Raw genomic sequence first — 72,089 nt, 5'->3', positions numbered from 1 at the left:
AATGTAACTCTTAATATAGTAATGATTACTCAATAGAGAAAATACTTGCACCTCTAATATTTTACCTATTAGTGTTCTGGAATTCAATTTCTCTACACTATAAATGGAACATTTAATTAATGAAAAATGATTTCCTGGTAAAGAATAAATCCTATTTTATTGGCATGTTAATATAACATCCAGTCCATAACTAACATTTTAATATAAAAGAAAATAACCTGAAGAATACTGGTTTTTCCTCCACTGTTTGTTCAGGTAATTTCCTATAAAGATTCAGTGGACATTTTTCATTGTTCTTGCCTTGTCTTAATGATGCAGAAATTTAAAAGGGGTTATGACATATCCAATAAATTTGCTCAGACCTTGAAACATTCAAATAATGGAAACTATGCCTTTGTAAAAGCACAGGAATGTTAGTCTTTGATTTTTTATAGTTTAGACTACTTTATGACTTTCTCTCAATAAAAACCATAAAATTAAAATGACCATGCAAGGGTTTATGAAGCGCCTCTGACCCAACATGGTAAAGCTAATGGCAGCAAAATTGTTTCCTGAATCTGCTAAAATACCTGGAGGGAGCTATTTTTACAATACATGGGCAGAGAGGAGGTCTGGGAAATCCATTTGGGGGGAAACCCGTCATCTGGCAGCTGTACACAGAACAGAGCATGTCACTGCCTACAAGTTATCATTTAAATACTTCAAATTATATGTCAAATGGCACCTTAGCCATCATGCCTCAGAGAAATACAAATGAGGAAGCCCTTGACAAAAAACTAAAATATAATTATTACTGAAATCACGAACATTAATAGCTACTAGAACATTGCTCAATTTCTATTTCTCGTTGAATTTCTTTTCCAGTAGTAGAGAAGTGAGTGATAAATATATTGAACCATTGGATTAAACTCCTCTTGGCATTTTTTCTTTTCTAAAAATAAAAATAACACCTTCTGAAGGGTTTGAAATTAGAGGAAACGGATCTTTGTTCAAAATCTGTTAACAAATTTCTTTTCTATAAACATGCTAATAGATTTAGCTCTCTACCAAAAATATGTTTATATAAGGGGTCAGAAGCTTACACATATTGCTCAATACATAAAAACAATCAACATTTGTGGCTATTGATGCCATACAAGCATTGCTTCTGGGTTGTCTGCAGAGGGAAGCTGATATCAGAGGATTGATTAAAGGTGACAATGCAATAGAACAACGAATTGATACAGACACTATATTTAAGTGATATACCTATAATAAGGCTTGTGAACTACTTTATTATTTTTCTTTGTCTTTATCAAGGAAATACTGACCAGCAGTGACTTTAACAGATTCTTATCCTTTTTTTTCTTTTATTCATTAGAGGAGGTAGTGACAGAAATAGCTATAGGAACTCAATAATCTAGTACTGCTAAGTCTGTTATTCTCATGGCTTCTGCCCAAGACCCTAATATGATCACAATGGATACAGTAAAAACATCCACATTTAAGATAGAAAGAAAGGAGAAAGGTGTTTCTAGCTGTAAATATCCATTTTAAAATGAAGCATTTTCTTTTGGGTAGCCTTTACAGACCCTCATATAAAACTTATTGTCCAGAACTATGTCATATGAACCTCTTCATGTGCAGTGGAGGCCAAGAGTGGGACTTGCCAAGCCTCTCTCCTCAGTAGAGGAGAGAATGACTTGAGGTTAGAAATTTTATTAGCCAACCATTAGGATCTTCACTAAATCAATCTCTCTCTCTCTCTCTCTCTCCCTCTTTCTCCCCCTATGTCTCTCTCTCTCTCTGTGTGTGTCTCATTCTCTCTTTCTCTCTTTCTCTCTCTCTCTCTCTCTCTCTCTCTCTCTCTCTCTCTCTCTCTCTCTCTCTCTCTCACACACACACACACACACACACGATTATTCCATCATTCAGTATATATTTGTTTTCCCTGTAACACTATTTTGGGGGAGGTACCAAGAATTAAACTTGGAGGCACATGACCACTGAGCAACATCACCAGCCCTATTTTTTAATTTTTAAATTTTTTATTTATATATGACAGCAAAAAGCATTATAATTCTTATTATACATATAGAGCCCAGTATTTCATATCTCTGGTTGTATACAAAGTATATTCACACCAATTCTTGTCTTCATACATGCACTTTGGATAATAATGACAATCACATTCCACCATCATCTCTAACCTCATGACCCCTCCATTCCCCTCCAACCCCTCTGCCCTATCTAGAGTTCATTTATTCCTCCAATGCTTCCTCTCCCTATCCCACTATGAATCATCCTCCTTATATCAGAGAAAACATTTGGCATTTGGATTTTTGGGATTGGCTAACTTCACTTAGCATTATATTCTGTAACCCCATCCATTTACCTGCAAATGCCATGATTTTATACTCTTTTATTGCTGATTAATATTCAATTGTGTATATATGCCACATTTTTGATCCTTTCATCTATTGAAAGGCATCTAGGTTGGTTCCACAGTTTAGCTATTATAAATTGTGCTACTATAACGATTGATGTGGCTATGTCCCTATAGTATGCTGTTTTTAAATCCTTTGGGTATAGACCAAGGAGAGGGATAGCTAGGTCAAATGGTGGTTCCATTCCCAATTTTCCAAGAAATCTCCATACTGCTTTCCATATTGGCTGCACCAATTTGCAGCCCCAACAGCAGTGTATGAGTGTACCTTTTTCCCCACATCTTTACCAACACTTATTGTTGTTTGTCTTCATAATATCTGTCATTCTGACTGGAGTGAGATGAAATCTTAGAGAAGTTTTGATTTACATTTCTCTAATTGCTAGCGATTATGAACATTTTTAAGCTATTTGTTAATTGACTGTATATCATCCTCTTAGAAGTGTTTATTTAGATCCTTGGCCCATTTATTGATTGGGTTATTTGTTTTTTGGTGTTTAACTTTTTGAATTCTATACCCTAGAGATTAGTGTTCTATCTGTTGTTTGAGGGATAAAGATTTGCTCCCAAGATGTAGGCTTTCTATTCACCTCACAGATTGTTTCTTTTGCTGATAAGAAACTTTTTAGTTGAATCCATCTCATTTATTGATCCTTGATTTTAATTCCTGTGCCAAAGGAGTCTTATTGAGGAAGTTGGGGCCTAATCCCACATGATGGAGATTAGGACCTATTTTTTCTTCTATTAGACACAGGGTCTCTGGTTTTATTCCTAAGTCCTTAATCCATTTTGAGCTTTGTGCATGGTAAGAGACAGGGGTTTAATTTCATTTTGTTGCATATGGATTTCCAGTTTTCCAGCACCATTTGTTGAAGAGGCTATCTTTTCTCCAATGCATGTTCTTCACACCTTTATCTAATATAAGATAATTATAGTTTTGTGAGTTAGTCTCTGTGTCCTCTATTCTGTACCATTGGTCTACCAGTCTGTTTTGGTTCCAATATCATGCTGTTTTTGTTACTATCTCTCTGTAGTATAGTTAAGTTCTGGTAGTGATGCCACTTGCTTCACTCTTCATGCTAAGGATTACTTTAGCTATTCTGGGTTTATTATTTTTCCAGATTGCTTTTTCATGATTCCTTTTTCTATTTCTGTGAGCAATGTCATTGGGATTTTATTGGAATTGCATTAAATCTCTATAGTGCTTTTGGAAGTATGGTCATTTTGATAATATTAATTCTGCCTATCCAAGAGCAAGGTAGATCTTTCCATCTTCTAAGTCTTCTTTCACTGCTTTCTTTAGGGTTCTGTAATTTTCATTATATACATCTTTCACTAAGTTGATTAATTCCCAAGTTTCTTTTTTTTAGGCTATTGAGAATGGGGTAGTTTTCCTTGTTTTGTTTTCTGAGGATTTGTCACTGATATGCAGAAATACCTTTGATTTATGGGTGTTGATTTTATATCCTGCTACTTTGATGAATTAATATACTAGTTCTAGATGTTTTCTGGTGGAAATTTTAGGGTCTTCTAGGTATAAAATCACATCATCATTAAATAATGCCAACTTGAGTTCTTCTTTTGCTATGTGTATCCGTTTAACTTCTTTCATCTAATTTCTCTGGCCAGTGTTTCAAGAACTATGTTAAATAGAAGTGGTGAAAGAGGACATCCCTGTCTTGTTCCAGTTTTCTGAGGGAATGCCTTCAATTTTTCTCCATTTAGAATGATGTTGACCTGGGGATTAGCATAGATAGCCTCTATGATTTTGAGATATGTTGCTGTTATTCTTAATTTTTCTCGTGTTTTGAACATAAAGGGAGCTGTATTTTGTCAAATAATTTTTCTGCATCTATTGAGATGATCATGATTCTTATCTTTAAATCTATTGATGTGATAAATTTTATTTATTGATTTCCATATGTTGAATCAACCATGCATCCCTGTGATAACCCCACTTGATTGTGGTGCACAATTTTCTTGATATATTATTGTATCTAATTTGCCAGAATTTTATTGAGGATTTTTGCATCTATGTTCATTAGAATATTGGTCTGAAGCTTTCTTTTTTTTATGTGTCTTTGCCTGGTTTTGGAATCAGGGTGATGGTGACCTCATAGAATGAGTTTGGAAGTGCTGCCTCTTTTTCTATTTCCTGAAATAAATTGAAGAGTAATGGTATTAGTTCTTCTTTAAAGGTCTTGCAGAACTCGGCTCTGTATCCATCTGGTTCTGGGCTTTTCTTGGTTGGTAGACTTCTGATGGCATCTTCTATTTTGTCACTTCAAATTGATCTGTTTAAATTGTGTATATCATCCTGATTGAATTTGGGCACATCATATGCCTCTAGAAATTTGTCAATGCCTTCCATATTTTCTATTTTATTGTAGTGCAAGTTTTCAAAATAATTTCAAATTATCTTCTGTATTTCTGTAGTGTCTTTTGTAATATTTTCTTTTTCATCATGTATGTTAGTAATTTGAGTTTGCTCTCTCTTTCTCTTCATTAGCATGGCTAAGGGTCTGTCAATTTTCTTTACTGTTTCAAAAAAACACAACTTTTTGTTCTCTTATTTTTTTTCAATTGTTTCTTTTGTTTCAGTTTCATTGATTTCAGCTCTGATTTTAATTATTTCCTGTCATCTACTGCTTTTGGTGTTGATTTTTTCTTCTCTTTCTAGGGCTTTGAGATGTAGTGTTATTTATTTGTTAACTTTTTCTTCTTTTAAGGAATGAACTCCATGCAATGAAATTTCCTCTTAGAACTCCTTTCATAGTGTCCCAGAGATTTCGATATGTTGTTGTATCTGTGTTCTCATTTACCTCTAAACACTTTTTAGTCTCCTCCTTGATGTTTTCTGCAACCTATTGTACATTCAGTTGCATATTATTTAGTCTCCAGGTGTTGGAGTGGATTTTATTTCTTATTTTATTGTTGATTTCTAATTTTATTTCATTATGATCTTATAGAATGAGGGGTAGTATCTCTACTTTTTTATATTTGCTAAGAGCTGCTTTGTGGAATAGTATATGGTCTATTTTAGAGAAGGATCCATGTGCTGCTGAGAAGAAAGAATATTCTCTCATTGAAGGATAAAATATTCTATATATGTCAGTTAAGTATAAGTCAGTGATTATATATTGAGTTCTATAGTTTCTTTGTTCAGCTTTTGTTTGGAAGATCTATCTAGTGATGAAGGAGGTGTGTTAAAATCACCCAGAATTATTGTGTTGTGGTCTATTTGACTCCTGAACTTGAGAAGAGTTTGTTTGATGAACTTAGATTCTCTGTTTTTTAGGATATATATGTTTATAATTGTTAAGTCTTGTTGGTGTATGGTTTCCTTTAGCAGTATGTAGAGTCCTTTTTTATCCTTTCTTGGTTGACTTTAGGTTGAAGTCAACTTTATTTGGTATGAGAATGGAAACCCCTGCTTGCTCCCATAGACCATGTGAGTGATATGACTTTTCCCAACCTTTCACATTCAGTCTGTGGATGTCTTTTCCTATGACATGAGTCTCTTCAAGGCACCATATCGTTGGGTGTTCTTTTTTTTTTTTATCCAATCTTCTACTCTAGGTCTTTTGATTGGTGAGTTCAGGCCATTAATATTCAGGGTTATTATTGAGACATGATTTGTACTCCCAGCCATTTTTGTTTATTTTTGGTATTTAATATGACTTGGTTTCTCCTCTGATTAGATTTTCCTTTAGTATAATCCCTCAGCCTGCTGATTTTCATCATTGCTTTTCATTTCCTCCTCTTAGAATATTTTGCTGAGTATGTTCTGTACTGTAGGCTTTCAAGTTGTAAATTCTTTTAACATTTGTTTATCATGGAAGGTTTTTATTTCATCATCAAATCTAAAGCTTAGTTTTGCTGGATATGAAACTCTTGTTTGGTATCTATTTTCTTTCAGGGCTTGATATTTGTTGTTTCATGATCTCCTGGCTTTGAGGGTCTGGGTTGAAAAATCTGCTGAGATCCGTATTGGTCTCCCTCTATATTTGATCTGATTCCTCTCTCTTGTGACTTTTAAGATTCTATCCTTATTCTGTATGCTAGGCATTTTCATTAAAATGTGCCTTGGTGTAGATATCTTGTAGTTTTGTACATTTCATGTCCTATAAGCCTCTTGTATTTGGTTTTCAAATTTATTCTTCATACTTGGAAAATTTTCTGATATTATCTCATTGACGAGATTGTGCATTCCTTTGATTTGAAACTCTGTGCCTTCTTCTATCTCAATAACTCTTATATTTGGTCTTTTGATGCTACCTCATATTACTTGGATGTTCTGTTTATGGTTTCTTACTACATTCACTTTGTGATCAACTTTATTTTCCAGATTGTGTATTTTGTCTTTGTTATCTCACGTTCTTTCTTCCAAGTGATATAGTCTGTTGGTTATGCTTTCTATTGAGTTTTTTATTTGATTTATTGTATCTTTCATTTCAAATATTTCTGACTTTTTTTTTCAATCTCTAGTTCTCACTTGAAATAATCTTTTTCTACCTGTATTTTCTCTTTTTATCTCTTTGTTGGAGTGATCAATTTTTGCCTGTATTTGCTTATTTAGGTCATTCTTTAATTCACAAATCATTTTAATTATGAAATTTCTCTGACATTTCATCAACGTCGTTGTCCATGGGTTCTGTTATTATAGTTTCCTGGTTTGTTTGGGGCACTTTCCTCCCTTGTTTTTTCATGTTATTTATGTATCTTCCTTTCTTGCAGCATGCATCTGAGATATTATAGTTTATTCCCTATATTGTTGTAGTATCCATGCAGATTGACTGTACCTCACTTTAATGTTGGGCTTTCAGACCCTGTTGGTATTCCTCAATGTATGCTACTGCATCTAAAGGTGGTGGTGGCAATAGCTGGGTTAACTTGAGATAATAGTTACGGTGCCCCAAGATGGAAGCAATGTTTTACAGAGATGGTGCTGAAAGGTTGAGCCTCACACTCCCTTTGGGATGCCTGTTCTGAGATGTACCTGCTTCTAGGCATTGTCTGTTGTCAAAAAGTTAGGGGCTACTGCATGGGGAAGGCAATGGCAATGACTGCAGTGTCCCAAGATGGAAGTAGGTTAGGCTTAGTCTGGGGGCAGGGGTGAACTTAGATCTGCCCTGGACCTTGGTTCTGCACAAGTTGTGTGGATGGATCTGGGCCAGGCCTGGCCTCCCGTGGTAGTCTGCTGGTTGGAAGAGGTAATCCTGTGCTGGAGGCTGGTCTCCAGCAGTTGCCTGCCTGGTGCATGGGTGTACAGAGGCCTACTGAGAGCCTGCGTCCCACACAGGCCGGTGTGGGTGGATCTGGGCCACTAGGCTTGACCTCCCACGGTAGTGTGCTGGTTGGAAGGTGCGGTCCTGTGCCAGATGCTAGGCTCCAGCGGGTGTCTGCTCTGTGGTTGGAAGGTAGCTCCGGTCTACTTTGAGCCTGGGTCTAGCATAGGCTGGTGTGTCCACCACCCCTATTTTATTTTCTATTTAGAGATAGGGTCTCATGGAATTGCTTAACACCTTGCTTTTGCTGAGGTTAGCTTTGAACTTAAGATCCTCCTGCCTCAGCCTCCTGAGCCACTGGGATTACACTGGTGTGCCACCATGCCTGGCTTGACACTAACTTTTTTACTTTCATTATCAAATGTAGCTCCAACTTCATTTTACATTTCAGTGGCCCCACATAATTCAAGAACAAGTGCACTATCTCATTTAGCCCACTATTCTAAGATATTGTTATTCTTTCATATACTTAAATCACACATTAATGAGTTATCTTACCTTCCATTTTTACTGTTTTCAAAATCTAGCTTTATGCCATATTGCAATTCAGACTATTTGCAATTCAAGTGCTCAATACCCAAATGTTGCTAATGGTTATGAGACTGGATGGCAATCTCTGGAGTATCTTGGATGTAGGTATTCTATTTTTGGTTGGCTAAAACATCACATTGATCTTAATAATAAAGAAGGTATAGTTTATCAATTCATCTATTAAAGGACACCTAGGTTGGCTTCATAATTGAGCTACTGTAAGTTGAGCTGCTATAAACATTGATGTGGCTGCATCACTGTAGTATGCTGATTTTAAGTCCTTTGGGTATAAACTTGAGAGTCGAATAGTTGGGTCAGATGGTGGTTCCATTTCAACTTTTCTGAGGAATCACCATACTGTTTTTCATAATGGTTGCACCAATTTGAAGTCCCACCAGCAATGTAGGAGTTAAATGTTTTTCCTCATATCCTTGCCAACATTTATTGATGCTTATAATCTTGATGATTGCCATTCTGACTGGAGTGAGATGAAATCTTAGAGCAGATTTGATTTTCATTTCTTTAATTGCAAGAGATGCTGGACATTTTTTTCACATATTTGTGGATCAATTGTATTTCTTCTTCTGTGAAGTGTCTGTTCAGTTCCTTAGCATATTTATTGACTGGGTTGTTCAGTTTTTTGGTGTTAAGTTTATTGAGTTATTTATATAACCTGGAGATTAATGTTCTGAGGTGCAGGTGGTAAATGTTGGATGAATAAAATGTGGTATATGTTGGAATATTACTCATATATTGGAATATTACTCATCCTTAAAGAAGAATAAAATTATGACATTTGTTGATAAGTGGATGGAGCTGAAGAATGTCATACTAACAAATAAGCCAGCCAAAAAACCAAAGGCTGAATATTTTCTCTGATATGGAGATGCTAATGCACAATAAGGAGGGGGTGGCGAGGGAGAAATAGAGTTACTTTGGGTTAGGCAACAGGGAGGGAAGACAGGGGAAGACATATGGAGTAGAAAGGATAGTATAGTGAATCTGACATTATTACCCTATGTGCTTATGTAACTGATATGATTCTATAACATGTACAACTAGAAGAATGAGAAGTTATACTCCATTTATGTATGATGTTTCAAAATGCATCCTACTGTCACATATAATTAATTAGAACAAATTTTTAAAAAGTACAGTTTTAAAATAATTTTATATATTTCAAAATATGTAACAGACACATTCTACAAGTATATTATCAATAACTTATTTAAGAGTGTTTTGATTGATAGTAAAGTTAATATATTAAGGATTAAAACAACATTTAAATTAATATCATAGAAACAAAGTACTATCCAGAGTGGATATAGATTTAAATAAAATTTTAGAAATAAAGCTACTAGTAAAATTCAAAATACACTTTGTGGGTAAAATAGTTTAGGTACAATTGAAGATAAAATTAGGTAAATGAAAGAAAGGCTAAGGGGAGTACACATTAGAGGGAATAAGATAAAAAGAATGACAGTTAAAATAGACTGGGAATATAATCACATGTCCAAACATATCCAAGCAGAGTTCCCTTAAGAAAAGAAAATATGCAATATAGTATGTAAAAATGAATAAAAATATTCCAAAATTATTTTAAATCTTCAGAAGCTAAAACAAAATCAATTCCAAATAAGGATAAATAACACTAAATCAGTACCTAGAAATATTATTAAGGAGACTTTAGAATATGAAAACTTTGTAAGTAGCTTGTGAAAAATACCTACAAAATAACAGTAAGCTTAAATTAAATTTAAATTAAACTAAATATCAGTAAAATATCAAAAATATTTATATACTATATATTTATAGTACTCAGATAAAATGGTAATTATTAGTCTAGGTTGTCAATTTCAGGTAAATTACCATTAAAAGTGCCCATGAAATAAACCTTTTCTCAAGAAATAGTGAGTGAATATTTTCCATAGGCATTCATGAAAAGAGGTTATATGGGTAAGATAATTATGGGCAAGAATATTATGTGAGTCAAAGATATGGTAGAGTAATCACAGATAATAAATAATAGGCATATTTTACATCTTTGGAAGAGATAAAAACTTTAAATATTTTTCAATAAGTTTTTATTAAAACTGTTAAAATATGAAAGTAAGGAAAAGATTATGGGGTGGGGGGAGGCATGTATCCAACCCTTGTGGAAGACAAGGTGCTTTATAAATTCTCTTATGACATATATGTGATGTTGAAACACCATTCCAAATGGATATTGGAATTCTCAGGATGACAAGTGAAACATCAAGGGTCTAGAAGCAAAGAGGGCTAGAGTAGTGAGAATGGAGATAGCAACTATGCTAGGGTGCATGTCTTTCCAGAGGTGATCAAAGACTTGACTTATATTTGTGCAAATGCAAAGTGTATTCTGAAAACTAGGACAAAAAGTGGGTACTGAACTTGAGTGGATGCTTGACATTTGTTAATAGAGGTAACCAACACTGTTGATAGTACTAATTGTCATTAGGTACAGGCCACAATAAGTGTGGGAGTTTGAGAAACAGATTCTGTCATGAAGTCTATGCTTTTGAAATGCTTCTGTCCTCAGTGCAAATGTAAATGAGGGAAAAAAAAGTACACTCTCAAAGAGAAATAAAAATAAATAATGTCTGTTTTAGTTTGGGCTGTGAATAGGGTAAAAAAATTTCTTTGATATTTTGGGGTCAACATACTTCCATTCACACAGATTTTTGAGTAACATTTACATTAATTGACTTGTGAGGTTGTGCATAGACCACAGAAACTTTGAGAAAATATGAACTTTTAATCTAGAATAACACTACATAGGAGTAAACCAGGATGATTAAATCATCAGTAAATAGAAATATATATATATATATATATATATATATATATATATATATATATATATATATATATGATTAATCTGTAAAAAACTGCAGAATAGGATTACTGGATGGAGATTTTGTAGCTTTCTTTGGCAGGCTGGTCTACAATCTATTTATTCTTCTTCTTTGATTTGGATATACAATGATTTCATTTCTCAGTTTCCATTGTAGCTGGTTAAGGCAACCTGAATAAGTTATTGACTGAATTGTGACTAAAACTAACAGACATAACTTCTAGGCTCAGGTGACATTTTTTTTTAAATATATGATCCTCCATTCTCCTTTTATCAATCCCTTTATACAATGGAGGACAATGTGGGTTTGGAAAAGGGGGACTCCCCAGGTTTTCATTGGGATTGTATACTCAAATAGGCATACAAAAGACCACTGCCCCAAAGCTCTGAGTGATGTAGTTTATGTTTTCAAGGAAGTATATTGCATAGAGTCTATTGGTGCATTTATAACAAAACCTAGCAATGAATTGTCAAAATACCAATTATGTCTGTTTATATGATTAAATAAATAGAAGAAGGAATTGAAAACATGAATAATAAAAAGGTCTTTCAGTGTGGACTGGCGAATTTGAAAAAGAATATCTATGAATGAAGTATTTAGACATTGAAATTACATGTAATGTTTAAAAATTTTAAACTCAGTTGAGGAGAGAATAGTAAACAAATAAATTACTGAGAATAGAAATTATATAAAGGTGAAATTCAAATAAATAAAATAATGGAAATGATAGGGATTCAGATAGGAGGAAGTGCAAAAATACATTTAATAGCTTATAAGGCAAGGGTAGGAGGAAAGGAGAAGCACAATTTAATGACAATATGCATGAGAACGTTTCAGATTTGATGAGAGAACCATATTTAGTATATTCAAAGTAGGATAACAATAAGAAATTCGACACTGTATGGTGAAGCCGCAGATAACAAGTTAGAGACACTCTTACAAGCAATCAAGAAGAAAAGTCATATTCCATTGACAGCTGACTTCTCAATTACAACAACAGCACTCACAAAAGGGTAAAAAAAATATCAGAGCACTAAGAAACATTAAGGGTCAGAATACCTAATTTATTATTCATACTGAGAATGATACTTCTATTTGTATTGTTTTATAAGCTAATACTATTTATCAGTAATGGAGTTTTATTAGATATTACAGTAAGAAGAACTGAACTGAAAGAATAATTTTTGAGAGAAAGACTATTAAATACACATGCACTCAGAACCATTATGTGCAAGGAACTGAAATAGTTCCTGATGACAAAGAATTGAATAAAGAGGCAGAAATTCATGACCTCATAGAACTTAAATTATACAGAGAAGTAGCAACAGCACTAATAAAATATTTTGTAAGTCAATAAAGATGCTGTTTTAAAAATTAAGGCAGAGGATGGAAATAGAAGATGGTTAGAAGGAATTTCAGTTGTCAAAAGTTTGGTTGGAAAACTTTCAGTCATTTTTTCCTTATTGTTTGCTGGCCCCATATGTTTTGATTAAAAAAAAAAAAAAAAAACAACCTTAGCTCAGTTTCTTTACCCCAGATAAGGCATTCATTTAATTCATAGCCTAAATGGGACATCTTTTTTATTGGTTCTTTATAGTTATATATGATAGTAGAATTTATTTTGATATAATTGTACAAGAATGGAACACATCTTAATCTAGTTAGAGCCCCATTCTTACAGATGTACGTGATGTTGAGATTCACTATGGATTATTCATATAAGTACATACAACAACTATTTCAGATTCATTCCACTATTTTTCTTTCCCTTCATTCCCTTTTGTCTAATCTACTGAATATCTATTCTTGCTCTCCCCCACCTTATCCGGGGTTAGCTTCCACACATCAGTGAAAATATTTGAATTTCAGTTTTCTGGGACGGGTTTATTTCACTTAGCATGGTAGTCTCCCAGTGCATTGAATTGGGTGCTGTTAATCATTAATGATTATTTTAGTTCAACAAAAATCAGGGCTTTCTCAGGAATGTTGGACAAAAAGAAACATTACCCATTTGTGAAATAAGTGCTATCACATAAACTCTATAGTCTTTACCTCAATACTTCAGTATCTCAGTGTAAGTAAATCTACTACTAGAAAATCAAAAGTGTGGTATACATGTATAGAAATATTTGTTTGTATTGTTCTATAATTGTATATTCTATTTAAGGCTTTAAATAGAAAAGGGGAGATATGTAAAGAAAAATAGTTAGTGTTCAATAAAGAAAATCTACAATAAGTTAAACTAAAAACTAAAGATAAAATAAAAAAGGTCAATAAAATGATTGAGGCAAATGAATACAATTTTAAATGAAAACAGCCAACCAAGTGATAGAACTAGTATTCAAAATAAGGTGAAGATGAAGTGAATCCCATGAGGTGGTAAATATTAAAGCAGAATAACTAACAACAACAGAAATAAGGAAAAAAAGACAACTTAAGTATCAGGGAGAAAAGGCAAAAGGGTCCTTAAGCAAAACCTAGCTACTGAGAAACACAGTAGCTAGGATGTGCAGGCTGTGTAGTGGCTTATTGCTCTTGAGTTCCTGTCATCTCAAACTATCCTCATCCCTTGAATTTTCATATGTTGTTGACCCTTTCTCTCCTCACCCCAAGATTGTTCAATTTGAGGACATAAACAATAGCTAAGAATTATTGAAAACAAATCTCTTTCTCTTCTCAAGAAATGTATAACATATCCAATTAATTTTTCTCTCCCCTTATTTGTACTTAATTATAATTTATTTTCCCACAGGTAACGTGCAGCAAATTCTGTCAAATTAATCTTTTCTAAAAAATCAGTAATTTCATTTTTGAATTTCAGTTATTTAGGAAGACTTGATTGCATGGAGACATTTGTTCTAAAATCTAGTGCTAATCAGCTGGGAAGTTTTTGGAAAACACAGATTGCCAGGCTGCAGGTAGGTTCTGATATATTAGGTCTGGTATAAGGTCAGAAATATGTGTTTCTGCAAACTGTTTACGTGATACTGACATTGCTCATAGAGTTCCATTGAGAATAACCACATGTACCAAGAGCTCATGCTACATTCCACTATGAGCCACAGTAACATCCATTTTTCTTCTTTCTCTGAAATAATTTACCCATAGATTCTCTGAAATCTGAATATCTTAGAGGTCATGTTGTTGATTCAGATAAGAAAATGTTGCTCACTCATTGAGTACATGAATTACTGGTACTTGTTGGAATAGCTAAAATCCATCTAGTCTCTCTCCAAAGCTTGACTGTCTCACTGAAAGAGCAAACACATCTGTATTTTTAGTGGTTGTACATGTGGTGATATTTAATAAGAGATTCCACATTAAGGGTTTGATATAACCCCACCTAGTATGTATTTAAGAGGAACATCAGGAGGAAAACATCAGGAGGAAAGCCATTAAATATGGAATGCATAGAACTGCAAAGTGGAAAACAATATTTTCATTTTTCAAAAAACTCTAACACTCTCATATTTCTTATCCAATTCCTCACTCTAAATTATAGTATTAATTAAATGTAAAAGTTTATTTATATAAAATAAATGAAGTAATTAAACATTATTATTAAACTTATAAATACATGGCATATATTAACATTAAAAACTACTCTGTGAATAAATCCCTATGCACTCTATATAAATCTAAATTATACATATTGAAATGATTAACAAATTTTTTCCTTGGGTATGTTAAATCATATGATAGATTAATATGTGGTAGTGATTTATTTCTTTTTTTCCTCTCTGATTTTGATACATCAATCCACGTTGACTGAAAGTGGAAGATTCTACTAGATGTTAGACAAGCAAAAATTTTGCCATTTATAAATAGGAGGAATTAAACAAATCCACTTCCTATGTGACTCTCCAAACAAATTAAAAAATCTTGATTTTTAAGCTCCATGCTTAAATATAAGAAATTCTTATATTTCTTTAATATAAGAAATTCTTATATTAAAAATGTTAGTGGCGATACTTTTATTTAAACACATTTTTCTAAATGAAGTTGTATGTCCTATATCACATTTATGTAGCACCACTTCCAATTGGTTTTATATCTACATTTTTGATATGATGAGAACTTTTCTTTAGATACACAGAAAAGAAGAGGAATTATTAACTTTTTTCTTAATCTTTCTTGAATGAAGTGATGGAAATTGTATTTTCAGCTAATAGAGTTGGAGCAATTTACTCAATAGTGAAGTGGGGGAAAGAAAAAAAAATGACACAAGTCATTAATCAAAAAAATAGCAAACATGTAAATAATAATGATTTAAGAGAATATACTGACTGGGGACACACCCAAACACTGTTGATATATAAAATAAGTAGCTTGCTCTACTGTACTATTAATTCCTGCCAGTTCTCATTATGGGTTGGAGATCTGTTTTGACTATTAAACAGCAAATAGTAACATCTGGAAATGTGAAGGTCAAAGGTCCTCTTACTCATAAAACAGCACCAGCATGGCTCATAATAAACTGTATTTAACCTTTACATGAATTGAAGCTCTTACTAATATTGCTGTACAATAAATTAAAACCTCATTTTTTTGCTTTGTTGTGATTTTATTTTGATGACTTGTGATACTTAAACAAGTAGTAAAGAATTTAAAAATTCCAAATGCTGCATCCTTATGTTTAAATTGAAAAGTATCTATTTTTTGCTGAATTCATTCCATTGTACATATGTTATAATAACATTTGGCAGACAAGTTTTGTTAAAGTAAAAATGTTTCCATATTCAAAGCTTACATGTTATTTTCTACTTTCTTCTTGTGTTGGTAACTGAATGTATTATATTTACATTTGAAAATATGTGCCGCTTTGATATTTAAAAGAGAACTCTTGGATTCTGTCCCCCATCTCTTTTTATAACTCACCACATACTTTTTATGAAACTGAATATTTGTGCCACCACCCCCCAAAAAAATTCATGTTAAAGTCTTAACTCTCAGTTTGGCTACAATTAGAGATGGGGCTTAGAAAGGAAAAGAATAAGGTAAAATGATTTCAAATCATGGGGCCATAATCCCATAAAATTAGTGGCCATATAGGAAGATACACCAGAGAATTTTCAGATTTCTCCCCACCCAAAAATTGTGTGCAAGATGGCATCATCTACAATCCCAGAAAAAAAGTGTCACCAGAAACTAATAATGCTGATACCCTGATCTGGGATTTCAAGTCTCAAGAATGAAGAAAATTAATTTCTTTATTGTTTAAGCCAATCAGTGGTACTTTTATGACAGTCCAGAGGGCTTATATTCTACCTTTTTTTTTTTCCCAGAAGGTAATGGGCGCATAACTGTTTTCTCAAAGTGGCATTTTGTTGACTTAGAGCATGGTGTGAATTGAATACTGTTCACACATATTTAGCAATTTTATTTATAGATTGTAGAATTGCCTCATAATTTTTTAGAAGTTTCAACTTTTGGTTGAACAATTTATATTTCTAAATATTATTTGCAGGAATCTCTATGTTATAGGGGTGTTGCTCAGACATAGGGCTCATGTGTGAGGTACTGAGTTCAATCCCTAGCATCAAACTAACTTAGTTATAGATGACATACATATATCTATATCTATATCTATATCTATATCTATCTATATCATCTCTTAGGAGTCAAAAAATATATTGTCGTTTCACATATAGGGAGAACATTTTTGTCTGTAATTAGGGAAGATAATATTTATTCTCTCTTACTTCTTTTTTGAATAAAATTTACACAAACATGTTTTTATTCAGACTGCTGAATATAATTTTAAATATCTTCTGAATACAATATGCTGCCATTGGCATGAAGTAATCAATCCGAAAAATTTTAAAGCACAAGATTTGGATTAATTTGGAAGAAACAGGACTTGGAGAAGGCAGATGCTTCAGAAGTGTGTAAATTACATAACTTGGCAAATCATTTTCTTGCTGTTTGCATATTTTTTTTCTCCTTTTAGTACTGATTACTGTTGAACTATTAGATTAAGGTAGTATTTAACTGCTTGCAGCTTACCAGAGTAGATGAGTCTCTGAGTATAGAGGTTTTTGAAACTCCTACTTTTAATTTACTTGTTTCTCATTAGAAAGAAAAAATTAAACATTCAATGATGGTAACTTCTATTGGCAGATGATTGATCTGTTACTAGATTAGGTTGAAGGGATATTGGTTGGTTGCCATGGTTAGTCACAATTGCTGAAGAAATTATCAACCAAACTGGTGAATTAAAATAGCAATTGTTCCCAGTGAATAAAGATATTGGCCTTTGGGTAAGAAGGTAAACACAAGAATCGCATTGAATTTTATTTTGAGAATATCTTTACTTTTAAAAAAATAACATAGCTACTTTTAAAAATTGTTTTGAGTGTCTTTGTATTGAATTTTATAACTGCAAAAAGGGCATATGATGCATGATTGGTTGTAGATCTTGTTTAATAAGTACCATGTGCTTATTAGTTACATTTGTCAGTTTTCTATAATTATCTGTGAACAAATGTTCTTAGTAAAAAAAAAAATTGGTGAAAATGAAAGGGTGAGCCTATACCTGGGTTACGGTTGGTTTTACTTAATATGTTAAAGTCAAGTGTCTGGTTTCTTTAAATAATATATTAAAGCCAAAGAACTGAAGAAAAAATAACAGGGTTTGATTTTTGATAGAGAAATTAACAGATTTAAAAGACTTCATCTTAAAAGTGAAAATGAAAAAGCAAAATATACAAGGAAAATAAAATTATAATTGAATTACATTTAGGTCAGCATGGTTTTGGTAACATACATTTTATATGTCTTCTTTGGTTTTATATGTTTCACTATGTAGAAGGTATTATTAAAAGCTATAGGTTACACAGTTGAAGTGTTAATATTGCTCAACAAATGTTTAAGGAAGAAGTCAGAAATATACAATGTAAATACAACTATATGATTACTGAGAAATAAATGAGTGTATTCTGGTAATCAAGTTTTCTTTCTTTTTTTTTTTTTCTCTCTCTCTGTCTCTCTCTTTCTCTTTCTCCTGGGGGATTGATCTTGTGGTGTTAATTTTTCCTTAAATTTGTCTTCAAAGGTGTGTGTGTGTGTGTGTGTGTGTGTGTGTGTGTGAGAGAGAGAGAGAGAGAGAGAGAGAGAGAGAGAGAGAGAGACACGTTCTGAATTGTCATAGCAGATTTCCAACATTCAGCGAGTAAGTACAGGTTGAGAATTTATTAGCATGAAGTGCTCAGGTTTAGAATTACTGCATGAAATTTTAGACTTCCTGTAGCATTTAATTCAATTGAACAGAAAGCTCACATCTGGATCTTGATTTTTTTTTTTAACATTTCCTGCTATTGCTCTTTTTTCCTTTTCTTTTAGACTATTTGTGCTCTACTTCATGAATTAATTACTGAATCATGATTTCACTCTACTATACTTAATTTAGTTAAGAATTGACTGTATTGGAAAGGTTATCATCATTAAATCGGACTTATTAGAAGAAATAACTCTGTTGATTCCTTTTTTTAAAAAAAATCAGTTTCTAATCAAATAAATTGCTTGATTATTATCTTTATCCAGCCTACACTTAAAGTAAAACTGTACTTGTTATCCTTCTTGAAAACTTTTACTGCTTTACATAGGCAATTGCTGCATGTTGACTTCCCAAGTGCCGCAGTCTGGCTGGGCACAATTCAGGAGCCACTTGTCAAAAGAAATTAACTTTATTTTTAGAACTACAAACGCCAAACAAAACAGCTCCTCAGGAAAAAACCCTCAGAGCCCAACTGCCACCACCGGCTTCCACAAGCCTCTCACCCCCACCCCAGCCTCTCCACCTCCCACAATCCTCCTGCTCTTGAGGCCAATTGGCTGGGTTGTGTGGGTGGAGCCAAAGAAGTCCCCCAATGAGCAGCTCCGTGGAGGAGCCAATCAGCTAGATGTTGCTAGGGCCGCTGTGAGCCAATCATCAGTTGGCAGCTGGAAGTTTGCTGGGGCCCCTTTGGCTGTGGCTCTCAACACCAAGAACTATTTTAATATTACATGATATTAAGGAAGTGCCTTCTATTTAAGTTACCATAATCAATTCTGACTCCCATATGAAAAATAAATTGGAAAAGTATAAGAATGTACACTGTTGCAGCAGTTAAAGAGTGAGATTTGTTGGTGCATATAAAATTGGTAACAGGAAAGAACATTTAATATAAATTTGGAATTAGAACAAATAGTACTTTAAGTAATATTAAAATTTGGGAAGTAGAGAGATTAAATATTAGTAATATCACTCAAATTATTGGGATAAACCACTGGGATAAAGAGTTGACATTTACAGAGGTGGAGAAGACAGGGAGAAACACTTTGGGGCATATAATTTTTCCACCAACATTAGTGGACAAGAATGCACTTGGGTAGACATGAGAGATTTACAGGTTCTAGCTGTTTTCCTGTTAATCATCTTTCTCTTTAATATAAGTAGCCATGATTATCACTGTCTGACTGTCTCACACCTTTAAGGAAACAGCAAATGGAAACTAGCAATGAACTTTTGAGCTTTCTTTATTTATTACTCAATGATTTTATAAGCATTTAATTCCCTATATGAAATCTTTTTTTTTTCAAATATCAATAAAGATATCTATTTTACTGATGTAAATTTGATTCAAACTCTAATTTTTTAAAAAAAAATGTATTAAAAAGTAGTCTGAATAATATGTCAAAAAGCTTAATAATACTATTTCTCAGAATGTAGTATTAGGATGTAATTCATAAAAATATAGATTTATAAATATTTTCTTTTGAATCTAAAAGTTTATTAGCAGCTATTATTTTAGAATCAGGAAAAGAATTATGTATATTCTGGACTTCATTTTTATAATAATTATAATAACTATGAATTAATTAATACAGTATTTACTGTATTCTGTGGCAAGTACCATAACTATATACCAAGCAATGACATACAAATAAAATGATAGACACCAGTAAAGAAATGGAGAGTGGAAAATTTTGTGAATAGCTCTAAAAGAACTAAAATACTGAAAAAAATGTATATTCAGTATACCAAAGAAAATAAATGCAAATGTCAGGAGATACAAATTTAATTATTTTAAAAATACATCAAGAAGATAAAGTTAGATGGTAGATGGTTTGGCATGAGTAAGAAGGACAACCAGAACAAATTAAAAAGTTTGGATGATATACTAAATGCAATGAGGATCCAGTGGAGTACAAAAATAATTGTGAGCATAGGGGTGGAGTGATATGATTTACCCCAAGATTATATGATTTTACACTGCAAAAGTAGCCTTTGGCAAGCGTGTGGATAATAGTATTTATAGGGCATGGGTTCAGGAGTGAAACCAGTGGCCTGTCAAAAATGTTGGAAGTTTGAACTAGGATGGTACAGTAGACATGATGAAAATAAGTGGTGTTCAGTCTTGAGGAAAAGTGAGTTAATAAATGTGACTAAATTTGGAGTCTGAGTAATGAATTAAATAATTGTTCCTATCTGACAACTCTAGTGTCTACATATGCCATCTCTTCAAATATTCACAAAACTATGAGGAATATTCTATTTTATCAACTATTCTTTGGGAAGACAGATTAAGGTTTAGGTAAATAAAATAATTAGTCCCATGTCACCCAACTACTAAATTAGTGGGAAAACAAAGAAATTTCTCCCAAGACAAAGCATGATAACAAGAATATAACACATTGCTATATTCTATTGATTATGTAAGCTATTTCTACTGTCTCATTCCTACTGCATTTTTTTTGACAAACATCAAAATGAATGATGTTTCAATTCAGATGAATGATGATCCTTTATCTACTAATGATATTATGTATTTCCTGTTATAATTGAAAAAAAAGTAAATCTATCAACCTATTATAAAATATTCACATAACCAGATGGAGAAACCCCTGTGAAACCTGCATTAATTTTGGCAGTTGAGAAATTCAATAATATAAAATATTATGGGGACATTTTATCAATGGAAGATTATTGGTACATCACTGGAAACATCACCCAGAAAACTTTAGAAGCTTTAAGTCCTGTACATACATTTATTTATGACAAATAGATAATGTTTATTGCATACTTTCAGTGTGCTAGCCACTGTTTCTCAGTGGGCATGAGCATTTGCTCATTTAATATTAATGATCATCCAAAGACATGCATTACTAGTGGAGGTAATTGTAATTATTATCCTTTTATAAATAAGAAAACCAAGGAGAAAAAGATTGGAACATTTGCCTAAAGTCACACAAGTAATAAATTAAAGAGTTAAATCCAGTGACACTGCTGTGGGTCAATGTTCTTAAGCACCATGTAACACATATCTCTTGGTTTTTAGTTGCATTATGAAGGTGAAATGTACTTTGTGTTATTACAGAATATATCATTTTTTTTCACAGTAACTATGATGATACTTTAACAATTGTAACAGCACATTAGTGTATATGTTTGACTCTGACATAGAATTTCCAAAGACATACATGAGAACTCATCCTCTGACATAGTAACATTTATTTGTATACCTAAGATAATTGAATCTGTATTTTTGTAGTACATAGTCCAACTAACCATATGAAATACATTGTACACCAGTAAGGTATTCTACTTTGTGCACTAAAGACATATATGTATTTTGCATTATTTTCTTCTGCTTGAACTTAGTCATACTCCACAGTTTCTGAAATTTCTGGTTTATTTTATGTAGTAATGAGTAAACATATGTTATTTTTGACATTTCTTATTTCATTCTTTTTATCATTTCTATTCAAATAAAGTACAGGAATTGTGGTATTGCTTGACCTTAAGATTATATATCTCCTAGAGTACATTTTTCTTGAGGATTCATTCTCATTTATGTAACAGTGTGTATTTACTTCCTATCACAGAACCCATAAACATTGAAATAAAAATATAATGTAAAAATGTCAAGGGTATGAAAATAAATGGTCTGTGAACTCCCAGGTGGACTTGTAGATATTAGCATATATTTTAACCTATCATAAAAGTAAGCTTAAATTTCACAGCAGAACAGTACATAATACAATAATTACATACTGTATTTTAGGTGCATTAACCAAATTGAGCAAAAGAAGAATGGGACTGTCTTCAATCAACAGGTTACTTCATGTGATCTTTTCTTCCTTGGGTAGTTTTTCCATTTTGAATTAATATTCTAAGAGCATTATATATTTTTATATATTAAGTTATAAAAGCTCAAAGAAATATATAAATTTACCTTTTATAATAATAATAATTAGGAAACCTGAACTTTAATAAAATATGTGAGTCTTAAATATGTGCAAGCACTATTTGTGGTTTTATTCTCATTTGATTTTTACAACAAATCTGTTGGGTAAATATTACTGTCATTTACAGAGAAACTTACCCAAGGTGAAAAAAAATGAATGGAGATTGTTTATAGTATTAAATCTCTTTTTTAAAAAAAACAAGGAAACATAATCAATCATTCAAAAGTAACAAATTCATTTGTTTTTCTCTATTTTCTTTCACTAATCATCTGTTATTGAGTGCCAGTCATGTACCAACCATAGAATTATCATGTTCAGTCTTCTCCACACACAGAAGGAGGCACTTTTATTATCCCCAATTTATAAGTGAGGAAATTAAGATTTAGAGAATTAGGGGGAAAAAAACTTACAAAAGTGAAAAAATACTGCCAAAACTTGTTTCAAACACAGACAATCTGGTCAATGAGCCCATATTGAAATATTCTGTGTTCACTCTTCCCTATAATTATTTTTATGTTGACATTTTATACAGATGTAATCATAGTTCATATAGCATTTAATTTTCTTGGTTGTATACTTAGTCTGCTTGGGTTTTAAAATATTTTTCTTGTAAGTATGTATTATTACAGTTATTTTATGATGCAATTATCATCCATGAGTTGTTGCACCAAGATTTTCTTTCTTTATTTTTTTAATTATTTTGTTACACATTGATTTCAATAATGGATTACATGATATTGAGGATGTTCTTTGTTTTTATATTTTAAGATATTTCTCTTATTAATTTTCCCTAAATATTTGAGAATCTTGAGCTATATATTTCTACCCTTAGACACATTTGCATCACCTTCTCTGCTTTTGCTAGTTGGTTTCCTCATTTATGTTGGTTCCTGCTCCCCCCCCACCCCTTAGGTGCAGGACAGGCTGAACTAAGTTGTCTGCAGGGCAGGCTGAACAAATGTTAGCTGCAGGGTAACTCACCCACCCAAAACCCCCTATGTCTAGTCCTTTATCGCCTGTATTCAAGTCTCAATACTCAACCCCACTCAAGGCTGAGCACTTCCCCGCTTCCAGTCCTCACCTCAAGGCTGAACACTTAATCCCCCTTGTGCCAACAAGGCAGCTTGCAGACCCAGAGACCCCATTAGATTTGGGCTATAAAAACTCCCTCCTGCCGGGCCCCTTTTGCTCTTGCTCTTGCTCTTTCTTTCTCTCTCTCTTGTTTTTTCTGTTTCTCTCTCTTGCTCTGTCTCCCTCTCTTGCTTTCACTCTCTTTCTTCTCTCACTCTCTCTCTCTTTCACTCTCTCTTTCTTTTTCTCCTCTTTTGCACTGCTGCAAAATCTCCTTTTAAAATACTATATTTTATAATAAATAAAGAATAATTATTCTTCTGAGAAAAGAAAAACCCACCTAGATCAGAGAGGCTTTGGTACACAAATAATGAACTTATTCTATCATAATTTTATCATATGAATTTTTGTTATGTCCTTGGGTGTTGGGTTAAGAAAATAATCAAGAGAGAATAGACTTAATTGAGTTGCTGGATATACAGGTATGCATAAAGTAGTAAAATTTTCAGAAAGGAAAACAGGAGAAATATCCAGTTGTGGAGAAAATCAACACCATGTTATCTGTGTTTTTTTTAATTATTCATACTATATGTTATTGGCAGAAAAATTTTAAAACCAAAAATTTCTTAACACATGTGATAAGATAATCAAAAGAATACATTCAATGATCAATTGCTTTAAGTGTACATCCTAATCATAACAGCATTCATAAAGGAAGAAAAACGCAATACAACTTCGAAGCTATATCTTAAAACATCTCATTTTCTGTACTGCTTAAAAAGATGAAGACTAAAAGTTAAAATTGAGAAAAAAAATACATTGGCCTAAAAACAAACTGCATATACTCTTTTGCTTTTTAAGAATAATCTGCAGGCAAATGAAGAGTTGACATCCCATTAATCTTTGTCAAAACATACCAAAGACAGCTATGAATTCTCTCTCATAACACAAATTGAATATAGATGCACACAGTATACACCTGGCGGGGAGGACACTGTCATCCAATTGTGTGCATACACCAGACTTTTCTGTTGATGAACATATGAATCCAAGAGAATATCAGCAATAGTAGAATTTTGTGGTGAAGAGCTTGGCAGTGTAGGAAAAATATGAGTTTTGATGTAATAGAAAAAACTTGGTTTCCATGTATCCCCAGATAAATGTTACTTAGTTGTTCTAATCATTCTCAAACTTTGGATTTCATGTCTTGTTTATTCTCTTGAAAGTTATCAAAGTCCCTAATAAACTTTGGTAATGTGGGAATACATATGTTGGTAGCTATTATATTAAAACTGATGAATATTTAACTTTTAATATAATAATTAATTTAAAAATGATAGCAATAACTTATTATATTTTAACATATGTACTTTTAATGAAACAATTATCTTTTCACAAATAGTTAATGAGCAATATAATTTGTTTCACATTTTATAAACTTCTTTAATATCTGATTTAATATAATGTCATACCTACTTTGGCATTTGGGAAATGTTTGATTTGAAAATATATCAGATAAATTCAGCTCTATAAAGATAATTATGAAACATCATATTAATCCTTAGCTCTGTATTACAGCTTTTAAAAGGTTACTTGCAGTGTGAAAACTAAAACCATATCAAAAAACATTTCTTACTCTGTGTTTTAAAATTCAATGTTCTATATATTTCAGTTAGAATGGATTATTTATGCATGCATTATTTTGAAAATATATTTATTAATTGAACTATCTATATCTTCCAGATGTTTTCACAGTTAATTATATAGATTGTTTTCAAAATCATATCAATTTTACCATTAATATCTTCTGAAAAGTCTTAAGTATTGAATAGATATCAAGTTCATGATGGTATATATGGGTCTTAGACATGAATCTTTCAAATATTTAATTTTCCTAGACATTCTCAGGCATTATCAGTTTTGGACATGTTCTTACTATTCAGGGAAATCTCTGTGCTTTCTTCCAAGTAAGACATCAACAAATTTGAAACAAAATAAACCGCATCTGTGCAAGTTGTTTAGCATAAATTATGATTGACAGAGGTAAATAGTCAATTTATGGGTCCATAGTCTATTGGTTGTTATTGATAAGCAATGCAAGTATAACCAGGGCAAGTGAAATTGTAGGATACTATGGTTCTTGTAATTTGATCCAGTTCAGATAATCAATGGAGGGTGTTCATGGACTCTCCCCTTCAGTGGCCCTGGGGGCTCCATTTGGGGAATTACAAAGAGACATGAAGCTATTTTGTGATCTTTGTTCAAAATGGTTGTATATTTAATTTTTAATCATTTTATATAACTCTTTGGTAAATGTTATTCTTCAGAAAACAGCACATTTTGGGTTTTAATTCTTCACAAAAGCGAAAAAAAAGTATCCATACTTCTCACAGCCTGCACCCTGTTCTTTTAAATACATTTTATTCCTTTAGCTATCATTTAAGTGGATTCTAGAGTCTAAGAATTTCAACATGATGACTAATCATTCATTTAAAATTGAAATTCCTGCACTTTACATTTTAAAATAAAAAATAAGTTTCTTTATTACCTTCATATATCAGCTTCCATTTTTACTTTTTACAGACATGGGTAATTATAATGCCCAAAGAAATTTGAAGTAGTCATTAAATGGGTTCTTCAACAAAGTGATAGTGGTAGAAGTATACAGGTACAAAATTAAAATTGTGTCATATTTGAAGACATGACCAAATGATGTACATACTCGCTGTCCCTAAAAATAGTTAGATACATCCAAATGAATTATCAGCCTCCGTGTGTTATATTCTCTATGGTTATGGTTCAGACATATATGAGACAATGCAACAACATTCAGTGGTTAAATGATTAGGTCATGATAGTTTTCACTTAACCAGTAGATTAACTGGGCAGAAATTGCAGGGAGATAACCTGCAGCTGAGGGAGATAGGTCACTAGGGGCTTGCCTTTGGGGTTTAAATTTAGTCCCTGGAGAGTGAAGTTCTCTTTGCTTCCTGGTTGCCATGTACTGGGCTGCTTTCCTCTGTCACACTCTGTCACACTCTTTATCGTACCTTAGTCCCAGAGCTATGGGGTCAGCTGATCATGGACTAAAGCTCTGAAACCATGAGCCAAAATAAAATTTACCTCCTCCACATTGTTTTTTTAATGCATGCTTTGGGTCACAGCATGTAAAGCTGACTAGAACACTATCATATTTGAAGGTGTCTAGCATAGAATTAAATTTTACTACAATTACTTACACAATATTTAAAATTACATGTTTAAAAATGGGACTAAAGTAGAATCACATGGAATGTGGATAAAATGGTAGAAATTAGTTTAATACATAAATATCCTAGGATACTTCATTTATGTTCAAGGAATGAAGTTACATATGATCCAAATGGCATATGGTAATGGCATACATTCATTCACTATTGATACAACACTGCATTTACCCTCATTTACTTGTATAATTGTAAATCAAAATAAAGGCAGTTGAGTCTCTTCTTATTGTCCTTTCTAAGAAAAAGTTGGATATATACAGAGTAATTTGTAACATTTGAAACCAACAATTAAAAAATTAAGAGATTGGGAAGGAGATACAGAAGCCATTATAATTAACATAGGGTAAAAAATCTACTAAATGATATTTAATAAGCCAGTCTGTACATAAATAATTATCCATTGAGTTTCTATTGCTGAAAAGGCCTCTGAGACTAAATATAAATAGTGAAAGTAAAGTGAGGAGGTTCACATTCCTTTCTCATTTTGGGCAGAAATAAATAAAAATATGGGGAAATTTGGTTAGACCTTAGGATGACACAGAGCAGATGTTTAAATCTGTCTAGAAAGGCATTGCATTCAATATTCAGTTTCTTATAATGCAGAATCTCAGGAATTACCTTTAGATCTCCCTAAGTGAATTAAAGAAAATTTTGAATATATATGCTAGTTTTATGAATTACCATAGTATAAAATTCAATTAAGAAATGAAACATTTTCCAAGTAATTTCCATGTAAATCAGTTTGTCAATCGTTCAGAGGGAAAGTTTCACTCACCTGAAAGTGGAAAAAGAAAATCTTGATTTGGTGATTTTTTTACTTTAGCTACTCATCTTCATTGTTCTTGTTCCATTAACTCAGGAGCAGTGAGAAGAAAGACACTTGGTTTGTGTTTGTATTGACTAATAAGTTTTGATCTCTTCTGAGATATGGAACTGATTAAGAAAGGTTTTGACTCATTTGGAATGCATTACAGAGTAATTTTATGAAAGATCTTTTCTTAAAATCTTTAGGTACATGGTTGAAAACTGCTTTACTTTCTATCTCAGGGAAACAAACAAAATCAAAAGTCCTAACCCCTTTGAAACTGTATATGGAAGTTTACAAGTCAAGGACTTGGTGCATTATTCTGAGAGGGTAATAGCTTTCATCAGATTCCTGAAGGAGTAAGAAAACCTCTCAAAAAAAAAAAAAAAAAAAAACCCAGACATTTGATGAACATGAAGAAGTCTTTCCAACCCTATGATTATACAAGTATGCTTATATATTTAAGTTAACAAAACAAAGGTAAACTGGTAAATAGGAAGGAACAGCTTGACTACATGGGATTTAGAGAAAAGTAAATATTTAGAAATAAAGACATGTTTCCTTAGAGCATTTGACATTGTGGCAGATTTTAACAATTATAGAGGAATGTTATTTACTTCACTTACTGCAAAAGAAACATATAGAAATACATATTTGCCACTAGCAATTCCTTTTTTTTGCATTTTTCAAATTTTTACAGTAATTTGTTATGGTGTTATATTTTGTTTGTGACTGATGGTGGCCTAACATTATGAAACTCTTCCACAAAGGGAAGGCATGAACAAAACTACAGGTAGCTTGTTTTCCTCTTATATTCTTTTGAGAAGCTATGTGCTATTGTGCATAAACAATTTTCTCTTTAACACAAAGAAAGGACAAGGGTAACAGAATCCCCTTTTATTTTTTAAAGGTGATTTATTTTGCATTATTCACACTGATCCACAAAAGCAAAGTTTTATGAACCTTCAGGAAATAAGACACTATGTAGTAAGGCCTGCGTAGTCGAAACCTACACTTAAAGATCTTTGTATATGTCAATCATATTTATAATACTTGGCGGGGAAAGAACTTATTCTCCTCTTAAATTTTTGCACTTTTATTGATTGTATTTAACTTAATGTCTCTCATATATAACTTTACTGTCTTGATTTACTTTGTAGTAGAACCTTTCAACTAGTAATCTAGTGTTCTTTCAAGATTACAGTAGTACTCTTACATCAACATACCATCAGGTTTGGGACAAGAAAATTTAAAAGTATAGAAACTAGGGCTGTAACGTTTGTTTCCCACATTATTGATTTATATCACCCCTGAATTACAATCACATTCTTGGAATTTAATAATTGAAACACCTTGAACTTCCTCAGATCTGATATATTGTATTTGATATATTGTATATATATTGACTACTGTGAGTTTCCTTTAATTAACTTTATCGAAGTTGCGACATGCAGGTTTCCATTTGGATTTGCTAACTTCATTAGAATGGTTTTAATGCCAATAGTGAGTATGCTAATGAAGTTTGATGAGGTAAAGTTAACTACTTCAATAAATCCAACATGCCCTTAGATATTCTTTCACCAGTGTCATTTACACAGAGTTTAATGTCAACAATTGTTTTAGTAAAAACAAAGAATCACAAATAACTTTAATAAAACTATTCATTGGATAACTATGAAAAGAAGAAATTATGCAAGTTAATTAAAAAATTGACTTAAGATGATTATTTGTTGCATTGTAATAGTTCTGAGATACATAATATGCCAAAAAAGAATTATTAATATTGGAAAAAGTTATCAAATTAGGTGTTTCAAGAATACAAATATCACAATGGACACAGTAAAATAGATAGCTAACTAGAAACTATTTTGAAAATGTATACTCCCATAAAATAGAAAATCTTGAAGACATTTCTAGAGGCATAAATGGCTTACCCAAACTAAATTTTGAAGTGGGCTTATATATGCATTATTGTGACAATAGATGCTTAACATATGAATTCATTCTTTTTTGTAGCTTTTATTAATAAAAAACAGATAAAATAAAATTAGGATTTAATAAAATATGGTAAATATACTAAAATGAACAATACAATTAATAGAAATTATTCTGATAGTTTTGTGAACTACACTGTGGCCCTCCAAAATTTATGTCCACATCTTAATCTCCCAAACCTGCTAATGTTACCTAATTTGGAGAAAAGGGTTTTTCCAGATGTTACTAAATTGATGATCTTGCAGTATGGAGATCGTCAGGGGTGATCCAGGGGACCCTGAATCCAATGACAAGTGCTTTTGTTTATTTATTTATTTATTTTTAGTTATAGATGAACACAAATCTTTTTATTTTATTTATTTATTTTTATGTGGTGCTGAGGATTGAACCCAGTGCCTCACATGTGCTAGGCAAGTTCTCTATCTGTGAGCCATAACCCCAGCCCAACAAGTGCTTTTATAAGAGACTCAAATGAGAAGACAGACAAAAAGAAGTCAGAGGTAGAAACTGGAGTGATGTGGTGACAGGCTAAGGAAACAGGCAACCGCCAAACACTAAAAGAGACACACAGTGGCTTCCTGTCTAAACAAATTTTCTGAAATTTGTTTTTCTTATTCTCTCCTGTACAGAGTATAGATCCACAAAAATCTTGCTTAGACTGCTGGCCTACAGAGCTATGAGAGAATACATTTCTGTGTTTTAAATCATTATGTTGTGATAATGTGTTATTACAGTCTTAGGAAATTAATACACATGTCAAAATTAATTTATAAATATGTTTTAGATTATATGTTAAGTAAAAATTAACCGAGAGTAATTCAAACTGAACTGAATTATGAATTCTTAGGGCATTTATAATATGAAGAAGATAAAATAATGATAAAGCAGTTGATGTTAAGGAGTGAATCACATGACCACATTGAAGTTTTAAACTATTATAGATTCACATGAGATACTAATTTATAGACTTAGAAACCTTATATGGTGTTATGATTACTGAGATATCTATAATAAACAGATTAATGAGTTGGTATCAATTTAAGACTACTTAAAATTATTCACTGCAAAAAAAGACTGTGAAATACAAGAATATCTTATATCTTGATAGAAATTTCTCAACTTTGATAATAATCTTAAATGTATATATATTACCAAAATAAGTACCAAAGGTGACACAAACTTTCATAAGATACCCATGACAAAATAAATCTTGATGAATAATCCTAGAGAAATGCTAAATATTCTTTATTTTCTTTCACCAGAAAAATCATACTACAAAATTGTTTACATATAAGGAGAATATGTTTTTGTCATAGAATATATAGCCAAATATTAAAACCAAAGATGTATTATAGAGATATGGCAAGAAAACTGATAAATTTAATATCATTTTATTTTTTTTGTATGTATGCTGTGATATTTGCCAGCTATTTAAATGTTTAATTTGCTGAAATTTATTTTTCTTATTCTAAATACATGTGTATTTTAGTACCTAAGTTTGAATTCACATTTTTTTCCCTTGGGAAATTTTCCCTATGTAATTTCCACAAGTCCCATGATCTATAAAACCTTGATTTGTCCTTGTCTTTGATGATACCCTTAAGCATATATATGATGTCTTTGTCTAGTCCATGCCAGTGTCCAAATCCAATCAATTGATTATATTCTGGGTCCTGTTCTCCACTTTTAGAGAAAGATCCTAATGCTTCCTTCGCCCTTGTTACAGTCTTAGTTACTTTTTGTGTGTGTGTGTGTGTGTGTGTGGGTTTGAATTGTTGGTAGAATGGGACAGTTCTCTCTGAGATAACGTACCTATTTTCTTCTTTGCTTATGTTCTCTGCATAACAAAACCTGTGTACTTCTCTACTTGGTGCAATAGAACCCTACTCTATTATCACTCAAAGCTTGACTTTTCTTCTTTCAAGAAAAATAGAAATCATCCTCTCCTTTCTATCATGTCTCATGGTGCTAATGAAAATTTGAGTGTGCTAAATCTTTACTGAGAAATACTGTCCCGGAAGATATGAATTAAGGGCTGGGGTTGTGGCTCAATGGTAGAGTGCTTGCCTGGCATGTGTGAGGCTCTGGGTTCGACCCCTGGCACCACATAAAAATAAACAAATAAAGGTATTGTTTCCATCTACAACTAGGAAAAATATATATTTTTTAAAAAAGATATTGAATTAACTCAACTTACTATTGGCCAAATCTTAGAACATTTACCCCTGGCCACTTTCCTGTTGCCCTATCTCATTTCATATCATTCAAGTAACACTTGATTTGAATCCCAGAATTTAGAAAATATTCATATTAGTGGTAATAATAATTTGGAATTGGTGAGATTTCAAAACCCAAATTTATTTATTAACTTGCTTCTACAAGAAACTAAAAAAAAAAAAGAAAAATCCATATTTTGTTCTTGACAGCAATTAAAATTCAATGCTGTCTTTGGAGTCCCTCTGCCTTCATTTGCCTCTAGGCTTTTACCAGCTGTTAACAAGTTCTGCCCCAAGGTGTGTGCTGACGTTGCTGCTGGTATGTAGTGCTTCTTCCATCGTCACAGTGGCTTCATTCCTGTCCCTGCCAATCTTCCACTGCAGTCTTCATGTCATTGCTGAGTCTGCTTTCAAAGTGAATGAGTGTCCCTCCACTCAGGAGGCTCCACTGCTCTCTTAATATCCTAGGACAACTCATCTCATTCTCTGGTCAGGAGTAGGTAAGTGTCACCTCACAGAATGTACTACAAAGTATCCTTCTCTGCATTCTTTTTAATCATTAGCAAATCTTATATTTCTCTCCTCATCTTGGGAGCGTTTACTACTCTTCACCTACAGGCACCATCTAAGAAGGTTAGGGGTGGTCTTGGCCCAGTCCTAACATTTATTTATTTGAGATTTTTGCCTTATATCCCTTCCATGCATTTTTTGTTTGTCTTGTCTCACTGGAAGCTCACCTGATATTCATGTATTCACAAATCTTAATGAGCCATCCGTTTATACCAGTACAAATATTGAATAATTCCGTTAAGTGGGACGAGAAAGGTAAGTTGGTAAATTTTGGGGGGGAGCAGTGTGTTACTTCTGGTTATATTTATACCTCCAAAGAACCATCACTTTATTGTATATATAACAGATACATATATCACATGTATATACATAATGTGTAATTATTACTCAACTACAAACACTTACACATATACAAGATTGAGTAGAGAATTCCACAAATTGCTTGTACAGTTATTCTATTTGATCTAGAAGGAATCTTCTTAAATCTCCTCAAAGTTTTTTAAGCACTGACTCTATATTTTACATCACATGTAAATCTCTAATAAATCCACAATTAAAATTTCACGACCCACCTCCTATATAAGAAGAGATTATTGACAATTTCATAGTTGATTTCTTTGTCATAATAAAAAATGAAAAATAATTACATGAGATGGATTAAAAATGATTGAAAGAAATCGTTGCTATAGTGGGTGTGAGATGCAGCTCTTTGATAGAGCACTTACTTGCCTAGCCCATGTGAGGCCCTGGTTCAATCACCAGCATGACATAGGGAAAAACCAATAAAGAAAAGGAAAAAGCAACCATTGTTATAAAAAGAAAATGATAGAAATTCATTTCAAATTAATAATAATAGCATTCCTTTTATATTTTCACAGATTAAAGAGGCATTCATTGAAGAAAATTAAGGATATGTAAAAAAGTCAAAGAATACATAAGCAATTTTTAAAATCACATCTCATAGAAATAACCAATTAATATTCTCTTCCACATAAATTGATATTAATGTACATAATGCACACAGAAGTGGAATTATGCTGAAAATTTTTATTTACATACTTTATATAAACATTTTCATTTCATGTATCTTTATATATTTAATGTATTTAATGTACTATAAATTTTACCCTAACTTATTAAATATTTTAAATGTGGTTTCATAAAAAAAATACTGTGGGTTGTGCTTTTTTAAAATTTAAATCAAAATATTATCATTTGAATATAAATAAAGAATGTAAAAGTTCAAAGCCAGAACTAATCATAATCCTACATCAATGAAATATAGTCTCACCTTTCTTTTTCATTGAGTGACCAACTAATTAAGAAGTCCACAGCTAAAGATTCTAACCCTGATTCTCAAACCAACAGTGTAGGAAGCAAAATTTCATAGAAGACAATTGATGCTCAATATATGCCAAATGCTCCTGGCTGAGTCACTGTGAAAGGGTAAGAATCATTAAATAGAGTTCATTTATTTATGTTGCACAATTTGCAGAAACAAGGTAATATTATTTTGAGTGAGGTAACAATATATTTGACAGTAAAATCAGAACTGTAAAAGATTTCAGAAATGCACATTGAAACCTAAAGCTATCCAGAGTATTGGTATTAGACATATTTCCAATTCATTATTATAGGAATATTAACTTGATCTACTCTACTGATCTCCCTTATATCCTTATTATTAGTTATTAGTGCATTATCATTTATATATACATAAAATAATAATGAATCTATATCTACCTATATATATTAGTTTATTGTGATATATTTATACATGGACTTAGCACAATTTGATAGATTTTATACACATTATTTCTGAATGTGTCAGATTGTTTCCAGATCATATGATCTTTTGTATTGATGTACTAGGTGAAGCAGATTGCCCTACTGATGTGGGTTGAGACCAGACAATCTATTAAGGGCCTGAACAGTATCAGACAGAGGACAGGAGAATGTACTTTCTATGCCTATTTGAATAAACACCCTAGTTTTCTACTGTCCTTGGACTGGGATCAATGCTTGAACAATACTTTTGGTTCTAATGCCTTCAGAGAGTCTGGAATTATAACACTGGCTCTCAGAAATTTCTCAGCTTTCATAATTGTATGAACCAATTCCACTGGTAAACAATAATGGCATCAGTGGTTGTTATCTAAGTCCTTAGTCCTATTGGAAGGTTTGCTCTTTTGCAACACAAATGATGGGGGAATTCTTTTAACTTTCTCTTTTTTTGCAGTGCACAGAACTCAGGTAAAACTTACATTGTCACTTTAAAAAATAACAATACTGCTGGTATATATAAAATAGTAATTATACATATATAATGCTAGTAAATAACATAAGTGTTATTTCTTTTGCTATCAAAACAATGATATAGGTGTGGTGGTGCAAGCCTGTATTCCCAGGGGCTGGAGAGGCTGAGGCAGCAGAAATTCAAAGAATGTAAAAGTTCATAATAAAATTAAAAGCCTCAGCAATGGCAAGGTGCTAAGCAATTCAGTGAGACCCTGTCTCTAATTAAAATACAAAATAGGGTTGGAGATGTGGCTCATGGGTTGAGCGCTCCTGAGTTCAATCTCTAGTACTGCTTTTCTCAGTCATAGTTTTGATGTGGCAAGGAAGTTTTCACATTTGTTTTCTCTCTGGCTCTGTCACATTGGAACCTTATTCTCACTTTTCCTGTCACCTAAGTTCTATTCATAATGTCTGCCCTGTTACATATGTACCATGTAAAGGACATTTTCAGTTATGTAACTGGGGTCTTTATATTAATTTTGCATCCACAGCTCATAACTCTGATTATAAATACAGTCATGGTCTCAGTTTTAAATGCTGTGTTGCCATATGTTTTCATCTGTGTAGTTACTATTCAGTTTCAAGTCCTTTTGGAGTCTCTTTCCATCGATCTATATATTTACTTTCTCTAATAGCTTTGGATGGCTCACTCAAGTCTTGGCTTGGTTTATAGTTTTCCAATTGTCAAACTATCTGCTAATATTCATATAGCAAGAACTGAAAAATATATTGTATTCATGCTGTCATCAGAGAAAATTCGGTCACATATATCTCTTTCTTTCCTATAAAATCATCCATTCATTTTCCCATAATTATTTGGATTCTCCATCATAAGTAACAGAGATAAAAGCAATTAGAAAAAACTATTTTAACTCTGAAGAGGAATGTGTTATTTTTAAGTTATAACTAAAATCTTTCTAAATGTAGGCATCCTTTATATTCCAAGAATGTGCTGGGTAATATACTGAAATTTCTCTACTTTTTAAATCTCTAATGGAGTAGAGAAATTTGCCCAGGCTTAGGCTTTCAGGCTTAGCTTATCTGAAAAGCAACGTAATTGAAACTAAGCTTAAAAAGTTCAATCTCCTACCTTGTCTAAGGGTGGATGAAGTTGAACACTTGAAGGAAAATTTACCTTATGCTTACTCCTCCTATCTGTTCTCTACATCCAGGTCAAATTCTTTTTCATTGACCTCCTTGGTGAACTGCAATGTTCTAGAAATCTATTAGAAAAGTTTAAAAAGTGAACAATGTTAAGATTGAAGAACCTCATCCATTCTTGCTAATAATACTCTTTAGTTTAAATCTGGATTTGGAAATATGAGCAATTAGCAGTTAAGGAAAGTGAACCACCAGAAAGAAGAGAAAAAATTTTCAAACTTTGCTTAGTAATATTTGAACTTCTCATAAATTACTGAGTAAACAGGCTAGTAGTCCTTTGACTAAGTAAAATTCAGGAAGACAAGATATTCATGAGGGCTGGGGTTAAAGCTCAACATTACAGCACTTGCCTAGCATGTGTGAGGCACTGGGTTCGATCCTCTGCACCACATAAAAAAATAAATAAATAAAATAAAGGTATTGTGTCCATCTACAATTAAAAATATTTTAAAAAGAAGATATTCAAGAAACAAGAATATGTAGACATAAGTAAAGGTCAATAATATCTTGAAAATTAATACAAAGTCTTGGATATTTAAAGAGAAATCAGCCCTGTATACAGTTAATTTAATTTTGGTGGAATAAGTTAAAAAAGGGCATTTGAAATAAAACTAAAACTCTAACCAGGAAAGAGCCCACTAAAGGGCTAATGAAAGAATTCGCCCTAGTCAATAAAAATCATAGCTGAAAATAAAAGTTGTGGTATGTTTGAAGAACCACACATACACAAAAATTTTATTTTGAACCATCAGAACAGTACAGCCAGATAAATTCAAAGAGAAAGTCAGGGATTCAACATTTAAGGGCTTATCATTTATGTTAACTAATTAGGATTATCTATCAATTATAATTGTATACCACTGAAGTTAATTAAACAGGGAATCAGATGTTTTCTTTTCTTTTTCATTTTTTTTGTGTTAATCATGCAATTTTCAAATTTTCACTGTGGAGAATAGGCCTGAATGACTAGAATGGGGAACACTACTGAGGAAGCTATTATTTCAGTCAATTTAAGGGAGAAGAGTGCCCTTTTTGTATTAGAGTGGTAAGAGGAGACCAAAATGAATTATAACTACATCTTAGATGTAAGATTAGAAGGTATTTTTGGATGGCCTGGTTATGGAGGAGTAAAAAGTACCAACAAAGCAGAACAAAAAATAATGTGTTATTGAGAGAAAATTGGCTTTATAAAGATGGCAAGTCACATCCTTTGAGGAAATAAGAATTAAACATTTTATTGTTTTATTATTACCTGTCATTTGAAAAGTAACATACCTGCCTGATATCATTTCTAACTCTTAAATGTCCTAAATAATTGAAGGATTAAAATGTAAAACTAGAGAGAAATGTAATATTTTTATAAAATTAGATGAAGAAAACCTATGTAAGTCTGACATAAATTCAGAAGGCATAGAAGAAAACCTGGGCAGAACTGAATATATATAAACTAAAACCATCTATACACTAATAAAAAACCCTAACCAAAGTTGAAAGAAAACCTACAAACTGAGAGAATATCTAAGTGAATGTCTCAAAGGAACTCTTTCCATAAAATATTATCTGAATGTAATGAATTATACAAAAGATAAAATGTAAAAGAAAAGAAAATTCATTGTATATCTGTTCCATCAGATGTTGTGCAAAGCACATCACATTATTCCTTTTTTGCATATGGAATATTTAGAATGTAGGAACTGATTTGAGTTCTCATTCTACAGATGAGGAAGTTGAGACTCAGAAATTACTATAATTGCACACTGTGATAATCTGGATTTTGTGTTTGTACATATATTCTGAAATAAAATTTAATGTTATTTTCAATGCTCTACTCTGCTAAACTAAAATTTAATGTACTGTATTATACTATACTATAAAATCATTGCCTCCTTTATTCTATATTATTCTATATCATTTTCAAATCTAGTATGCTGCAATACATATAATGTAGTATTTCAAACCACCTATATTCAATATAGTTAAACACAAAGTTACTTCAATTTAGAACATATACTATATCTTCCCTATCTGAGGTCAAATTATGTATTTTGTTCTTAAACACTATCCATTATGGGTAACCACACACACACACACACACAATAATAGCCTGATATCTGTCAGTAGTATTATACATATCAATTCTATTCTATACATATCAGTACTATAAATATCAATAATAGTATTAGAGTGTGCTAAACTGTTTATTATGAACATACATTTCTAATGTGAATTAATGATGTATGTATTTATGTATACACACACATATATGTATATCTACATATCATATCACATATATAACAGCCTCCTGAGACACTGAGATTATAGGCATGAGCCATTGCTTGTAGCTTCCACTATTAATATTTATTTATATATTTATTTATTTACTGTTACTGGGGATTTAATCCAGGGGCACTCAACTACAGAGCCACATCCCCAGCCCTATTTTGTATTTTATTTAGAGACAAACTCTCACTGAGTTGCTTAGCACCTCGCTTTTGCTGAGGCTGGCTTTGAACTCATGATGCTACTGCCTCAGCCTCCTGAGCCTCTGAGATGAGAGGCGTGAGCCACCGCGCCCAGTTTACTGTTATAATTTAAAACAAAACTCACATGTATAGATAGTCTGAAATCAGCTACTAAAGAAAACAATTACTCTATACTGAGAGGGTTTTTCAATAGTCTATTTACTTAATAATCGATTTATTAATAACATATTTTCTCAATAATAATTATAGTACTTTATTGATGTGACAGAACGACTACAAAACTATTAATTTACTGGTTTAATAATTATTTTGAAATCCTTTTTATATACTACAATGCTGCACAAGTATCTAATTAGTGATTATTTTTAATCAGGTTAAAGAACATAGTTTTATTAACTAAGTGACTTTTTGTAGTGTTTATTATCGGACTACTAAAATATTTAACCTACAAACATTGCAGAAATATTTTCTTACATGTAAATATTTCCTAGAGAAAACAGACATAAGATAAATTATGCTTCCAGTTTAACAGACATAAAATAAATTATGATTCATCTTTAACAGAAATATAAATTAATATGGAATATAGTAGTCTTGATCTCGCATTTCCTTTTTTGTAAAGAATCTGAGTGACTTTATTGTCAAGTGCTGTGAGAGTGATCACCTCACTAGATGATTTATTAGGTACTTAACAGCACAATCTCTTACTGCTCCAGCCAAAATATTTGATTTTGGCAGAGGTAATGGAGGCAAAGCCTAACACTTTTGAATATTTTAGAGCTATACTTTTTTGTTTAAATTTAGGGGAAATTTGTTTAGTTTGGTAATCTATCCTGTTTTGTGAAAAGAATTGGGTCATAACTGTTCATTGGCATTTCCTGAGAGTATATACTTGGAACTAAATAAGCATCACTAAAAATCATTGTTTATAACTCTTGCCAAGTATTCAATATTTATAATTAAAAACAATTGTACTCTTTTGAAGTAGATTCCCTCCTGTTTTACAGCATCAATTTTTGGCATTAGACCAACAAATTGCCATTTGAATATGAATAAACTTCTTCTAATAGCTAAAGTGAATAATTCAAAGTAGTATTTTTTTTTCTGAAGTGGTCTAGCAAATACCATATCACAAAGCTCCTAGTAAATCTGATGCTATAATATTTTGTAACATTTTTCTTATCTATGTAATAGGATATGAATGAAACCAGTACTTACAAAATAGTATTTTGTCCTCCAGTGTCAGAATAGATCATGACAACTCATAAGATATAATTCCTTCAACAGAGCTTTCCATTTAGTTTTGTAAGCCTGATGTAATTTGAACAGACAGAATTTAGAAAAGCACGAGTTCTTTACAATAATAAGTGACTGGTAGCTCGAAGATTTCAACACTGTAAATATGTATAAAATGCAGGGCAAGACACTGAGCTGAGTGTGCCTTAGTGTCAAAGAAAATTACAGATGTTTATCATAAATGATAATAAATCATAAAGCCATATTAAATCTAAAATATTGATCAGTATGATTTTATTTTGGAAAGATGAGGGACTATGTAATTTGATGTATACTGACAGGCTGAGTAAAGCTTCCTGACAACTAATATTATTTTGCTTTTTCCTTGTACTAACTTACATGTTGTTATAAACAAGAAAACTCACATTTCCCTTTCTCAATTTCTCAGTTAAGAAAAGGGTTTAACTCTTTGTCTAGCTTTCATTTTCCTTTCATGAATTCCAGTCTTTCTATAGAAATAAAGGACAGCCCTTGAATCTGTTTATTTTTATTTTTTTAGCTTGTTTGCAGGTATTTTTTGAGCATACACTGTATTTAAGGCATAATTTTAGTAACTGCATGTATTCTTAGAGTATTACATGTTTGGGTCTTAGCATAAATTGGGAGAAGTCTTTCTTATTAATGAGACAGTTGCTTGTTTTTTGCATATCGGAGGATATAAAAATATATGTAATCAAGGAACGGTTATTAAATTTTAAATTTGTTTCATGGGAATATATATGTATATTATTTATATATATATATATATATATATATATATATATATATTACTGGAGGAGTAAGAAGTAATGAAATTATTTGAGGGAATGTTATTATTAAAAAATTTTCTAAAGAGTATGTTAGTATGGGCTGTGGCTTAAGCGGTAGTGCGCTCGCCTGAAATGGGCGGGGCACTGGGTTCTAACCTCAGCACCACATAAAAATAAAAAATGTTGTGTCCACCAAAAACTAAAAAATAAATATTAAAAAATTCTCTCTCTCTCTCTCTCTCTCTCTCTTTTTAAAAAAAGTATGTTAGTACCTACAAAATAAAATCCCAACTTCTGTAACATTCAATATTAATAGCCCTTTCATTCCTAACTTAGAGTAGTATAAATTTTAGATATGATTCCTATTATATTACTGAAAAAGTAAAAATAAATTTTATTCAGAATTATCTAAGGACAGTTAATATCTGTTTATTTCTAGGCATTTTCCTGGGATTTATAAATCTTCCTGATCTCCAGGATTATCTGTTATTTCTTGATGACATCCTTGCATAGCAATATACTTGCTTTGGGAAGCTGTTCGTGGCTTCTCCACATAGCAGAATGGAGATGAGTACTTTTTAGCATGTTAGCATGTTGCTATTTTAAAATTAGTTTTTTTGTTGTTGTTTTTTAGCTTAATGGCAATATGTACCTTCTATTTGCCTCAGACTTCTCTTGTCACCTGTGTGACTGTATTCGTATGCATGTGTTCATAGGTGCACATGCATGCTTTTAAAGCTCAGGACACTGAGTTTTCCTACAACTCTATATTCTCTTCATGGAATCTCCAGAGTGTGAAGAGTTAAGTACTATAGATCCTTTGGTTTTTCATGGAAATTGAGGAAAAAAACAAAAACCAAAAATGACCACCTGATTTCTTATTGCTGTTAGTCCAATTACTAAGAGAATTGTGATTTTTCAATGGGAAAATGCTGCCAGAAAAAGCCCTCAAAAATCATGAATTTGAATTTTGAAAACAAGAGAAAAACCACACCGAAATGATTAAAGATCTTTGGGATAAGTAAAGAAAGAACAACTAAACAACAAATCTAAGCTTCATAAATTGAAAGATAACTAAAATTTTATTTTGATCTACTAACTCTAAGAGGAGCTAATCAATACGAGATTTGATGTGTTTCTTTTCTGTGTTAAATTAAAGCAAGTTGTATTCATTCTAGCCCCTGAAGTTGAAAGTTTTAATTCTTATGCCTTGTACTTTGCTTGATAAGATGCTGAGTAGAGTTATATTAAATATGTTTATTTAATACATATGTATATGTATTAAATATGTATATTTTAATTATGAAAATGTCCCCTCTTGTTGTTATTTATAAAATTAGTGTTAAGGTATAAACACTCAAGGGCAGTTTGTTCTATCTTTACAAAACACCTCACTAGGCAAAGAATATGTGCTTAACAATAAGTATCGGGGTGAAAAAAATGAAGACACAATGAGATAACTGGAGAATTTCACTGACTTAATCATTTAATATAAAATAACAACATAATTATGCCCATACAAATGGTGTAATTACCATAATGAATCCTTGTTAAAATACAAAACCCAGAAACCTCATACCATGCACTTAGTAATACAGAATTGTACATAACTCTTGTTGTAGAAAATTAGCCTCCAAGTAAAATTAGAATTTATTGCACCAAGGACTGAATTATAATTTATAATCATGTGAATTTTAATGAACAGAATTTGATTGCCCAAATATCTCAGCATACAGACAAAAAACTAAAAATATTTTAAATCAAATTAATGAAGCTTATACTAATAACATTTTATTTTTCCTGTTTATTTATTTATCATTTCTAGTTCTGATAAACACATTTTGTAATGGGCAGTAAATGAGTATTTTGATTCTTTTTTATATTTATTTAGCAGTATATTTTTGTAGGCATGATAAACTTTCTGTTAAATCTCCCTTTTACTCTCTTATACTAGTTTGATCGATTTGAAAAAAATTAATGATAGTAAATTAATTTGAACAGTAATGACTTTGAAAATTAAACACAGCACAAACTCTCTGTAGAGCAAATAAATTCACTCTATTGGTGATGATTATAACTTTTAGATTGTTTACATCATTTTAAAAATAAGTTATTCTTGGGAGCAGTGAATGAATATTGGGTTTTTGAACTGCCTGACACCTCCCTTGGGAATTTCTCCATGCAGAGGTGCCAAAAAAAAAAATTGTATGATTTTGTATGATGAGGCCCTGTTCAAAGGGAAATTCAGTGTTTGCTAATGTTTATGACCTAAGGCTCAGGTGCCAACTGCCCTAGGAGTAGAGAATTGTGTGTGGGAGCTGATGATTGTAATTGGGAGGGTCAAACTTCGAACTTCAGTTCTATTTTAAAGTAACTTTTTCAGAATGAATCCCTTTGATGAAAAAACCCGTATAATAAATGTGCAGAGTCTGCTCATTGTCAGTCTTCCTCCATCAGAAGTTGACTGAACCATTGGGTGTTGTTTTTTTCTATTTTTTTTTATTTTCATGTTTGTTCATCTTTTTTCCAATCCCCCTATTAGCCCAGTTCAGAGAAACCAAGTAAATGTCTTGCCAGTCAAAAGTAATTTATCACTACCCAAATGTAGCTTAGTTATGCATATAGCTTAAATATTTCAATATATTTTTTTCTTTTTATATTCAGCTAGCTGATACAAGTATGTGTATTTCCTATTATGAAGAAGGATTATGAAATTGAATTCATATTTCCAGTGTTCTAAATCAGACATAGAGAAACATATTTAGAAATCTTAGGGGAAAACTATGTAGACATAGACATAAAGTCATTACTTATGATATCAAAAAATTAGGAAAAAACTGAATTTCAAGGACAAAAAAATAGACAAGAGACTTTATAAGCTACTTGAAATCTCACAGAGATTAAAAATCACACAGAGTGTCATCTTTCAACTCATTTTTTTTCAGGTGTCATGTTATACTTATTGTTAAAAAAGAATTTAAAGCAGTTTGCATTCAAAGATAGAACATATAGTCTTAAGGGAAACTGATCAGAAAGAAAAAGGACAAGAAATAGAAGCATGCTATGTCTGAATATCTCTATCCTGATTTAGAGGAGGCTCACACCCTCAATATCCAGGTGTGGTGTACTTCTGAATACATTGTCTCCACTGCTTCACTGTTTGTTCATTCTCTAATCAGGATATTTCTTGCTTCTACTTATACCCTCAGTTTGCCCTTTTTGAGGTTACCAACTACTTCCTTCTTGGTAGGAAGGACCACTTACCACTTACTCCTTCCAAGGGCATCATCTTTACCTATTTGATTTTCATCTCATTTCCTATTTCTCCCAGGATGAGCACTCCTTGATTTCCAAATATGCCTTGGTTTCATGCTCCCCCTGACTTTTTTTTCCCTGTGGTAGTACACTGCATTGATGAAAGACAGCATTCTTTTTTTGCTCTAGAAGTGAGGAGCACATTTTTTCAAGAAGGCTAGAGAAGCATTAAATACTAATATGCTGCCTATCTTGTTAGACAATATATCACCTATAAATAAAACATAAAAGTTCATATTTAATGCTTAATTATATTGGCTACCTGCTCTGCAGTGGTATTGGTTCAACCCAGATATATTAAAAGCAGGAAATTGAGCTGATTACCTGGGGAAAGAACATTAAGTCACATACAGTTGCAGGAGTTATCTCTACTTGTTCCTACATGGGAGAAACTAAATTTCACTTTTCCCCTGAGTAGCTTAAGCAGCAATCATGCCATCATGTGAGGTGTATAGTTGCATCTCTAAACTTATGGTGAGAAGCCTTAGCCTATTTGTTTAGCTCAGGTAATTCAGGGATACTGGAAACTCCAAGTTAGTGGGGAACTCTGTGGAAGAGTTAGTCTCACTGGTTTTATTTAAAAGCACTAAAAAAATGCCCTGCATAACTTGACACAGTGATATTCATGTTCAATTCCTTCACATCCAGCCAAACAAAGTCTGGAAAGAAAACAAGATTTTGTATTTTCAAGGCACAGGTGAACTTTATTCTCAAGACAGAAAGGAGATTTTCTGCAAGAAGAGAATGGATGGTTTCAACATCTGAGTCTTTTCTCTAATTTTAAAAGCAAAATGACTTAGTGCATGATAGTGATCGATAGGCCTATAAAGGAGCATAGTAGAATCCTGGATCCACTGTAGTACAGTGCTGCTGAGGTGGGGTGAAACTGAGGAGACTTAGAGGCCCAAACTATGTGACTAATTTAAATGTTTGGGCAGTAGAGCTCATGTGTAGGAACTAGTGTGGAACATTGGGAACAGAGTGACACAGGGGTAGTCAGAACCGTTTGAAGAATCAAGAATTTGGACCATGGGCTCTTGCTATTAAACATGTGAAAAATTTCTAAACTATCAGGTATGTATATAAATTTATATTTACCCTATACATTTAGAGGATTGAATAAATAATGAAATTATTTCTCCAAGGTGTCATGATATCAGTATACATTTACCACATTCAGAAATGTGTGTGTCTTAGTCCACTTCATGCTACTATAACTGAATACATGAGACTGAGTTATTTATTAAGAACATCAATTCATTCTTCCACATTTATGAAAGCTGGGAAGTCTAAAATCAAATTGTTAGAATTAGATGTGGGCCTCTTATTAAATCTTCCTATGCCACAAGCCAGAAATCAGGAGAGAGACAAAAATGGCAGAAGAGCCCAAGAGGTTGAGCCTTTTCCTGGAAGCCCTTTTTACACTAGCATTAATCCATTCTTAAGGATGGAGCCCTCACAGCCTAACCTCCTGCCATGGTCTCACCCTCAATACAGCTGTGTTGGAATTAGTTTTCCAACACATGAGTTTGGTAAGGGACATGTTCAAACTGCTACTATGTATGAGCATTTAATAAATGACTATTTGCTCATGTGATATGTCTATATCTACCTTATTTAATGAGATAAAGTGACCCTGTTTTTCTCTTCTATTTTTCTATTTTAACTGATGTCCTGTCATTATGTGGTTGAATAGTACTGTATTTTGAAAAGTACTGAAATCATACAGATAATAGGTAGAAAAAGAACTATTAAAAGTCTCTCATAATCTATTGTTAGAGTCTGTAAACAAGTCAGGATGGTGCCTGGCATTTTGCCAGAGGGAGTGGTTTGTGAAGTAACACCAGCGAGCCATTAAGTGTGGAGATTCCTTATTGGTTGACTGCTGTATCTAGTTTATGTTAATTAGATAAGCTGTGTGGAATGTATAAATACCCCTCCTGTCCTACAATAAATGGCTCCCACTCCTGCTGTATCAATCTACACAAGTTGCTCATCACCCCACCGCCCCCTGGGTTATTTTGCTGCAGCCGGACTGCGGCAATCTATTACATATTTGTAATAATTGTTTTCTATCGTTACTAGGAACACAGACTCTTCAGAAGAAATTGTATTAGGAAGCTATAGTTGTTTTAAATAATATAAGCTGCTAAATTTTTTCTTCTTATATAAAATGTTCTTTATGTAGGAATATCCAAAGCCCACTCCCATTTTTTTGAAAAATGCTTTTATTCTATTTTTATTATTGCTTAAAATATGAACTCCAAACCTATAGTTTTGTCACATTTAACCCCAGAAGAAGAGACTAAAAACCAAGATATTTGTAATAGAAATAAATGAAAATCAACACCAAATGACAGAAGTGAGTCAGTGGCTGGCCAAATCTCAGAAGTTAGTCTTCTGTGGAAGTAGTCTCATGAAATAATTAAGAAATTGCATTACTTTTCAAAGAGTGGTAATTTTCTACTGAAAATATATTTTATGTGGAATAAAATCATTTTAGTTTCAAGTGTAAAAAAGCAAAAAAAAAGCATCAAGTGAAAAATACTGTGTTTCTTGATAAGCTCAGAATATAGAAATGACCTCTCACTGTAGAACTAAAATATCAAAGTAAATATACATCAAAGAGAATATTTAACTATCATATTCTTGAATTTTAATTTATGATTAGGCATATGATAAAAATGATGAGAAAGGTAATTAAGTTGAAAATAATTTCTAAAAATGACTAGTTTAAGGGACTTGTTAGATGGCTTAAATATTTTTTATAATTAGAATTAAAAGACATCTTCCTTTTTTCAGCTCCTCCACATTGAATGCTTGGGCATTTTCATTCTAGAGTTCACAGGAAAAAAAAAAAAAACTAAACAAATGGAAAAGCAATAGCTAATTTTCAAATCATAGCAGAACCAAGGTCATAGAACAAACTGCCTGTCTGAAATCTGGACAGTTAGATACACATAGAAATGCCCAGCAGAGATCAGTTTACCTAGAGCAGAAGTCAGGGTCACCCAATGTGTAAGAAGTAAAATTATAATTTTTGTGTATTGCTGAAGTTTGAGTGTAGATAAGCTTGAGGGTATGAGGCTCCTGGTGATCCAGATTTAGAAACAGTGACATTTCATGAGTTTCACTTGTAGGAATCCTTTCAAGTTCTCAAGGTTGAGTTTTAACAAGAATGTTAAGTAGGGGCACAAGAAAGCACCAAATCTGAGCTCTGCCTAGAGCATTCTTTATGACAAAGGCCTGCTTTCCAACCATACTGCTTTACCAAAGCCTAATTTGCAATGCACTAACTAGCAACCTCTAGTATCCCTGGTTTACCTAAAGCAAGAAAAGCAAACAACAAAATATTAAGGGAACATTGTGAGAGCTCAGGGGCAGAAACTCTGGTTGACTAAATGACTAGGATTTAATCATTCATTAGAGGTTCAGTAAAATAAAAATAGAATTGCAATTTAAATAGCTACAAGATACAGACTACACTTGGGGAGTTTATAAGGAAACTGAAGGGCAACAGGGAGAGAAAAATAAGATGGTATAAGAAATACAAGCCTCTGACACCTACATTTAGAGCTCAATTAAACAGGTCAGAGGTCCTCCCTAGACTGATGTAAATATTCATAGTAAAGGCCTATTTACCCCAGAATCTGTTACTCCATTTAAATAAATCATGTATCACACTAGGAGGCAACAAAAGCATAGGCTGAAGAGAAAATAAATGATAAGATTTGGAGATAAGACAGATTTTGAGATTATCAGATACAGAATTTAAATAACTATTAATAAGTTAAGGGCTCTAGAAGGAAAAAAAGTAGACAACATGCCAGGGTATATGAACAATGTAGGAAGAGATAGAAACCCTTAAGAAGAAATAAAAAATAAATGAGTTATTAAAAAAATCATAACAGAAAAAAAAAGAATTCCTGTGGGCTTTTCAGTAGAATAAACACCACCAAAAAAAGAGAATCAGTGAGCTTAAAAATGTGTCAATAAACCTGCAAAAAGCAAGGCAGATATAACAACTAAAAAATAAAATATGAATTGTGACAATGGAGCACAATACCTAAGACCTGTAAAACAATTACAAATGGTGCAACTGTAAAATAATTACACATGATACATAGTTAGAATATCAGAGGGAAGAAGAAAAGACTCAAAAGAAATATTTGAAATAATGACTGAGAATTGTACAAAATTTAATGACAGAAACCAAACCAAGGATCTAGAAAACTCACAGAACATTAATCAGGTCAAAACCAAAAAATTATTGAAGACATATCATATTCAAATTGCAGAAAACCAAAGACAAATAGAAAATCTTGAAAGAACCCAGAAGGATAAAAAGCCTTAGCACTGGATAAATAAGATGAAAAATTATATTAGACTTCACTTCTAAAACCATGTAAGCAAGAAGACATTGAGATAGAATATTTAAAAGTTCAGAAAAAAATCCACAAGACTAAAATTCAATATTCTGTAAAATTATGCTTTATGCCAAAGTGAAAAAGATACAAAGATTTTCTCTATCAAACAAAATCTTAGGGAATTCATCACCTGTAGAACTGCCTTGCAGTAAATGTTAGAAGAAATTCTTCAGAGAAAAGGGAAATTATATAGTTCAGAAAGAGAGCCACATAAAGAAAAGACATTCAATAGCTATGAGTCAAAATCAGATCTCTAATTGTGACAAATGTACCATACTGGATGGGAGGTGTTAAGAGTAAGGAAAATGGCTTTGGAATACACATAGAAAATTCTATAGTATCTGTTCAAATTTTCTGTAAAGCTGAATTCAGTATATCTAAAACTTTGGTAAAATGAACTCTGTTAATAAAAATTACAAGTCAATAATAAAAATGTTGAAATGCATTCATTCTGTTATTATTATTAATCAGGGTTCATTTGCAGGTGAGTGCTCATGACTCAGGAAGTTCAAGATTTTTATGTGAAAGCTTCGGGGCAGAACTTTTAAAAAAAGAGCTATATAAAGCTGGCTCTCTTAAACAGGTAGCATTTGAAGAAAACCTGAGGATGACATCTTACAGCAAAGAATGTCAAATATTTTAATTATTGTCAAGGGAAGTTGTGGAATCTCCTCTTCTGCAGGTGTTTATAAATGGGATTATCTCAGATGTAATCTAATCAGGAGACACACTGATGGATGAGATGCCTTCTCAGATTTGTCTCTTCTGATAAATTTAATACTACCATAGCAACTTGCTGTCCTGAATAAAATAATTGAACACCAGAAAATGATGAATGGTGGGAAGGGATGACATAGATGAAATAGAGGCTTATACTGTACTTGAAACTATTAACATGATAAAAAGCCTGCATTTTGGTACTGGACAAGATTTATGTCCATTTCACAATGTCAAGAACCCATTTATTCAATGACACATTTGCTCCACAAATATTAAGTGGCTATAATTGAAACACTTTGCTAGTTAATGAATACTCTAACTTTTTTCATATATTTCTGGTATGTGAGGTAGAATATTTAAAAATGAAAAAAAATAATGTGTTTCTGATATTTTCTTCAAAAACAATTTCTGCAGTTAGAACTTATTCAAAGAATTTTGCCAAGATAGGTAATAAGAAAAAAGGAAGGACAAATCTATGTTGAGGAATGTTTTGTTTACAAATTTATATGTTCTCAATTTTAGCTGGTTCCTTCAAAAGTAAACAAGCCAGTTTTGTTATGTTTTGTGGTTCTTAATCCTTTTTTAAAATCTTTTTGATTTTTACAAATTGTAATTTCTTCCCTCACTGCCCCTCCCACAACCAATTCTCTCACTTTTAATAGGTAACTACAATTTGTATGAAAGAAAGTTGAAGATACTAGATATAAACAAACTTTACTTCTTGGCTACAACCATCATCTTTGCCAACTTATCTGGAATCATCTAATACTGATTCTTTTTCATAATTTAATGGGATAAAATATCTTTCCATTCTGTCAATAAAGAATAAAAGGTATTTTATCTGTGCCAATTATTCTTTTTATTTTTTCTTTTTCTTTTTGGTACCAGGAATTAGACCCAGGGGTGCTTTACTGCTGAGCTATATATCCAGCCCATAAAAACAAACAAACAAACAAAATATTGTGAGACAGACTCTGGGGAAATTTCCAAGGCTGAATTGAATTTGTAATCCTCCCACCTCAGCCTCCTGAGACTCTGGGATTACAGGTGTGTACCAAGCTAATGTGTCAATCATTATGAAGAGAATTGTTCAAAGTCATATTAGCAGTACATACTCTTTTGATGGCTGTTTTTTTTTTTTTAAAGTAAAAACAAGGAATGTTTTATTAAAAACAATGGTGATAAGGGGAGGTAATGATGAGGAACGTGTTGAAGACAACAATGACAATGTCATAAAAGGCAAAGAAATGCTCTGGACACGTTCCAGAATAAAGGCATCTAGAAAAAAAAAATCTTGAAACATTAGAAAATGCAAATTGTGTTTGCAATACTAGACCCTAGGCTTGAACCTATTGTGGAAGGGGAGAAAAGTATCCTGAAGAAAATTTGGATCAAATGGTATCAGGGAAGGTGGATACTATGAAAATAGAGGGAAGATCAGTGGAACAGAGAGAAGCAGACTGAAGGGGAGGGAGAAAGGAAAGGAAAGGGGAGGAAATGTGCAACTAAATTGACAACATTCCACTTTGTACATATACAAATATGCCATGTGAATTCTATCCCTATGTATACCTATAAGGCATCAATTTAAAAAAAAGCAATAAATATATAGATGGAAAACAGAGTTGAAGAAGGAAAATAAGGAAGGTGGAGGAAAGGGAAAGAGGAAGTACTGGGAACTGAAATGGAGCATATTATAGTCCATGCATTTTATTCCATCTATGTATGTTAAAATGAACCTCCTCAGTGTGTGTACCTACAAGGTGCTAGTGAAAACATTAAAACAAAATGAAAATTTTGAAAATGTAAAGAAACCCAGAAGATTTGGATCTACTCAAACAATTGAAATATAGTCAAAGAGATAAAAAAAAAAAAAAAACAGTTGTTGGATGTCTGGGGCTGCATCTATCATGCTTTCATGGCCCTCCTGCCAAGCTCTGAGTCACCATGCTCTTAAGGGACACTTGAGCTTCTGACCCCAAGACCCCCTTCTTGCCCAGGGTACCAGGAGGGGGAAAGCTGTGGTGTCAGAGGGTAGGTTATTTCTGCTGCTGGAAGAATGGGGCTATTTGAAGTTTTGCTTCAGGTTTTGGATGGCCTTTTTTCTCATGATCTTTTTTCAGAATGAAACAGCATTCTCTTTTTGTTAGCTTATTTAAATCTGCCTATAAGCTAACTTACATTTTTGTCTCTGTCTGATTTAAAACAACAAAAAATGTGAATTTTAATCATGCTCTCTTTAAATTATTGGAAAATCTTCCCCATCAGTCAATTTTCACCAAGTCAAAAAATATTGTCTACTTCTTACTATTAAAACATAGTAATTCTTACTATTAAAACATACACACACCAGAGAAATCATGCTTATGAGGAACCCCAGTAACTCCTCTTTTTGCTGAAATGCAGAAGCATATTTTTAAAGATTTCTTACTGAACTTCTAAACTCCTTTCATTACTAACAGGTACTACCTCATGAATATGTTTGTATCCATAAATACAAAGATGCTATTCTTTCATAGTTATCCTTTGTGCTAATTTGCTCTTTTTTATTCCAAGATTCCTCATTTTTGATCACCTTAAAATGTATTTTTAATATAGTTTCTGTTGGCCATTTTCAAAGTCCTTACTTCTCTGACCTGCACACTTTATGTTACAGTTTTTTATAGCACTGGACAAGGAAGATACCTATTCAACAGTTCTATGGTGAACTTACCATTTTTGCATTATTAGATTCCTCTTTCCTTGCTCTCAAATGGTGATATCAATCACATTCAAGTAAGGAATTCACAGGCTAATCAAATCAATAATCAGTATTTCTAAACTTAACCTATAGTATATATTCACTCTACCTAAACAATTATTCACTACTTTTATTTCTATATTTAACGCCATTATTATCTATATTTCTAATGACTAAGCTTCAACTATGAAGCTGTTTGTCCATTTGTCAGTTTATTTTATACTTGCCTTCTAAATAATTCTATCTGAAAGCAATTTGTCCTGTCCTCAATCTTAAAATATTCTAATGATTCAATTTTGCTTTCAGAAAACCATATACATGATCTTTATGTTAGATTTCAAGAATTTTTAGGATATAGTCTTTACCTATTTATCATTATATCCTAATGCACCTTTTCTAAAATACATTATAGCAAATTATAATTTATCTTTAAAAATGTTTAATCAAGTTTGATTTAGATTTTTATTTTTGGTAATTCACTAGTTTGGGAAATGATGCTTATATCTTAAATCCAATGTGGGCATCATCTCGAAAACAAAAGATTCCTCAACTTCTAGCATTTTTTCACTAAGTCATGTTTTCTGCTCACCATTTTTTTCCCATTAATGCTGCTTGGAAATAATCTGTATACATTTGATCCTTCTCTGGTGAAAAATAAGTTCCTTGAGATCTAAATCCTCTTTTGAAAACTGTTTAGGACACATGAGATGTTAAATTATAAAGTGTGATAGTTGTTTCCAGTGAGAAAAAAAAATGGTGCACTATTTACTATTTATTCTATGATTTATAACTAAACCTCTGAGAATTATATATAAAACAAATATAAAAAAGACATTGAAGATAGAGGATAGGTATAGGTAGATTGGCTACTCACTAGTGAAATGAAACAATAGTAATTACCCTGGATTTTCTTGTTGCCTTGTATATCTCAGACTTGGAGCCTTACAACCTTGCAACCCAGAAGCATCAGTGAGTGAAGATGAAAATAAACAGCATCATTTTACGAAAATGAACTCTAAGTGAAATACAAAAACATTTATAAGAAAACATAAGATCAAAAGGATCAAAAGTTAAATAAAGTTTCTTAGAATGACAAAAAAGCTTGATCCATAAAAGAAAAAAAAAAACTATGTCCAAATTAATTTTTTTTTAATTCAGAAAAGGACTCTACTAAGATGATAAAAAGACATTCTACAGACTAGGGAGGAATAATTTGTAAACCACATATAAGATAAGGAATCACATCCAGAATATATAAAGGACTCTCAAAAATCACCAGTAAAACATAAGAAATTTTATTTGAAAATGGAAAATAGAAAAAGTAAAAAATTGCCAAAAAAGCATATAAAACCATTCAATTACACTAGAAACTAAGAAATGTAAATTTAGATTATGATAAGACATCACTACAAATAGAAGGCGATATCAATTTCTTTGCTTCACTAAATTCTGGTGTTAAGTACTAATGACTGTTTGCTCCTGTGATATGTCTATATCTACCTTATTTAGTGAGCCGTTTCCACTGCTGCCACTGCCACTGCCTGGACATCCATTTCTAGGGTGCCTGCATGTTTGGTTGCACAAGGCTGCCTCCATCTTGGGACCCTGGCTCTGTCAGAGGATATTGGCCAGGGCTTGGAGGTCCAATGCCTAGGTGTCTGCAGGTTTGATTGTACCTGGGGGTCTTCCTACTGGCAATGCTAGTGGCCACCATCTTGATGCTTCTTTGCAGGGTTGTTCCACTACATGAATGTATCCTTGGTGGTCTCTCTGCAAGTTGGAACAGCACTGAGATCTTGGAACTTCAATGTGGCTGAGCTTGGGGTATCTAAGGCCCCAAATCAGATAGTGACTGGGCCTGTGTGGACTGGTCTGGCAATCCCATGAAAAATCAGAGACTGGGGGCATTTTCCCTGGGGGGAGCACAGCTTGGAGAGGCTGGGGAGAGCTAGGTTATCTCCATGTACATGAGTCCTGAAGTGCATGGGGACAAACAGGACTGGCTATATTGAGTCTCAAGGTTGGAAGAGGGTAGGGTGTGAGGGCATTTTGCTATCAGATCACCCAGCCAGATGGTACAGCTCCCACTAGACAGCAGCTATCATCACTCTCCAGTCAACTCAACCTACAAAAGGGGAAGGGAAGCTGAGAAACTTTTGAATACCAATGGAAAGAATTGTTAAATTTTCCATTGAGGTTTTGTTTTTTCTTCTCTAACATCTCTACCATATTTGAAACAAGTATTTTTCATGCATCAATTTTTGGAGGACTGGGATGTATGAATAGTATTTTATAGTTTTGTTGTATATTCTTATACTTTTACTTTTTTCTTTTTAATTATTATTATTATTATTATTATTTTATTCTGTATATCTATTTTTCCCTCACTTATCTGTTTCCCTGAATTCTGTTTCTCTCCCTTCTCCTGCTAATGGCCAATCTCTATCAATTCCTCTTTAACTCTTTCTATAAATTTTTACTTCTATTATCTCCTCCTCCCTCACAAATATCACATTCTATACCACTTCTGTATTCTTTTTATCCATCATTTGAAATAGTACACACTTTTAGAAAATTCATTCTTTATATTATAGATATTAATTGGATACATCATTTCTGTTTATTATGACAAAACTATATTTATGCCCAAACAATGAAGCATCTACATACACCAAACAAAACTTTCTCAATTTCAAGAATATAATACAACACAATACAAAAATATTGAACGACAATAACATAACTCTCTCACTACTGCATTTGATCTTTCAAACAAAAATTAAACAAAGGAACTATAGAACTAAATAATATAATTAATAATTTTGACTTAATAGACATATTTAGAATATTTCATCCATCAACGAGAGAATACACTTTCTAAACAGCAGTACATGGATCTCTCTCTAAAACAGTCTGTACCTTATGCCACAAAGCAACTCTTACTAAATACAAAAAAAAAAAAAAATGGAAATACTACCCTGCATTCTATCAAATCATCACGAAATGAAGTTAGAAATCAATGATAAAATAAGAAATAAAAGCCACTTTAACACTTCGAGAGTAACTAATACACTACTGGATGCTGAATCAATAGCAGAAGAAATCAAAGATGATATAAAAAATATTTCAAGGTAAATGAGATTACTGAGACAGCATATAAAAATCTCTGGAACAATATGAAGGCAGTGCTAAGAGCAAAGTTCATTGCATTTAGCTCATTCATTAAAAGAATAAAAAGTTAATAAATGATTTACCTACCATTACAACTCAAAGCCTTAGAAAAAGAAAATATCAACACCCAAAACAGGAGAAGACAGAACATAATTAAAATCAGCGGAAATCTATGAAATTGAAACAAAAGAAACGATTCAAAAAATTGACACAACAAGTTGATTATTTCAAAAAATATAATTATAAACCCTTAGTCATGATAACAAAGAGAAAGAGAGAAAATCAAATTACTAAAATATGTGATGAAAAAGGAAATAGCACAAGTAACTACTGAAATACAGAAGATAATTAGAAACTATTTTGAAAATGTATACTCCAATTATAGAGAAAATCTTGAAGAATTTCTAGACATATGAGCTATACAAACTCAATTAGAGGGCATATACAACTTAAACAAATTAATTTTAAGCAATGGAATAGAAGAAGCCATCAAAAGACTCCTAATCCAAAAAGACCTAGGACCAGACAGATTCTCAGCCAAGTTCTACAAGACCTTCAAAGAAGAATTAATACCAGTACTACTCAAATTATTCCATGATATAGAAAAACAGGGAATGCATCCTATCTCATTCCACAAGATTAGTATCACCCTGATACCAAAACCAGACAAAGACACATCAAGAAACAAAAACTTCACACAAATATCCCTGAAGAACACAAAAATTCTCAATAAAATTCTGGCAAATCACATACAAAAACTTATTACAAGTATAGTGCACCATGATCAAGTGGGATTCATCCCAGGAATGCAAGGTTGGTTTAACATAAGGAAATCAATAAATGAAATTTATCACATCTATATATTTAAGACAAGAACCATATGATCATCACAATAGATGTAGAAAAATCACTTGAAAAAATTTAGCACCCCTTCATGACCAAAACACTAGGAAAACTAGGAATAGTAGGAACATACTGCAACATTCAAAAAATTATCTATGCTAAGTTCAAGGCCAACATCATTCTAAATGGAGAAAAACTGAAAACATTTCCTCTACAAACTGAAAAGAGACAAGGAGGCCTTCTATCATCACTTCTATTCAACATAGTCCTTGAAACTCTAGGCAGAGCAATTAAGAGAAAAGAATTAAATGGATATGGATATAAAAAGAAGAACTCAAACTATCACTTATTGCTGGCAACATTATTCTATATTTAGACAATCCAAAAAATTCTATCAGAATACTTCTAGAACTAATAAATGAATTCAGCAAAGTAGAAGGATATAAAATCAACCAGCATAAATCAAATGCATTCCTATACATCAGTGATAAATCTACTGTAAGAGAAATTAGAAAAACAATCATTCACAATAGCTTAAAAAAACTTGGGAATTAATCTAACGAAAGAGGTGAAAGACTTCTATAATGAAAAGTATAGGACACTAAATAAAGAAATTGAAGAAGACCTTAGAAGATAGAATAATCTTCCATATTTTTGATAGGCAGAAATAATATTGTCAAAATGGCCATATTACCAAAAGTGTTATACAGATTTAATGAAATTCCTATTAAAATCCCAGTGACAGTTTTCATAGAAATAAAAAAAAAGCAATCATGAAATTCATTTGGAAAAATAGGAGACCCAGAATTTCCAAAGCAATCCTTAGCAAGAAAAGTAAAGCAGGAGGCATCACAATTCCAGACTTTAAACAATACTACAGAGCTATAGTAACCAAAACAGCATGGTATTGACAGTAAAACAGACACTTAGACCAATGGGACAGAATAGAAGACACAGGAACAAACCCATATAAATACAGTTATCTCATACTAAACAAAGGCACCAAAAGCATACATTGGAGAAAAGATAACCTCTTCAAGAAATAGTGCTTGGAAAACTTGAAACCCCTATGGAAAAAATTATTAAACTAATATCTCTAAACCTGCAAAAAACTCAACTCAAAGTGGATCAAAGTCTTAGGCAGTAGAAGAGAGACTTTGTGCCTAATAGAAGAAAAAGTAGGCCCCAAACTTCACCATGTTGGCCTAGGAGCTGACTTCCTTAATGAGAATCCTAAAGCACAAAAGTAAAATAAAGAATCAATAAATGAGATAAATTCACACTCAGTAAAGGAAACAATCAATAATTTGAAGAGAGAGCCTATAGTATAGAGAAAATCTTTAGCACATGCATTTTAGATAGAGCATTAATCTTTTCAATATATATAAAGAATTATAAAACTAACATAAAAAAACAAAAAATAAATGGGCTAAGGAACTAAACAGACACTTCACAGAAAAAGAAACACAATTGATCAACAAATATATGAAAAAAATGTTCAACATCTCTAGCAATTAGAAAAATGCAAATCAAAATTATTTTAAGATTTCACCTCACTCCAATCAGAATGGCAATTATCAAGAATACAAGCAACAATACATGTTGACAAGGATGTGGGAAAAAGGTACACTCACATATTGCTGGGAGGACTGCAAATTGTGTCAACATTATGAAAAGCATTATGGAGATTCCTCATAAAAGTTGGAATGGATCCACCATTTTACCCAGATTTCCCACCCCTCAGTTCATATCCAAAGGATTAAAATCATCCTACTACAGTGATAGAGCCACATCAACGTTTATAGCAGCTCAACCCGCCATAGCTAAACCATGGAACCAACGTAAGTACCCTTCAATATGGTAAATGGGTAAAGAAAATGTCACATATATATTCAGTGGAATATCAAAGAAGAATGAAATTATGGCTTTTGGTGGTAAATGAATGAAGCTACAGAATATAATGCCATGCAAAATAAGCCCATGTCAAATAAATAAAGGTCAAATGTTTTCTCTGATATGTAGATGCTAATTAACAATAAGGGGGGGGGGATCCAGGGAAGAATATAGTTACTTTGGACTAGGTAGAGGGAAGTGAAGGGAGGGGAGGGGTCTAGTGGTAGGAAGGATAGTAGAATGAATCTGACATTATTACCCTGTGTACATATATGAGTACATGACTGGTGTGATTCTACATCATATATATATATATATATATATATATATATATATATATATCCCAAAGAATGAGAAATTATACTCCATTTATGTATGATGTATCAAAGGGCATTCTATTATAACGTTAACTAATTCAAACAAATTCAGAAAAAAAAAGAAAGAAAAGAATAAAAGAATCCAATTAGAACTGTTCAATATGAGCCTAGGTGACCTAGATTTGCCATGGTAGTGGGGACTTAAAAGTCTGATATCATCTTGTTGTCAGTCAAAAGTCAAGAGGAAGTCCTGGGAAGGACTCTCTGGAAATTTCTTGGGGATTCCTGAGCTTGATATTATACTATATGCAAGATGCTGGATAGGGTACATAACTTCACTCTGCCCTACTTTGGCAACTTTTTGTGAATCTGTGGCTATTTCAAAATAAAAAGCAAAAAACATACAAACACACATACACCAACTAAAAACATGTTGAACAAGAGGATAAACTGAATGTAAATTGAGCTATTAAGGGCATGGCATAAAACTACATCAAAATACCTTAAGGTTTTTTTCATCCTCCTTGTTTGAAAATATGCATATCTTATTGCAGATCTTTTTGGTAGATGATATTATTTATGCATGTTGACTGAAGTATGAGGCAAGAACCAGGGGTAAAGCTGGATCCTGTGATGTCCCACAGATACTGAATTGCAGAAAGGGAACATCTTTGAGGCGGTTTTGTGTGTACATATATGTGTATAATACAGAAATATCTACTTCCCACCAGTTGTCTTGCAAATAGCCCTTTATTACAGTGTGGGCCAGCTGGGAAGATGCCTAGCCTAAGTCTAAAGGCATGATAAGCCATCATTAGAATACATTTAATATATGAAGCCAGATAATTTAGTTTCTCATAGGCACATATTAACATAACTGGCAGAAAGTAATTTTTCTGTTCCAATTAAAGTAGCAACTTAAAACTTGGTGAGGACTGACATATCTCTAAGTATTTGGGAATCAGCATCTTCATGTTTCATATTATAATCAAAGGCCACATCACTAACTTAAAAAGAAGCCAGATTGTGGTATGATCTTGGCAGTCACAGGCAACTGAAATTGTAAATCTGAGTTTTAAATGCATGGAATAATACTATTTATGGTGAATGGGTGATTTATTTTATAAAATCTAAGTTTTATAGAAATTAATATTCCTATGAAAATATTGCCAAGTTCAGAATGCTAAAATTGAAAAATGAGAAGAAACTACCCCAAAATAGAAAATATTTTATCAAACTGGAAATTGGAAAGACAAGATTTAAACATATTTTATCCCGTTATATTCCAAATCCCAAGCAGCTATGCCTCTGATTTTTTTCTATCATTTTCTACACATAAAGTAAAAAGTAGTCTAATACTAGTTTAAAATATTTCAATTTTACTTGTTTCTCTCAGGATACAAAAGAAGAAAGAATGCAAATAATAAGCAACAACACTTTTTAAAAAATTGCAAGGGGTACTTATACTTGCTAATGAATGTTTACAAATGTATTATCTGTTCTTTCATATGTTCATCAAATTTTGCATGTTTATACATACACACATACATGTTCACACACGGATTTGTACTTATTGTTTTATATAAACATAATCATGCTCTATTCAAACAAATATTCTCTTTATAATATATAAACAATCATGTAAAAATACAGTGGATATGCCTGCATGTTAATTTACATAAATCTAGATCTATACCACGTTCATACATTTTTCATAAATGTATGTATACCAAACACACAAAAATGAACTTACTAGATTTTGAAAAGTTATTAAACAGTGATTCTTTTTGTTGTTATTTGTCTTCATTTCCTCAAGTCATCCTAACCAATTTTTGTTTTGGTTGTTGTTTTTACTAGGAATTGAATTCAGGAGCACTCAACCATGGAGCCACATCCCCAGCCGTATTTTATATTTTATTTAGAGACTGAGTCACTTGGTGCCTCACTGTTGTTGAGGCTGCTTTTGAACTCATGATCCTCTTGTCTCAGCTTCTTGAGCCCCTGGGATTATAGGCCTGTGCTACCATGCCCAGTTTAACCAATTATTTTGACACAACAATTGTCTATCAGAGACTATGGTATGGAACATGTTTTACTTCACATGCCTATAACGATCAACAGGAATAGAAAACTTTATATTAGAAAGTTTAAACCCTTAAACATATCAAAATAAGTATGTTGCTTATTTGAGTTATTAAGCACCATTTTATTTAGCTTTTTTTATAGACTGAATTGCATAATTTCCACCCAGATTCATATTGAAGCCCATATTATCAAAAAGATTATAATTGGAAATAGGGCCTATAATGGAATAATTAAATTTACATAAAATCAGACAGGGAGCCCTTATCTCATACAATTACTATCCTCATAAGAAGAGACACGTGAGGTTCTTTATGTTTCTTCTCTCTACCATATAAATGCATAACAAGAAGACAGTTGTCTATATAATAGAAAGAGAGAACCCATGTGAAATCAAATACTGCTGGAACCTGATCTTGAGCCCGCTAGCATTCAGTACTGAAAGGAAATAAATTTCTCTTGTTTATGAAATTCAGCTATAGAATTTTGTTATATCAACCTGAGCAGAATAATGCAACTTCCATGTTGTCATAAAATTGTTTTTATGAGGTGTAACTTTATTTTTAGCATATAATATAAGAAAACAAATGACTCCCAAAGGTTCAATATTGGCAGAAAAATTATTTAGTATTGGTGCTTGATAAGTCTCCTTGAAATTACATAAACACAAAACGAAATGTACTGCAATGCTAGAAGAAAGCATAGGGTCACCACTCCGATATATTGACACAACAACAACTTCATTAACAAGACTTCTAGAGCTCAAGAAATAAAACCAAGAATTAATAAAAGGGGATGACTTCAAACTAACAAGCTTCTGCATAGCAAAGAAAAAAATTAAGAGCATGAAGAGAAAGCCTACAGTATGGAAAATATTTCTGAACTGTTGTTTCAATAGGGCGTTAATATCCAGAACATACAAAGAATTTAAAACTATCAAACATCAGAAAGCAAATAATCCAGTCAATGAGTTGTCAAATGAAGTAAATAAACATTTATTAAAAGAAGAACTACAAATGGCCAATAAATATGTGAAAAAAACATATTAGTCATCCTTTTTAACCAGGGAAATGCAAATTAAAATTACACTGATTTCATTTCATTCCTGTTAAAATGGCAACCATAAAGAATACAAACAGCGTTAAACGCTGGTGAGGATATGTAGAAAAGGTACATTTTTGCATTGTTGGTGGGACTATAAATTAGTATAAACTCTTTGGAAAGCAGTTTGGAGATTTCTCAAAGTATGAAGAGGATAACCACCATATGACCCAGCTATCCCACTCCTTGGTGTTCATTCAAAATAACTAAAATCAGCATCAGTCCATGGTCATCAGCCAATATTTCTCTGGGATTGTAGTAACGCAGTGCACCATAATCAGGAAGCAAAAAGAGACAGCAACTGGCTCATGTCCAAAATCCAGTCAAAGGCACATCCCCAATATCCTAACTTCATTTCATTAGTCCCCTTGGGCTAGGTGATCAAATATTGAATATATGAGCTTTTGAAGACATTCAAGATGCAAACTAGAATAGCTAATATGATTTGAATGTGGTTTGTCCTTCAAAATTTTATGTGTCAGAGGCTTGTTCTTCAATGTGCTATTAAGAACTTTAAGATGCAAGGTCTACTTGGAAGTCATAAAATCACTGATAATGCTACCCTTAGAAGAATTTCAGGTCTTTCTCATGGGAACATGAGTAATGTCAAGTTTTTGTAAGAGTGAGCCAGAGCGCCCTGAAACTCTCAACAGCTGAGGCTATGATAGCACCATACCCTTGAATCTCCAGAATTGTGAGCTGAATAAATTCATTTTCTTTTTAAAGTTACCTTCCTCAAGTATTTCATTATAATACTAAAAAATAGATTAAGATGATAGCTTAAATCAACTTATCTTGAATCAAATGACAAAGCAATCTCCATGGAAAAAATACCAATACATGTCATGGCACATTCATAAAATATTCACTTTATTATGACATAACTATTAATAACTAACAAAATAAAAATTATTAACAAGTAACAAAATAAGTCTGATGATTAAAGATGGAATGACATTTTGGACTCATTTTTCTGGGTTGCTAATAACAGTATTAAAATTAGTTCAATCTACTTGAAGAAAATAAATATGAAAATAATAAATATAGTATAACCCTTTTATCACATTAAAAATAAATTTGCTACTTCTTTTGGAGAACAATAGATAGATATGTTAAAACACAAAGTATTTAAATTAAACACACACACACCCTACCACCTCTAATGTTTGTTTTTTTCTGTGTGTGTATGTGTGTGTGTGTGTGCATACACTGTTTTTCTCATAGCAGCATCTGTCCAGTTGTGTTCTTTGGTCACCTGAGCACATCAGAGGAAAATGCTGAGTATAAATCTCTTAGCTACAGTAAATTCATAAAGTTATATAATCTGCTTTAGCTTTCATTATTTAAAGCCATGTTGAACCATTGTTTATTTGTTAAATTCTATTATGTAACATAAATTGACAAATGGAAATTCTAAAATGTTAACATATAGTTAGCATCAAATACTTTTTACAATATAATACTGTTTTTTACAAAAGAGTACACAGGATACTCTGGGTCCAATTTCTATTTATATATCATAAAATGTGTGTGCCATGGGCTATGATTTTATGCAACTTTCTGGAAATTCATATCTAGATAAATCCACATTTTATTCTAAGCTTCCATAATCTCAATCAAAAATAAAAGTATATATGTTCTGTGGGAAGTACCAAAAATTATTGCAGTGTATGTACTCTGTCTTTAAAATGCCATTTTCCTTCCAAAAAACGTTTATAGGTTGAACTTTCCTGACTTGGAATTCATAAATAATGCTATTCACGGTGGTTTGGTTCCAGGCCAGTCTTCAAATCTACTTAACTCAAAATGTAATTTAAAAATTGATTCTAATCTCCATATGTAACTACTTTTTATGGGAAAATGAATCAATATGTCTTTCTCACTGAATCACTGACGTAAAGCTAGTAACTAGTATACTTTAGACTTTTAACTTTTGAAAAGAGTTTCATATGCTCTACTTGGAATAGTAGATTAGATTTTTTTGAGCAAATACTTATTATTTAATCTGCCTATCCTCATCTATGGGAATTTCCTTACTCCATTGATGTTATTATTTTGTCTCTTAGGAGAAGTATACTTCCTACCCACTTAATTTTGGTCATTTTGGTCTTGACCATGATACTTGCTTTGACTATTAGATGCAATCCATGCAAAGTATCTGAATATACTTGTTGTCCTGGCAGTTTTTCATTGTCATGTGAGACCACAATTTGAGTAGCTGCCACCCATTCATCCTAGGCGCGGTACAAAATATGTGGAATGAGGTTGCCATAGGAAATCCTTAGATGTAGGGATAACAAATAAATAAATAATTACTATTAGTCACTGGTATTTAGTGATGTTTTATTCTAAAGATAAACTGGGTTACTACTACTCACAAATGTCAAAGAAATTAAAAAAAATACTACAAGATCTTTGTGAAACTGAGAATAAACTGTGCATGTGAAGGCAAAGGCACTTGAAATTCCACCACCTAAATTGGTCCTAGTTCTTTTTTATTGTTTTCTTAAATTTTCTTAAGCACTAACGTGCTCTACTTGGAATGTTAGATTAGATTTTTTTTGAGCACATACTCATTATTTAATCTGCCGAACCTCATCTATGGGAATTGCCTTACGCCATTGACATTATTATTTTGTCTCTTATGAGAAGTATACTTCCTCTGTTAAAAACAGAGGTAAATGATGCATTTTTGGAAAACACACCTTTCATCACTCTTCCTTTGCTATCATTTGTTCCTTTACAAACGGCCAAGGAGAAGATGAGTATGATGGAAAATGAACTATGGACATTTAAAAACACTAACCAATGGTAATAAAATCAATGAAGGAAATTAACATTGAAGGCATAATATTGGATGAGTATATAAATAGGGGAAGCTCTGAAAACAAACTCAAAATATTATGAAACTGAACAAGGAGTGGAGGGATAGAGAATATATGAGAGTTTTCCATACTATCTACCCATTCTTTTTGTAAATCTAAAAACTCTAATTAAAAAATAAATAAAAATGACCTGTCACTCCTCCCAAAAAAAATCTACTTAGGAATCAATGAGTAAAAGAAAAAAAAAGATGATATAAACTTAAGAAAGGAATCAGGAAAAGGACAGACCATTAGGGAAATATGAAATTAGGGAGGCAAATATAATAATAATGCTGGAAAACACTGAGCATTACAGCTCAAAGTGTTACTCCAAATGATCCTATAGAGTCTCATGAATCAGCTTAAGAGTGCTTCAGCCTCATCAGAGGTGAACAACATTTGTCACCAATGAGTTTTGTATATTAATGATGCAATCAGAGAGAAGCTTTATTGAGGTATTTCTCATATATTGAGGTATTTCTTATATTAACATATAAGCAAAGTCCAGAGAAACAAGGTGTCTCTGTCTTGGCCTGCTTATTTATGTCACACTATTTCTCTCTAAATTATTTTGCTGCAAACCTTACTCTGACAACTAAGAATTGATGATTGCTCTCTATGAGCAAGTTGTCCATTTCATTTATTGCTAAGGAGACAGTGGTAATTAGTAATAAGCACCAATAATTAGTTAATTTAAAGACATCTTGATGGATTAAGAATATTCCTTTTCAAAGCTTGACATGGGTGTTTATTCAGATGTTACATGATTGAAAGCCCAAGAACTGTAAAACAGAACATCCCTAAGTGATCTATGGGGAAAAGTAATTGTCTATGGTTTAATTAATTTTGACATGATACATCATAAATATTCACAGGTAAATTGTCTGAATCCCTGTTTTTTTTAAAGGGAATCAGATTTGGATTTTTATTTATCAAACTATATTTTCTCAAGGGGAATTATATTAAAATTTTTTTCTTTCCATGGTTGATTTTTTTCCCACAAATGAAAATTTTCTTCAAGAGTTAGGCATTGCTTTCAAATTAAAATTCACACCTTAGCTACACCCGGACCTTCTCTCTTAAGTTATATTTGTAGGCAAAGATTGAGGAAATTAGAGTAGGAAACTCAGTTTGTTAGCTGATGTAAAAAATAGTTTCAGAATTATTATTATTAAGTAAAATGTAATAATAATTTAACTATTATTAAAAATTATTTCTGCATGAAATAAAAGTTCATTGTTAATAATTAAACGTAAATGCTCATGCTTTTCCTGAAAGGTGTGAGAGTTGTGGAAGCAAATTATATTTTCTATCAACCTAGATATAGAACTATTTATTTCAGTGATATTAGTGACACAAATTAAGAAGATAAATAGTATTGTATTAGTTTGGTGATTTTTCCCATCTGTATCTCAAAAGGCCAGAAATTCTAATATTTATAATCCATTTATTGAGAATTTCCTCAAAATTCACTGTTGTTGCATTTTCTTCTGCTAAACATGTGACTTCACTTAGGTATAATTGGCATTAAATACACAACATATTTAAAATATACAGGTTGATGTGTTTTGACACATCCATGAAGATATAAGCAGAATTTAGATAATTATCATATACAAAACTAGTAATATCTATTTTTCAGATATATCCATTCATCTTTAGGAAAACATGGGCTTGCTTTTTGTTATTTTACTTTATGACGTATTTTTTGCCTATTTTATATGAATACAATTGTACCTTCTTTGTCTGCAGTTTTAAATTCAGCGTCATTATTTTGACAGCTTTTGTTGCATGTGTTGATGGATTGTTCTTTGATTTACTGAGTAATTGTACCATTATAAGAATATATCACATTGTATAATATATATCAATTGATATTTGATGGACATTCAAATTTGTGGTAGTTTTGTATTACCATGAATAATAGGCTATGAACATTCATTCAAATCTTTGTCTTCATGTATCTTAATACTAGCTAAGAGTTTAATAGGTTGAGCATATGATTGGATATTACAACATTATAAGAAACTCAATCTGTTCTTCCAAATGGTTGTTACATTTGACATTTCTATAAGAAGTGTTAATAGGAAATCTCTGACCTTTCATTAGGCAAAGATTTCTTAGGCACAACACCAAATGCAAGACCCATTTTTTCTTAAATGATAAGGTGAGCTTAATCAAAATTTGAAATTCTACTGTTACTTAAAAAAAATGATGTTGGTAGAATGAAAAGTCACAGGCTGAAAGAAAATATTTTAAAATCAAAGATAAAGGACTTGTATTCATAATAAAAAATGAACTCCACAAACTGAATAATGAGATAACACAAGCAAAGCAAGTTAAAACAAAATGGATAAAAATATCAAGCACTTTATCAAATAGGCAAATGAATGCCAATTTAAATAAAAACTTGCTCAAGGTTATTAGTTATTAGGGAATTGAAAATTAAAGCCACAGGAAATACAATTATATGCTGTTTAAAATTGCTATATTAAAAAAAGAAACAACCTGAGAACACCAAGTGATAACATAGTTATAGAAAAACTGAAACTCTTACATATTATTTGTAATAATTCATTGTGTGCATGCAAATGCTACAACTATTATGGAAAAGTGTTTTCCGTTTCTTGCAAAGTTTAACCTGTACATAGTATATGACATAATTATCATGCCCTAAGTATTTATTCAAGAGAAACAAAAACCCATGTTTATAGAAAAACATTCAAGTAAATACTGAAAACAACTCTCTTCACAATTGTTTAAACCTTGAAAGAACTCTGATGATCTTTCAGTGGTACTCAGGTGAGGAAACTGGTCTATCCATTCAATGGACTATTAGCAATAGAAAGAAACTAACATGATTCTTGGGTTAGCAAGTATGAATTGTAAATGTGTTAAGTGAAAGAAGCTAGACTAAAAAGAAAACATTGGCTGATTCAATTTAAATGAATGTTAGGGTTATATTTATAAGATATAGTTAGTGCTAAGGTAAGGATTAATGCTAGATTTAGGGGTAGGTTTATTGTATATAAAAATATAAGAATATGTCTATGAAAATAAATGTGAAAACCTATATAAAATATATGGTTTTATATATGGATAAATTAAGGGTTACATATAAGGTTACAATATGATTTAAAGCTAGGGTATGAATATATAAATGAATTTATATTAAAACATTGTAATGAAATGTGAATTTACAAATATATATGTATGAATATCCATATAAATATGAATGTTTTATACAGAAAGAGTTGTATTGTTAGGAGAAATGTTAGTTTTAGGATTAAGTTTTGGGATAGGTTTAGGGTTAGAACATGTATATAAATATATATGAATATATAAATATATATAAGAATATATAAAAACAAATATAAATATGTATGATTTATATATGGAAAATTTTAGGGATAGGTGTATAGTTACAATGCTTCATATATGCAAAAAATGACATGTATGATTCATAAAAATAATTTTAAGTTCAGAACTCTGTTAGGTAAATAATAAACATGGGTATAGGCCTAGTGTTAAGATTAGCAAAAGAACATATTTATCTACAGATAAGTATATATATTAAATATATACATAAAATATATACAAAAACAAATATAAATGTATATATTTCAAATATTAACATGTTTTTATATGTATAAATTTAGGGCTAGGAGTCAGTTTTGATTTGGTTTTAAGAGAGCATATGTATATGCAAAATAATCCATATGTACATGTAAGTAAATTTCTACATGAAGATAGAAATGTATATATCAATTAATTTATGAATGTTCAAAGATATATATATATATATATATATATATATATATATATATTGCTTTACTGTTAGAATTAAAATTAGGACCTATAGTTTGAGCATAGGTTAGGGTTACATTTAGGAATAGAACATATATATCCATAATTATGAATATATGTATATGAAAATACATGTGAATATATACATGAAAATCTTTTTAATATACAGAATTTAATATATAAATAAAATTAGAATAAGATGTTCATTTAAGTTTTGGGTTAAATATAGGGTATAAAAATAGAAAAACTATATATGAACCTACATGTAAATTTATATATGAATGAATATATGTCAAAATGTGTATTATATTCACATAATAGATATGTTTTCATATTAAGATATTTTTATGGCAATGGTTGAGTTATGTTTAATATGGAGTTAGCAGGTAGGGTTATTTTTAGGATTAGGTTTAGAACACAAATATCAATATATCTGAATCTACATATGAAAATATATGTGTAAATATATATAAAACAATATAGATATGTAAGTTTTATATAAATTATTATGTTTCTATATAAGGATAAATTTAATTATAGACTTAAAGTTATGATGTAGTATAAAAATAGCAAATATATGCAAACTAATGTTCATACATTATATGTAAGCTTATATGTTCATATATAAATATTTATGGCAATATATGCATGAATATTTATAAATACATGTATGTTTATATATCGGAATAGTCTAAGGGTTAGGTGTAGTGTTAGCCTTAGGACTACATTTAGGGATAATATTAGGTTTTAGGATAGGGTTGATACATATATCAAGATATATGAATGTATATATAAAACATGTGGAAATATGTACTAAAATAGATATGAATACATATGTTATATATATGAATAATTTTGGTAAAACTGGGTATTTATGGTTTGGTTTACAGATAAGGCATGAATATGAAAAAGAGTATAAATAAACATATATGCACATTTATATGGGATTATGTAAATGAACATATCTATATATGCATAAATATTCATATAAATATGTGTTTATAAAATATTTTTATGGTTAGGGGAATTATTAAGATTAGGACCTCTTATAAGGGCAGTTTTAGGTTTAGGGTTAGGATTATAATTAATATATATATATGTATATATATATATATATATATATATATATATATATATATATGCAATATATGAATACATGTTTGATAATCCATGTGAAAATATACCCCAAAACATTGATAATACATATGGTTTTTTATATGGAAAATTTAAGGAATTATGTATAGCTGCCAATTGGATAAAATATAGGGCATGAATATGGAAATGAATGTACAAAAATATAATCATTGAAAAAAATATATAAATTTATGTCAATATATGTATTCATATTCATATAAACATATGTGTTTTAATATAAAAATTGTGGGAGGTTACTGGGGCTTAAACTCAGGGGCACTTGATCACTGAGTCATATTCCCAGTGCTATTTTATATTTTCTTTAGAGACAGCGTCTCAATGTGTTGCTTAGTGCCTCGCTGTTGCTGAGACTGGCTTTAAACTCATGAGCTATTTCCTCAGTCACCTGAGCTGGAGGAATTGCAGGTGTGTTTCACTGTGCCTGGCTAAACCACACCTAGACACATTATAATGAAGATGCCCAACATACAGAAAAAGGAGAGAATTTTAAAAGCTATAAGAGAAAGGAAGCAGATTACATTTAGGGGTAAACCAATCAGGATAACAGCTGATCTTTCAATACAGACTCTGAAAGCTAGAAGATCCTGGAACAACATATTTAAAACACTGAAAGAAAATGGGTTCCAACCAAGAATTGTGTATCCAGCGAAATTAAGCTTCAGGATGGAAGATGAAATTAAAACCTTCCATGATAAACAAAAGTTAAAAGAATTTACAGCTAGAAAATCAGCTCTTCAAAACATTCTCAGCAAAACATTACAGGAAGAGGAAATGGAGAATAACAATGAAAACCAGGTAGTACAGTAAAGGAAAAAAGTAATCAAAGAGGAAAAATAAACCATGTTAAGTAACATAAATAAACAAATATGGCTGAAAGTAGAATCCATATATCAATAATAACCCTAAATGTTAATGGCTTAAACTCACCAATCAAGAGACACAGGCTAGTAGAATGAATCCAAAAAAAAAAAAAAAGATCCAACAATATGCTGCCTACAGGAGACGCATTTGATAGGAAAAGACATACATAGACTGAAGGTGAAAGGTTGGTAAAATGTTTTTTGTTTATTTAAAGATAAGGTTAGGATAAGGGTTAAGTTGAGCATTAGTGTTAGGATTAGGGATAACTTTAGAGCATACATTAAATATATATATATATATGTATATATACATATATATATGAAAATATCTATAAAAATAAATATGAATACAAGTTTCATATATGGATAAATTTATGGAAAGGTTAATATTAATAGTTACAGTTTAAGGCACTCATAGGTTATGAGTACGGTAAAGGGTGTACATAACATAAATGTGATTTTATATGTCAATTTTTTTGTGTGTGCTGGGGATTGAACCCATGGCTTTGTGAATGTGAGACAAGCACTCTACCAACTGAACTATATCAAATTTTTAAGTTTAGTGTTATAACACATATGTCATTATATATAAATGTGTCTGAGAAAATATATACCACAACATATATGTTTGTTTTTATATAGAAAGAACCTTCATGTATATTTATATTTGTGCTTACTCATAGAATGTGAATCTTCAAATGAGTGTACATGAAAATATACGTAATTTGATGTGAAAATGTAAATCTAAATGTCAGTATAAGTAGACATATATATTTTTTCTATAAAATTCATTTTGCATTATGGTTAAGATTAAGATTAGGATTTAGTCTGAGGGTAGACTTAGGGTTAGGGTTAGGGATAAAACATATATATCCAGAAATATGGCTATATATGAAAAAAGTGGCACTATCCATGAAAATATCATATGTGGTTATGTAAAAATGAAAAATTTCAGATGCATAACCGAATTTTGGATAAAATATAGAGCATGCCTATGCAAATGAATGTATATTAACACATGTGAATATATAATAATTTCTGTAAATTAATGCATGAATATGCATTGAAATATATATATATATATATATATATATATATATATATATATTTATTTATTTATTTCTATAAAAAGGCTTCCATGGTAAGTGTTGTCACAGGCTTAGGACTAAGGGTTTGCATTAAGCTTGCTATCAGTGTTAGAATATATATATTTGTATCCATAAATATGACTAGATATATGAAAGGATATGGAAAATATTCACAAAAACATTTATAACGTGTGGTTTTGTATATGGAAATGTTTAGAGTAAGATGCATAGCTACTGTTTGGATAACATTTAGGGCATGCATATGTAAATAATTGTTTATGAATATATATGAAAAATATGTGAACTTATATTTATGTCAATACATATGTAAATATGCAAGGTAAAATATACCTTTTTTTGTATAGAATAACTTTCAGGATGGGGTTATTTTTAGGTTTAAAACTAATTTTAGGGTGTAGCATTAGGTTTAGGGGTCAGTGGTAAAACGCTGACCACTATTTATCCACATAAATAAATGTTTCTGTTAAAATATATACAAAAATTTCTTTAGATATTTGTTTCTATATTTGGATCAATTTTGTGATACATGTGTAGTTATGGTTTTGTCTATTCATAGGATATAAATATGCAAATAAGTGTAAATGAACATGTATGTCATTTTAAAGTAAAAATATAAATGTAGAGGTCAATATAAATATGAATTTCATATAAACATGTATGACTTTTAATAAAAATCATCTCATAACTGCAGTTAGAGTTTGGACCCAGGTAGACAGTAGTGTTAGGGTTACAAATATATACCCACAAATATGAATATTTATATGAATAAATATAAAATATACATAAAAACTTTTATAACATGTACAGATCTGTATATGAAAAATTTTAATATAAGATATATAGCTACCTTTTGGATAAAATATAGGGCATGCATATGTAAATGAGTGTATAAAAATCTATAAATTATATGTGAATATATAAAAATTGTGTCAATGCATATATGCATTGAAATATATAACTTTTTGTATCCAATGGCTTCTAAATTAGGGGTTTAACTCAGTCTTAGGACAATGCTTAGAATTATATTAGGGTTAGGGCTAGGGTTAGAACATACATATCTACATATATAATTTTTTGTATGAATACATGCAAAAAATATATAGAAAAACATGTGTAAGTATGTTTTTATATACTGACATATTTCATGATATGTGTATAGTTACAACTTGGTATACTCAAAGGCAAAAGTAGTGTATTTGAATATATATTTCATTTTATAAGTGAAAATGTAAATTTAGGTGTGAATATAAGTAGATGTTTTATATGATTTTTTTTAAAGAGAGAGAGAGAGAGAGAGAGAGATTTTTTTTTCAGTTTTCCGTGGACACAACATCTTTATTTTTTATTTTATGTGGTGCTGAGGATCGTACCCAGTGCCCTGCACATGCCAGGCAAGCACATTACCACTTGAGCCACATCTCCAGCC

This window comes from Urocitellus parryii, chromosome 5, assembly GCF_045843805.1.
Source record: "Urocitellus parryii isolate mUroPar1 chromosome 5, mUroPar1.hap1, whole genome shotgun sequence".
NCBI lineage: Eukaryota > Metazoa > Chordata > Mammalia > Rodentia > Sciuridae > Urocitellus > Urocitellus parryii.
The sequence above is the reverse complement of the archived record's forward strand: the minus strand, read 5'-3'. Positions refer to the sequence as shown.